At 44.9% G+C, this 71,093-nt stretch overlaps 4 protein-coding genes across 15 annotated transcripts; 2 read left to right on the forward strand and 2 right to left on the reverse strand.

The window, feature by feature from the left end:
• Positions 1-29,816: 29,816 nt before the first annotated feature.
• LOC109785908 (probable pectinesterase/pectinesterase inhibitor 21) lies at positions 29,817-31,726 on the forward strand. Its single transcript, XM_020344485.4, has one exon. The coding sequence runs from the start codon at positions 29,817-29,819 to the stop codon at positions 31,518-31,520; it is 1,704 nt and encodes a 567-aa protein (XP_020200074.3). The 3' UTR covers positions 31,521-31,726.
• Positions 31,727-32,084: 358 nt separating this feature from the next.
• Positions 32,085-33,282, reverse strand: LOC109785909 (pathogenesis-related protein 1). Its single transcript, XM_020344486.3, has 2 exons — positions 32,975-33,282; positions 32,085-32,667 (listed from the first exon to the last, which is right to left on the reverse strand). Exons 1-2 carry the CDS (start codon positions 33,159-33,161, stop codon positions 32,372-32,374), a joined length of 483 nt encoding a protein of 160 aa, XP_020200075.1. The 5' UTR covers positions 33,162-33,282; the 3' UTR covers positions 32,085-32,371.
• Positions 33,283-37,362: 4,080 nt separating this feature from the next.
• Positions 37,363-42,929, reverse strand: LOC109785910 (uncharacterized). Its single transcript, XM_073496687.1, has 12 exons — positions 42,593-42,929; positions 42,366-42,506; positions 42,155-42,270; positions 41,744-41,898; positions 40,964-41,052; positions 40,312-40,846; positions 39,948-40,115; positions 39,469-39,638; positions 39,258-39,337; positions 39,065-39,173; positions 37,763-37,837; positions 37,363-37,666 (listed from the first exon to the last, which is right to left on the reverse strand). The coding sequence occupies exons 1-12, from the start codon at positions 42,686-42,688 to the stop codon at positions 37,535-37,537; spliced, it is 1,866 nt and encodes a 621-aa protein (XP_073352788.1). The 5' UTR covers positions 42,689-42,929; the 3' UTR covers positions 37,363-37,534.
• A 27-nt stretch (positions 42,930-42,956) lies between these two features.
• LOC109785911 (uncharacterized) lies at positions 42,957-51,232 on the forward strand. Of its 12 annotated transcripts, none has more exons than XM_073496693.1 (15): positions 42,957-43,182; positions 44,900-45,052; positions 46,197-46,472; positions 46,567-46,749; positions 46,948-47,203; positions 47,301-47,384; positions 47,493-47,626; positions 47,715-47,812; positions 48,356-48,444; positions 48,701-48,794; positions 48,880-49,037; positions 49,113-49,183; positions 49,353-49,467; positions 49,921-50,129; positions 50,746-51,232. In XM_073496693.1, exons 5-14 carry the CDS (start codon positions 46,955-46,957, stop codon positions 50,086-50,088), a joined length of 1,260 nt encoding a protein of 419 aa, XP_073352794.1. In that variant the 5' UTR covers positions 42,957-43,182; positions 44,900-45,052; positions 46,197-46,472; positions 46,567-46,749; positions 46,948-46,954; the 3' UTR covers positions 50,089-50,129; positions 50,746-51,232. The 12 variants fall into 12 exon arrangements, with proteins under 12 accessions (XP_073352794.1, XP_073352798.1, XP_073352800.1 ...); XM_073496688.1 differs by lacking the exon at positions 42,957-43,182 and adding an exon at positions 43,901-44,099; XM_073496691.1 differs by lacking the exon at positions 42,957-43,182 and adding an exon at positions 43,991-44,095.
• The last annotated feature ends 19,861 nt before the right edge of the window (positions 51,233-71,093 follow it).

The following is a 71,093-nucleotide window of genomic DNA, read 5'->3' on the forward strand; positions in this document are numbered from 1 at the left end:
AACATGCTATTCACATGTTAAAGTATAGATCATAAACTTTCTTGAAAACTAACAAACAATATTCTCAGTCATCAAAAAATTGCAATTCATCTTATTTTCAGGAAGGGTCTATGTCAGAGCTTTGATTCAGCAAACTCCACATACTCAACTATTATTTAATATTTCACAATTGCTAACACTCACGTGATATTTATGGGTTCAAAGTTTTAATCGGACACAGAGAAAGATAGGGGCTTATAGTTTTGCCTCCCAACCTTTTACCTCAAGGGTAATGTCAACAATAATAACTCATGAAAACCTACATCCAAGTGGATATATATATCGGGATCACTCCAACACAAAGTGCTTGCCAAAGGAAAAGGTGTAAAAAGGAAAGGTGATGATCACCATGACTCTTGTATAAGGGTAGAAGGTAAAAGTAAAAGATAGGCCCTTCGCAGAGGGAAGCAGAGGTTGTCATGCACTTTTATGGTTGGATGCACAAAATCTTAATGCAAAAGAACGTCACTTTATATTGCCCCTTGTGATAAAGACCTTTATTATGCAGTCCGTCACTTTTATTTCTTCCCTATCACAAGTTCGTATAAAGCTGATTTTCTTCGCACTAATATATCATACATATTTAAGGAGCAATTTTTATTGCATGCACCGATGACAACTTACTTGAAGGATCTTACTCAATCCTTAGGTAGGTATGATGGACTCTCATGGCAAAACAGGTTTAAGGGATGTTTGGAAGCACAAGTAGTATTTCTACTTGGTGCAAAGAATTTGGCTAGCATGAGAGGGAAAGGCAAGCCCAACATGTTGGATGATCCAAGACAATATAACGTTTCGGATATAGGAAAACATAAACCATTAAGTTGTCTTCCTTGTCCAACATCAACATTTTAGCATGTCATATTTTAATGAGTTCTCACAATTACAGAAGATGTCCAAGATAGTATATTTATATGTGAAATCTCCCTTCAATATTCTTTCATGAATTGTTCAAGTGACCAATTCCGCATTTGCTAACTTTCAATAAGTTTACTACCTATACTTATTCTGTGTGAAGTCATTACTCCCCATGGTATAAACATATGAAACATATATAAATTCAGATTTATGATATTCAATTCATTCAACCATTTACTCACAGGATATATGTGAAGCACGTGAGTAAATGACAAACTACTCCAAAAAGATATAAGTGAAGAACACTGAGTAGTCAAATAATTAACTAGCCATGGGAGGATTCTTTTTCATTCAAGATTTCAGATCCAATGATTTTATTCAAACAGCAAGTAAAATTGAAAATACGCTCCAAGCAAAACTCATATCATGTGATGAATAAAAATATAGCTCCGAGTAAGGTATACCGATAGTTTTGAAGACGAAAGAGGGGATGCATTCCGGGGCATCCCCAAGCTTAGGCGCTTGAGTCTTCCTTGAATATTACCTTGGGGTGCCTTGGGCATCCCCAAGATTAGGGTCTTTCCACTCCTTATTCTCCTCATATCGATATCTCACCCAAAGCTTGAAAACTTCAATCACACAAAACTTAACGAAACTTCGTGAGATAGGTTAGTATGATAAAGAGTAAACCATTCACTTTGGTACTGTCAAAGACAAGGTTCATAATTGTTCCCACACAATGTCTACTGTACCAAATCATTTCTACAATTTATATTGAGAAATATAAGCCATAGAAACTAGAAAACAAGCAAACTATGCAATGAAAACAGAATCTGTCAGAAACAGAACAGTCTGTAATGATCTGAACAGCAACCATACTTCTGCTACTCCAAAAATTATGAAATAAATTGGTGTACGTGAGGTATTTGTCTATTAATCTTCTTCAAAAAGAATCAACTCAAAAGCACTCTTCTGTAAAAAATTGTAGCTAATCTCGTGAGCGCAAAGTTTCTGTTTTTTTACAGCAAGATCACATTAACTTTCACCCAAGTCTTCCCAAAGGTCTTACTTGGCACTTTATTGAAACAAAAACTATAAAACATGATTACTACAGTATCTTAATCATGTAAACACACAAAAACAGTAAGGGTAAATATAGGTTGTCTCCCAACAAGCGCTTTTCTTTAATGCCTTTTAGCTAGGCATGATGATTTCAATGATGCTCACATAAAAGATAAGAATTGAAACATAAAGAGAGCATCATGAAGAATATGACTAGCACATTTGAACCTAACCAACTTCCTATGCCTAGGGATTTTGTGAACACATAATGTAAGGGCATATTTATCCCTAAGGTGTTTTGGTGATTGACGACAATGCTTTTGCGGACTAATCGTGTGCCTTGAGTTTCTCAGACGTTTCATCGCTAGGCACAAGACGGTTTGGTGCCCCTCGAAGACTATTGAAGACGGCATTCTTTTTACGTTTCTTTTCGATGGAATTGAGTCGTAGGAAAGCCGTACTATCAAGAGGGGGTCCGCTTCGGAAAGGTTTGGGTGGAATCATCACGTACACGTTTTCTTCCTTGTCTCCACCTTTCCCCCCTGCGCTTTGGAGCATCCTCCGTTTATCCTCTATGCAATATGTCTTGGTTGCTGATATTGGGCTTGCGGTAGTACTGCTCCCTGGAGCGGTAGTACCGCAGGCACCTGCGGTAGTACCGGACCTCAGCGCGGTAGTACCGCAGGAGCCCACGGTAGTACCGCTCCTCTGGAGCTGTAGTACCGTGGCCCCCAGGCCAAGTGCCGCTGCATTGCGGTAGTAGGGGCGGATGTAATTTTTACATCCGCGCCTCCACGGTAGTATCGCACCTTGTGCGTGGTAGTACCGCGCGGGGCCTGGCTCAGCCGCCATGCGGTAGTACAGCTCCTCCAGCTGTAGTACCGTGTCGGATTTTTGCATCGTTTGATTTTCAGCGGAAGTAGGCACGAATGTATTTTTATTCATCCGCGTCTTTCCCAGGCTAGGCCATTCCTGCCTTGCGGTAGTACCGCAAGGGGGAGCGGTAGTACCGCTCCTGCGGAAGTACTGCTCTCAACCTCTGTGCTTCAGGCTTGACCTAGTTCTTGTTGTAGCAGCGGTAGTACCGTGTGGCGTGCGGTAGTACCGCTTGTCAGGGGCGGTAGTACCGCGAGTCGCGGGCTGGTTAGGTGGATAACGGTTGGATTTAGTTCTCGACTATAAAAGGGGTGTCTTCTTCCTCTAGTTGACCACCTCTTCCAACCCTAAGCTCCATTGTTGCTCCAAGCTCCTTTTTTGCCCGATCTCACTCCCTAGCCAATCAAACTTGTTGATTTGCTCGGGAGTGGTTGAGAAGGCCCTGATCTACACTTCCACCAAGAGAAATTTGATATCCCCCCACTAATCCCTTGCGGATCTTGTTACTCTTGGGTGTTTGAGCACCCTAGACGGTTGAGGTCACCGCGGAGCCATAGTCCATTGTGGTGAAGCTTCGTGGTGTCGTTGGGAGCCTCCAATTAAGTTGTGGAGATTGCCCCAACCTTGTTTGTAAAGGTTCGGTCACCGCCTCCAAGGGCACCAATAGTGGAATCACGGCATCTCGCATTGTGTGAGGGCGTGAGGAGAATACGGTGACCCTAGTGGCTTCTTGGGGAGCATTGTGCCTCCACACCACTCCAACGGAGACGTACTTCCCTTCAAAGGGAAGGAACTTCGGTAACACATCCTCGTCTTCACCGGCTCCACTCTTGGTTATCTCGTGCCTTTACTTGTGCAAGCTTATTTGTGCTATATCTCTTGCTTGCTTGTGTGCTTATTTTTGTTGCATCATATTGGTTGCTCACCTAGTTGCATATCTAGACAACCTACTTTGATGCAAACTTTAAATTGGTAAAGAAAAGCTAAAAATTGTTAGTTGCCTATTCACCCCCCCCCCCTCTAGTCAACTATATCGATCCTTTCAATAGGTATCAGAGCCTCGTCTCTTTATTAAGGACTTTACTGTCCGAAGAGTATGGTTGACGTCGTAGACGGTGTGGAGGAGCACTCCGGTGCGAGTCCGGTCTCGTCCACGGGAGATGGGGGAACCGCGGTCTCTCGTGAGGAATTCAATGTGGCGTTGGACACATTGAAAACCTCCATGGTGACCGAGGTCGAAAGCATGTTTAATAAATTCTTAGAAGGGCTTAAACTTTCCACCGCACAGTTGAAAGTGGGTGATCCCGCTAACAAGGTGACGGATGCTACCTCCGACAAGGGGGAAGCTACTAGCGAGAAAGCTCCTTCTTCTAGTGGTAAAAATGGCACCGGCATCTTTGCCCATGTGGAACCTCCACTTGTCTATGGTGGACCGCTTCCTTCCACTCATTTTAATCATGTCAGCCCGGCCCCTAAGATTGAGAAGAATGTAGAATTTGATTCTTGGGTCTATCGTTTTAAGCGTCATTTAAATCATGTGAACACTAACCTTTGGAGAATCATTGAAGAAAGTTTCTATCCGCATGACCGAAGTAACTTCACTCCTAGAGAAGCCGTGGATAATCAATTCAATGAGAATGCTCTCTTCATCATCCAAGAAGCAATCCCACCCGAAGATCTTCCTCATCTCCGGCCCTACTCCATGGCCAAATATGCTTGGCACCAAGTGGTTTCCCTCTATCGGGGAAGCGCAAGCATTCAACGCTCCAACTATGAAGTGGTGCAAGATGAAGCGGATGAGTTTGCAATGAAAGAAGATGAAGAACCTCGTGAGCTTTATCGGAGAGTAACCAAACTCGCGGTCTCTCTCCGAGATCATGGAAGTTAGGACATGGATGACAATTGGATCAAGCGCAAATTCCTCAAGGCAATGATGCCCTACCACAAAGCCATGTCCTCCGTCATTCGTCAAAGGCCGGACTTCCACACCTTGTCCTCAAGTGAAGTGTTGGATGAGTTCGTTGCTATGAGCATCTTGGACAAGACCGCCGACAATGCGGTTCTACGCTCTCAAAGAGTAAAGAAGCCCAACCTTGCTCTAAAGGCCAAGGTTAGTATGGAGGAAGAGGATGAAGAGGAAGAAGAGGAGAGAAACCTCGAAGATACGAAGTATGCCTATCATGAACACATGGCCCTTGCTTCAAGGCAATTTTGGAGCAAGAAGAACTCAAGGCCCAACTTCAACAAGAACAATTCAAGTGGCGCAAAGGGCAAGCAACGAGTGAGGACTTGCTTCAATTGTGGCAATGTGAGCCACTTTGTTGCGGAGTGCCCTTATGAGAAGAGGGAAGACAATGGTGGCAAGCTCATCCGAAAGGACAAGGCCAAGTCGTTCCCCAACAAGAGCAACTTCACCAAGAAGACTCCTCCCAAGGCATTGGTGGTACAAGAAGAGTACAATGAGGATGATGACGATGATGAAGATGGTGAGTCGGTTTCCGTGGCCTCCGTTGCCATTGCGACGACTCCACGGGTGTCTCTCTTCGACTCACCCAATGAGAGCATCACCGCCAAGTGCCTCATGGCTAAAGCCACCAACAAGGTAACCCCCAACATCAAAACTACCATCATTAATCATCCTTCTTCGGATAGCATTGATGAACATGAGGGGACAAATGTGGAGGAGAATGAGTTTGAGACCTTTATGGGTAAACTCAAGGGTAAATCCAAGAAGCACTTCGTTGCTCTCTTGGAACAACTTGGTGAAGCCAATGACATGATCGAGGCTCACGAAGATACCATCTCTAAGATGGAGGGGCATAGTCGTGACTATGCCGATGAGATTTCGGATCTTTCCAATGCTCTTGACGAAGAGCGTGGTCTTCATTTGGCTCTTGAGGAGTCACACAACAATGATCATGCTAAGTTAAAGAAAGACCTTGATCATGCTCTTGTTGTTTCTCGTGTGCTAAACTCCAAGAAGGCAAAGCTTGGGGTTGATCTTGCTAGACTCAAAGAGGAGTTTGACATTCTCGACAAGGCTCACAAAGTCTTGAAGGGTGTTCATGCTAGCCTCAAGGAGTCTCATGATCAACTCCAAGTGAAGCTAACCAAGGAGAAAGCCACCTTTCCTCATATGGTGTTAATTGATAATGCAAATGCTACTAACCCTTGTTGTGAGCATGTGCATCTTGTTGAGGAGAATGCTAAGTTGAAGGAGCAACTTGAGAAAGGCCTTGTGTCATGCATACAAGGTGAGAAGAACCTCAACGACCTTTTTAGCAATCAAAAGGAAGTTGTGGCCAAGGAGGGGATTGGGTTCGCACCCAAGCCCAAGAACAAGAAGAAGAATGACAAGACCAAACGACCTCCTCCTCTCAAGCAAACTTTTGTGAAGGAGGGAGAGGGTGCTTCCAAGGAGAAGAAGAACAATGCGAAGGGTGGCGGTGTCAAGAAGGGCAATGCCACCCCTCCCAACAAAGCCGGCAACTTTAACCCTTCTTGTGTGTTATGTCGTGCTAGTGATGGGCATGTTAATGGCAAATTTGTTGGTTCTCCTCATGAGTATTGAATGGTCTATTGGGGTTCCTAGGACCCTTGTTACTAACATCAAAGGACCCATTACAAAATGGGTACCTAAAACCAAGCATTGATCTCTTGTAGGTGTTTGCTTCCGGTGGGGGATCATGGTTGCTCGATAGTGGAGCTACAAATCATATGACCGGAAGCAAGGACTTGGTGGTGGACGTGCACAAGATTCCATCTATGCCCACCAATGTCGAGTGGGGTGATGCCTCGTCTTCTAAGGTATTGGGACTTGGCAAGGTTGTCATTTCTCATGATCTCACGATCGAGAAGGTCATGCTTGTTGAGTCCCTTGCATACAATTTACTTTCGTTCATCAACTTGCAATCATGGGCTTTGCCACTTTCTTTGATATTGATACCGTGGCCCTCTTGTGGAGCAAGACTCTTAAAGTAGCCTTTGTTGGGCATGTCGAGAATGGTCTATATGTGATTAACTTTTCGGAGCAACCCACTAAGACCGCGACATGCCTAATGGCTAAAGTTGACGTGGGATGGCTTTGGCATCGCCGTTTAGCCCATGTCAATATGAGATCTTTGCAAAGTCTTCTCAAGGGGGACCATGTCCGTGGACTAACGAATGTTAGTTTTGCTAAAGATCGTGCTTGCAGTGCTTGTATCGAAGGAAAGCTACATGAGAAGGCTCACCCTCCCACGACTATCATTTACTCGAAGAGGCCTTTGGAGCTCCTTCATTTGGATCTCTTTGGGCCTCCATCCTTTGATAGTCTTGGGGGTAGGAAGTATTGCTTGGTGATTGTGGATGACTATTCAAGATACACTTGGGTGTATTTCTTCAAGAGGAAGAGTGAGACCCAACAAACCGTCATTGACTTTGCAAATGAAGCCCAACGTCAACACAATGCAAAGATCTCGACAATAAGAAGTGACAACGGCACCGAGTTCAAGAACTACACCTTGGATGAGTTTCTTAGTGATGAGGGGATCAAGCATCAATATTCCGCACCTTACACCCCTCAACAAAACGGTGTTGCGGAGAGGAAGAACCGGGCGTTGATGGATGCGGCAAGGACCATGATGGCGGAGTTCAAGTCTCCATACAACTTTTGGGCCGAAGCCATCAACACCGCGTGTCATGCATCCAATCGGCTCTACCTCCGCAAGGGCTTGAACAAGACTCCATATGAGATACTCACCGGTAACAAGCCCAACCTCAAGTACTTTCGGGTGTTCGGGTGTAAGTGTTTCATTCTCAAGAAAGGTGTTCGGTTGTCTAAATTTGAGGCTAGAGCTTATGAGGGCATATTTGTTGGTTATGCTACAAACTCTCATGCTTACCGTGTCCTCAATAAATCCACGGGACTTATTGAGGAGACGTGTAACGTGGAGTTTGATGAGAATAACGGCTCCCAAGTGGAGCAAAGTGGCACTTGTGATGTAGGTGATGAAATTCCTCCTCAAGCCATAAGAAGAATGGGTGTTGGTTTTATCCTACCCATTGAGGAACCCCTTGTGGCCGAAGGAGAAGGACAATGCTCCACTCAAGTGGAGCCATCACCAACCCAAGGCCCACACGCTTCCGAAGAACAAAGTGAAGGCCCTCAACCTCATGAACAAGACCAAGGGCAAGATCATGCTCAAGACGGTGTTGACACACCAAGTGATGCCCAAGGTCAAGTTCTCTCCTCCGAGAAAGTTCAAGATCAAGAACAAGCTCAAGACGGCGCTCAAGATGATCAAGTGACCACTCCTCAACTCACCACCGAGCAGGAATTGGAGCGCCGTGCCGCCAAGATTGCATCCAAGCTCTCCACCAAGGGTCATCTCATGAAGAATGTGCTAGGAAGCATTCAAAAGGGGGTAAGCACTCGTAGACAATTGGCAAACTATTGTGAACATCATGCGTTTGTCTCTTGTGTTGAACCCCAAAGGTATATGAAGCACTCTAAGATCCGGATTGGCTTAATGCCATGCATGAAGAACTCAACAACTTCGAGTACAACAAGGTGTGGAGATTAGTGCCAAGGCCAACGGGGAACCACAATGTCATTGGAACCAAGTGGATATTCAAGAACAAGCAAGATGCTCATGGGACCATCATTCGCAACAAGGCACGATTGGTGGCACAAGGCTACTCCCAAGTCGAGGGTATCGACTACGATGAAACCTTTGCTCCCATTGCTCGCCTTGAATCCATTCATTTGTTGATTGCTTATGCGTCTCATCACAACTTTAAGTTGCAACAAATGGATGTGAAGAGTGCTTTTCTTAATGAGTTGGTTTATGTCAAGCAACCCCCCGGGTTCGAGGATCCCTACTTTCCCGATCATGTGTATCAACTCGATAAGGCACTCTATGGCCTTAAACAAGCCCCACGTGCCTGGTATGACCACCTTACCGAGTTGTTACAAGATCGTGGGTTTGAAGTTGGGCTAATCGACCCCACTCTTTTTACTAAGAAGGTCAAAGGGGAGTTGTTTGTGTGCCAACTATATGTTGATGACATTATCTTTGCTTCCCTTAACAAAGCTTTCAATGAGGAATTTGCCGCACTCATGACCTCAAAGTTGAAGATGTCTTCCATGGGAGAGTTGAAGTTCTTTCTCGGTTTCAAAGTGAAGCAAAGAAAAGAAGGAACCTTGATCAACCAAGCCAAATACACTCAAGACATGCTCAAGAGATTCAAGCTAAGTGATGTCAAGCCGGCTTCCACTCCAATGCCCACCAAGTGCCAACTTGACATTGATCCCAATGGTAAAGCGGTGGATCAAAAGGTATATCGCTCCATGATTGGATCCTTGCTTTACCTTTGTGCATCTAGACCGGATATCATGTTGAGTGTGGGAAGTTGTGCACGGTTTCAAGCCGCACCTAAGGAAAGCCACTTTGTGGCGGTCAAGCGAATCTTTTGATATTTGGCTCATACCCCAAACTTTGGCTTATGGTACCCAAGAGGAGCAAACTTAAAGCTTGTAGGGTATTCGGACTCCGATTGGGCGGGAGACAAAGTGGATAGGAAGTCCACTTCCAGAGGGTGCCAATTCCTTGGTTGCTCTTTGGTAAGTTGGTCTTCTAAAAAGCAAAGTTGTGTGTGTCTCTCTCGTCCACCGAAGCGGAGTATGTGGCGGCCGGCAGTTGTTGTGCACAACTCTTATGGATGAGGCAAACTTTAAAGGATTACATTGTCATTTGTGACAAAGTGCCTCTTTGGTGTGACAATGAAAGTGCCATCAAGATTTCTCTCAACCCGGTGCAACACTTCAAGACGAAGCATATTGAGATTCGGTATCACTTCATCCGGGATCACATTAGGTGAGGGGAGATCGAGCTCAACTATGTCAACACTCATGATAACCTTGCAGATATTTTCACGAAGCCGTTGGATGAAGCAAGATTTCGCGAGTTAAGGCATGAGCTAAATATCATTGATTCGAGCAATGTTGCTTGAACCCTTGCACACCCCACCATACTCAACTTGTTGTCTTGTTTAGATGTAGGCATGGACATAGGGGGAGTGTTGTTCTCTCAATGAACTCTCCCTCCCCCCATTATGCATAAATTGATCAACTCTTTCACATTAGCCATTTTTTATGGTACTTGTGCTTCAAAGACGAGTTTTGGTCATGGGCCCAAGGATAATTCTTCGCAGTGCCATACCAATTGACTCAAACATAGGTGGCTCCGGCCACCGCCCTCTCTTTGGAGAGGTTGTGTCTCGAGGTTGTTTCTTGTTGTCCTTTGCCTTTCTCTCTTCGTGTTGAGCGTGTTCTTGTGGTGTCTTGTTGGCTTGAAGATTCCGTGCGAAGACCCTTTTTTCTTGTGTTTGAAACGTGCATCTTCTTGAGCTCGCGGTACTACCGCGGTCAGCCACGGTACTACCGCGTGTGGTGTGCACGGTACTACCGCACCTAGCGCGGCAGTAATTTTTTACTGCCGCCTGGGAGAGCGGTACTACCGCTTCGGTGCGGTACTTCCGCCCGAGCGGTACTACCGCGATGAAGCGCGGTACTACCGTGCTGACGAGTGCGCGTGGGGGGTTATGACTCGGGCAGGGGGAGTTTCAACTCCCCATACCCATTCACTTGTCTCTCTCCACGCCGCCTCTCTCTCTCTCTTGCTCAAGAACGGCGCCGGAGACCCTCGCCGGATCTCCGTCTCCGGCCACTCTCCTCGGATTCCGCCCGGTGGGATCGTTCCCCACCACTTCCTCTTGCCATGGACCAAGGTTTCTCCCCAAATCCCTCTCTCTCTCTTGGTTGTTCTTTTGCCTCTAGGTTTTTGGGGAGATGCATGTGTTCTTGAGATTTTAGGCCAAATCTTTGCAAGAGTAGGATGTAGGAGAGTAGTGTTGCGTAGAAATTATACTTGATATGTTGTCCCGTGGTAGATTTGATCAACCGCAGTACCGCCGTGTTTTCGCGGTTTTTCTCAGATTCAAAGTGGTTTGGATCCGCCGCCGTGCGGTACTACCGCCCGTCAGGTGCGGTACTACCGCATGAGCTGTGGTACTAAGGTCCTACTACCGCTCCAAGTCCCGGTACTACCGTGTCTTCACACGGTACTACCACGACTAGGAGCGGTACTAAGATTTTAGTACCGTGCGACCTGGCAGTACTACCGTTGTTGTCCAATCTTCTTCTTGGCAATTACCACGTATGCTTTCTACTTGTTTCCCTTGTCTTGCTAAGGTCTTTGCATTGATTATTCTCGCTCTTTGTGTGTGCTTTTGCTTTGTGTCTTAGGTGGTGGCTCCGGTGCCCCTGCTCGCCGTTCCAATCCCAGTCGTGACACTGGCTCCAACCGACTGCGCAATCAAGATGAAGCTCCAGAGGGCTCCAGTGCCCCCAAGCGCAATGTCAAGTCCTCCGCTAGCAAGTACAAGGAACCCGCCAAGGGCATGGACGAGATTCCACTTTCTGAGTTTATCCCTCGAAGGCAGATCAACCCATATGTGAATGCCCAGGCTATCTTTAGAGGCAATGACTTGTTTTGGACCAAGCAGTAGACTCTCATTTATCTGGATGTGATCAAGGCCACGCAAAACACCTACGTGGATGTCAAGTGGATTGACATGAATCACATGAGGAAGGACAAGCATCGTGAGTACTTTGGAGAGGCTTTGGATTTGGTGGAGCAGTTTGGTATTGAACATGTGATCTCCTTCCACCTGGACAAGGTGCATGCCTATCTGGTGGATATGATGCTCCTGTGCGAGGAGGCGCGTGTGTCTCAGACCCAACCACTTGATGTCTCACACATCATGTGGTGTGAGCTTCAGTTCGCGGTGTTCAACCGCAAGGTACCTATCTATGGACCGTACCTGTTTCTGTTGATCTCCAAGACTTGGGAGAAGTTGTTCCCTGGTGATGAGTTCCTTGCTCCAGACTGGATTCGGCATGAGTCCATCAGTCTCCGTGTCAAGCCCAAGTGGGCCAACACTACCACTCGTGCTGAGGCGTCTGCTGCTAGGAGGGCTGTTGATGAGGAGGAGGCTGAGGCAGAGGATGTTGCTGAGGACCGTGCTGCTGGGTATACCCATCGTTCCTCTGAGCCCTCGTGGGCCAAGAAGCTGAAGGATAAGATGAAGACTCTGTTCTGCATGCAGGCAAAAGGGCAGTACAGGACTCATGTTGCTTCCAAGGAGAGTCGCCGCCGTGACAAGAGGATCATGAAGGTCTTTGGTGAGGCAGAATCCAGCGGGTCAGAGAGGCACATCACCCCGGAGGCCGAATGGATGGCGAAGCAAGGCTACAAGTGGACTGATTCTGAGGAGGACATCGAGGAGACCGTCCCCACCGCCGAGTCTGACGGTGAGCGTTGGAGCGATTTCTCTGCCTGAGCCACCCCTTGTGTGTAGGTGTCCTCTCTGCCTTTTTGGCGTCTCGATGCCAAAGGGGGAGAGAGTGTAGGGATTTGCGTGCTTGCGAGTCGTGTGTCGTGTTTGGTGTATTTGCTTTATCGTTTGAACCTCGTTTGCTTTGGTTTGGTTTGCGCTTTTGAGACTTATCCTTCATATGGTGTAAGACATATGCACTCTATCCTATCTTAGTGAGCTTATGATATAATTGTGCTACATATGTTATGCTCTTGTTTGCTATCTTGTCTAGTGTTAGCCTTACTTTTGCAAGATATGCCTTGTCTATAAAATATAGGGGGAGTGTTGATCCTAGTATGTGTGTCGTGCAGTCCAAAGCACCCATCCAGATTGCACACATCTAGGGGAAGCCCGTCTATATTTTAGAGAGGAGGGGTTTGCGTTTGCTCAATATTATTTTCCTTTGTGCAAATCCCGTATTGTCATCAATCCACCAAAAAGGGGGAGATTGTAAGGGCATATTTATCCCTAAGGTGTTTTGGTTATTGATGACAATGCTTTTGCGGACTAATCGTGTGCCTTGAGTTTCTCAGACGTTTCATCGCTAGGCACAAGACGGTTTGGTGCCCCTCGAAGACTATTGAAGACGGTGTTCTTTTTACGTTTCTTTTCGGTGGAATTGAGTCGTAGGAAAGCCGTACTATCAAGAGGGGGTCCGCTTCGGAAAGGTTTGGGTGGAATCATCATGTACACGTTTTCTTCGTTGTCTCCACCATTCCCCCTGCGCTTTGGAGCATCCTCCGTTTATCCTCTATGCAATATGTCTTGGTTGCTGATATTGGGCTTGCGGTAGTACTGCTCCCTGGAGCGGTAGTACCGCAGGCACCTGCGGTAGTACCGGACCTCGGCGCGGTAGTACCGCAGGAGCCCACCGTTGTGTTGGAAATATGCCCTAGAGGCAATAATAAATGGTTATTATTATATTTCTTTGTTCATGATAATTGTCTATTGTTCATGTTATAATTGTGTTATCCGGAAATCGTAATACATGTGTGAATACATAGACCACAACGTGTCCCTAGTAAGCCTCTAGTTGACTAGCTCGTTGATCAACGATAGTCATGGTTTCCTGACTATGGACATTGGATGTCATTGATAACGGGATCACATCATTAGGAGAATGATGTGATGGACAAGACCCAATCCTAAGCATAGCTCAAAGATCGTGTAGTTCGTTTGCTAGAGCTTTTCCAATGTCACGTATCTTTTCCTTAGACCATGAGATCGTGTAACTCCCGGATGCCGTAGGAGTGCTTTGGGTGTGCCAAACGTCACAATGTAACTGGGTGACTATAAAGGTACACTACGGGTATCTCTGAAAGTGTCTGTTGGGTTGACACGGATCGAGACTAGGATTTGTCACTCTGTATGACGGAGAGGTATCTCTGGGCCCACTCGGTAATGCATCATCATAATGAGCTCAATGTGACTAAGGAGTTAGTCACGGGATCATGCATTGCGGTACGAGTAAAGAGACTTGCCGGTAACGAGATTGAACAAGGTATTGGGATACCGACGATCGAATCTCGGGCAAGTAACATACCGATTGACAAAGGGAATTGTATACGGGATTGATTGAATCCTCGACATCGTGGTTCATCCGATGAGATCATCGTGGAACATGTGGGAGCCAACATGGGTATACAGATCCCGCTGTTGGTTATTGATCGGAGAAGCGTCTCGGTCATGTCTGCATGTCTCCCGAACCCGTAGGGTCTACACACTTAAGGTTCGGTGACGCTAGGGTTGTAGAGATATGAGTATGCGGAAACCCGAAAGTTGTTCGGAGTCCCGGATGAGATCCCGGACGTCACGAGGAGTTCCGGAATGGTCCGGAGGTGAAGAATTATATATAGGAAGTCCAGTTTCGGCCACCGGGAAAGTTTCGGGGGTTATCGGTATTGTACCGGGACCACCGGAAGGGTCCCGGGGGTCCATCGGGTGGGGCCACCTATCCCGGAGGGCCCCATGGGCTGAAGTGGGAAGGGAACCAGCCCTTAGTGGGCTGGGGCGCCCCCCTTGGGCCTCCCCCTGCGCCTAGGGTTGGAAACCCTAGGGGTGGGGGCGCCCCACTTGGCTTGGGGGGGAAGCCACCCCCCTTCCCCCTTGGCCGCCGCCCCCCCTTGGAGATCTGATCTCCCAGGGCCGGCGCCCCCCCAGGGGTCCTATATATAGTGGGGGGGAGGGAGGGCAGCAACACCACAGCCCCTGGCGCCTCCCTCTCCCCCTGCAACACCTCTCCCTCTCGCAGAAGCTTGGCGAAGCCCTGCCGAGATCCCCGCTACATCCACCACCACGCCGTCGTGCTGCTGGATCTCCATCAACCTCTCCTTCCCCCTTGCTGGATCAAGAAGGAGGAGACGTCGCTGCTCCGTACGTGTGTTGAACGCGGAGGTGCTGTCCGTTCGGCACTCGGTCATCGGTGATTTGGATCACGGCGAGTACGACTCCATCATCCCCGTTCACTAGAACGCTTCCGCTCGCGATCTACAAGGGTATGTAGATGCACTCCTTTCCCCTCGTTGCTAGTATACTCCATAGATGGATCTTGGTGATGCGTAGGAAATTTTAAAATTCTGCTACGACCCCCAACAGTGGCATCATGAGCCAGGCCTATGCGTAGTTACTATGCACGAGTAGAACACAAAGCAGTTGTGGGCGTAGATGTTGCCAATTCTTCTTGCCGCTACTAGTCTTATCTTGTTTCGGCAGTATTGTGGGATGAAGCGGCCCGGACCGACCTTACACGTACGCTTACGTGAGACAGGTTCCACCGACTGACATGCACTAGTTGCATAAGGTGGCTAGCGGGTGTCTGTCTCTCCCACTTTAGTCGAAACGGATTCGATGAAAAGGGTCCTTATGAAGGGTAAATAGAAATTGGCATATCATGTTGTGGTTTTACGTAGGTAAGAAACGTTCTTGCTAGAAACCTATAGAAGCCACGTAAAAACTTGCAACAACAATTAGAGGACGTCTAACTTGTTTTTGCAGCATGTGCCTTGTGATGTGATATGGCCAAAAAGATGTGAGGAATGATATATGTGATGTATGAGATTGATCATATTCTTGTAATAGGAATCACGACTTGCATGTCGATGAGTATGACAACCGGCAGGAGCCATAGGAGTTGTCTTTATTATTTTGTATGACCTGCGTGTCATTGAATAACGCCATGTAAATTACTTTACTTTATTGCTAAACGCGTTAGCCATAGAAGTAGAAGTAATCGTTGGCGTGACAACTTCATGAAGACACGATGATGGAGATCATGATGATGGAGATCATGGTGTCATGCCGGTGACGAAGATGATCATGGCGCCCCGAAGATGGAGATCAAAGGAGCAAAATGATATTGGCCATATCATGTCACTATTTGATTGCATGTGATGTTTATCATGTTTTGCATCTTATTTGCTTAGAACGACGGTAGTAAGTAAGATGATCCCTTATAATAATTTCAAGAAAGTGTCCCCCCTAACTGTGCACCGTTGCGAAGGTTCGTTGTTTCGAAGACCACGTGATGATCGGGTGTGATAGATTCTAACGTTCGCATACAACGGGTGTTGACGAGCCTAGCATGTACAGACATGGCCTCGGAACACACGCAATACACTTAGGTTGACTTGACGAGCCTAGCATGTACAGACATGGCCTCGGAACACGGAAGACCGAAAGGTCGAGCATGAGTCGTATAGAAGATACGATCAACATGGAGATGTTCACCGATCTTGACTAGTCTGTCTCACGTGATGATCGGACACGGCCTAGTTAACTCGGATCATGTTTCACTTAGATGACTAGAGGGATGTCTATCTGAGTGGGAGTTCATTGAATAATTTGATTAGATGAACTTAATTATCATGAACTTAGTCTAAAATCTTTACAATATGTCTTGTAGATCAAATGGCCCACGTTGTCCTCAACTTCAACGCGTTCCTAGAGAAAACCAAGCTGAAAGATGATGGCAGCAACTATACGGACTGGGTCCGGAACCTGAGGATCATCCTCATAGCTGCCAAGAAAGATTATGTCCTAGAAGCACCGCTAGGTGAAGCACCCATCCCAGAGAACCAAGACGTTATGGACGCTTGGCAATCACGTGCTGATGATTACTCCCTCGTTCAGTGCGGCATGCTTTACAGCTTAGAACCGGGGCTCCAAAAGCGTTTTGAGAAACATGGAGCATATGAGATGTTCGAAGAGCTGAAAATGGTTTTCCAAGCTCATGCCCGGGTCGAGAGATATGAAGTCTCCGACAAGTTCTTCAGCTGTAAAATGGAGGAAAATAGTTCTGTTAGTGAGCACATACTCAGAATGTCTGGGTTACACAACCGCTTGTCTCAGCTGGGAGTTAATCTCCCGGATGACGCGGTCATTGACAGAATCCTTCAGTCGCTTCCACCGAGCTACAAGAGCTTTGTGATGAACTTCAATATGCAAGGGATGGAAAAGACCATTCCTGAGGTATATTCAATGCTGAAATCAGCGGAGGTGGAGATCAGAAAGGAACATCAAATGTTGATGGTGAATAAAACCACTAAGTTCAAGAAGGGCAAGGGTAAGAAGAACTTCAAGAAGGACGGCAAGGGAGTTGTCGTGCCCGGTAAGCCAGTTGCCGGGAAGAAGCCAAGGAATGGACCCAAGCCTGAGACTGAGTGCTTTTATTGCAAGGGAAGTGGTCACTGGAAGCGGAACTGCCCCAAATACTTAGCGGACAAGAAGGCCAGCAACACCAAAGGTATATGTGATATACATGTAATTGATGTGTACCTTACCAGTACTCGTAGTAGCTCCTGGGTATTTGATACCGGTGCGGTTTATTTGTAACTCAAAACAGGAGCTGCGGAATAAACGGAGACTGGCGAAGGACGAGGTGACGATGCGCGTCGGGAATGGTTCCAAGGTCGATGTGATCGCCGTCGGCACGCTACCTCTACATTTACCTACGGGATTAGTTTTAAACCTCAATAATTGTTATTTAGTGCCAGCTTTGAGCATGAACATTGTATCTGGATCTCGTTTAATTTGAGATGGCTACTCATTTAAATCCGAGAATAATGGTTGTTCTATTTATATGAGAGATATGTTTTATGGTCATGCCCCGCTGGTCAATGGTTTATTCTTGATGAATCTCGAACGTGATGTTACACATATTCATAGTGTGAATACCAAAAGATGTAAAGTTGATAACGATAGTCCCACATACTTGTGGCACTGCCGCCTTGGTCACATTGGTGTCAAGCGTATGAAGAAGCTCCATGTAGATGGACTTTTGGAGTCTCTTGATTACGAATCATTTGACACGTGCGAACCATGCCTCATGGGTAAGATGACCAAGACTCCGTTCTCCGGAACAATGGAGCGAGCAACCAACTTATTGGAAATCATACATACCAATGTGTGCGGTCCAATGAATGTTGAGGCTCGCGGAGGCTATCGTTATGTTCTCACTCTCACTGATGATTTAAGTAGATATGGGTATGTCTACCTAATGAAACACAAGTCTGAAACCTTTGAAAAGTTCAAGGAATTTCATAGTGAGGTTGAGAATCAACGTGACAGAAAAATAAAGTTCCTACGATCAGATCGTGGAGGAGAATATTTAAGTCACGAATTTGGTACACACTTAAGGAAATGTGGAATAGTTTCACAACTCACGCCGCGTGGAACACCTCAGCGAAATGGTGTGTCCGAACATCGTAATCGCACTCTATTGGATATGGTGCGATCTATGATGTCTCTTACCGATCTACCGCTCTCATTTTGGGGCTATGCTTTAGAGACTGCCGCATTCACTTTAAATAGGGCTCCGTCGAAATCCGTTGAGACGACACCGTATGAATTATGGTTTGGGAAGAAACCTAAGCTGTCGTTTCTAAAAGTTTGGGGATGCGATGCTTATGTCAAGAAACTTCAACCTGAAAAGCTCAAACCCAAGTCAGAGAAATGCGTCTTCATAGGATACCCTAAGGAAACCATTGGGTATACCTTCTACCTTAGATCCGAAGGCAAGATCTTTGTTGCCAAGAACTGGTCCTTTCTGGAGAAAGAGTTTCTCTCGAAAGAATTAAGTGGGAGGAAAGTGGAACTTGATGAGGTGATAGTCATCCCTTCCGAACCGGAAAGTAGCACAGCGCGGGAAGATGTTCCTGTGGTGCCTACACCGACTGGAGAGGAAGTTAATGATGATGATCATGAAGCTTCGGATCAAGTTACTGCTGAACTTCGAAGGTCCACAAGGACACATTCCGCACCAGAGTGGTACGGCAACCCTGTCCTGGAAATCATGTTGTTAGACAACGGTGAACCTTCGAACTATGAAGAAGCGATGGCGGGCCCGGATTCCGACAAATGGCTAGAAGCCATGCAATCCGAGATAGGATCCATGTATGAAAACGAAGTATGGACTTTGACTGACTTGCCCGATGATCGGCGAGCCATAGAAAACAAATGGATCTTTAAGAAGAAGACAGACGCGGATGGTAATGTGACCATCTATAAGGCTCGACTTGTCGCTAAGGGTTATCGACAAGTTCAAGGGGTTGACTACGATGAGACTTTCTCACCCATAGCGAAGCTGAAGTCCGTCCGAATCATGTTAGCAATTGCCGCATACTATGATTATGAGATATGGCAGATGGACGTCAAAACGGCATTCCTTAACGGCTTCCTTAAGGAAGAATTGTATATGATGCAGCCGGAAGGTTTTGTCGATCCTAAGAATGCTAACAAAGTATGCAAGCTCCAACGCTCAATCTATGGGCTGGTGCAAGCATCTCGGAGTTGGAACATTCGCTTTGATGAGATGATCAAAGCGTTTGGGTTTACACAGACTTATGGAGAAGCCTGTGTTTACAAGAAAGTGAGTGGGAGCTCTGTAGCATTTCTCATATTATATGTGGATGACATACTATTGATGGGAAATGATATAGAATTCTTGGAAAGTATAAAGGCCTATTTGAATAAGTGTTTTTCAATGAAGGACCTTGGAGAAGCTGCTTATATATTAGGCATCAAGATCTATAGAGATATATCAAGACGCCTCATTGGTCTTTCACAGAGTACATACCTTGACAAGATATTGAAGAAGTCCAATATGGATCAGTCCAAGAAGGGGTTCTTGCCTGTATTGCAAGGTGTGCAATTGAGCACGGCTCAATGCCCGACCACGGCAGAAGATAGAGAAAAGATGAGTGTCATCCCCTATGCCTCGGCCATAGGGTCTATAATGTATGCCATGTTGTGTACCAGACCTGATGTAAACCTTGCCGTAAGTTTGGTAGGAAGGTACCAAAGTAATCCCGGCATGGAACACTGGACAGTGGTCAAGAATATCCTGAAGTACCTGAAAAGGACTAAGGATATGTTTCTCGTTTATGGAGGTGACGAAGAGCTCGTCGTAAAGGGTTACGTCGACGCTAGCTTCGACACAGATCTGGATGACTCCAAGTCACAAACCGGATACGTGTATATTTTGAATGGAGGGGCAGTAAGCTGGTGCAGTTGCAAGCAAAGCGTCGTGGCGGGATCTACATGTGAAGCGGAGTACATGGCAGCCTCAGAGGCAGCACAGGAAGCAGTCTGGATAAAGGAGTTCATTACCGACCTAGGGGTGATTCCCAATGCGTCGGGCCCGATGACTCTCTTCTGTGACAACACTGGAGCTATTGCCCTTGCCAAGGAGCCCAGGTTTCACAGGAAGACCAGGCATATCAAGTGTCGCTTCAACTCCATTCGTGAAAGTGTTCAAAACTGAGACATAGATATTTGTAAAGTACATACGGACCTGAATGTAGCAGATCCGTTGACTAAACCTCTCCCTAGATCAAAACATGATCAACACCAGAACTCTATGGGTGTTCGATTCATCACAATGTAACTAGATTATTGACTCTAGTGCAAGTGGGAGACTGTTGGAAATATGCCCTAGAGGCAATAATAAATGGTTATTATTATATTTCTTTGTTCATGATAATTGTCTATTGTTCATGCTATAATTGTGTTATCCGGAAATCGTAATACATGTGTGAATACATAGACCACAATGTGTCCCTAGTAAGCCTCTAGTTGACTAGCTCGTTGATCAACAGATAGTCACGGTTTCCTGACTATGGACATTGGATGTCATTGATAACGGGATCACATCATTAGGAGAATGATGTGATGGACAAGACCCAATCCTAAGCATAGCTCAAAGATCGTGTAGTTCGTTTGCTAGAGATTTTCCAATGTCAAGTATCTTTTCCTTAGACCATGAGATCGTGTAACTCCCGGATGCCGTAGGAGTTCTTTGGGTGTGCCAGCGTCACAACGTAACTGGGTGACTATAAAGGTACACTACGGGTATCTCTGAAAGTGTCTGTTGGGTTGACACGGATCGAGACTGGGATTTGTCACTCCGTATGACGGAGAGGTATCTCTGGGCCCACTCGGTAATGCATCATCATAATGAGCTCAATGTGACTAAGGAGTTAGTCACGGGATCATGCATTGCGGTACGAGTAAAGAGACTTGCCGGTAACGAGATTGAACAAGGTATTGGGATACCGACGATCGAATCTCGGGCAAGTAACATACCGATTGACAAAGGGAATTGTATACGGGATTGATTGAATCCTCGACATCGTGGTTCATCCGATGAGATCATCGTGGAACATGTGGGAGCCAACATGGGTATCCAGATCCCGCTGCTGGTTATTGATCGGAGAGGCGTCTCGGTCATGTCTGCATGTCTCCCGAACCCGTAGGGTCTACACACTTAAGGTTCGGTGACGCTAGGGTTGTAGAGATATGAGTATGCGGAAACCCAAAAGTTGTTCGGAGTCCCGGATGAGATCCCGGACGTCACGAGGAGTTCCGGAATGGTCCGGAGGTGAAGAATTATATATAGGAAGTCCAGTTTCGGCCACCGGGAAAGTTTCGGGGGTTATCAGTATTGTACCGGGACCACCGGAAGGGTCCCGGGGGTCCACCGGGTGGGGCCACCTATCCCGGAGGGCCCCATGGGCTGAAGTGGGAAGGGAACCAGCCCTTAGTGGGCTGGGGCGCCCCCCTTGGGCCTCCCCCTGCGCCTAGGGTTGGAAACCCTAGGGGTGGGGCGCCCCACTTGGCTTGGGGGGAAGCCACCCCCCTTCCCCCTTGGCCGCCGCCCCCCCTTGGAGATCTGATCTCCCAGGGCCGGCGCCCCCCCCTCCAGGGGTCCTATATATAGTGGGGGGGAGGGAGGGCAGCAACACCACAGCCCCTGGCGCCTCCCTCTCCCCCTGCAACACCTCTCCCTCTCGCAGAAGCTTGGCGAAGCCCTGCCGAGATCCCCGCTACATCCACCACCACGCCGTCGTGCTGCTGGATCTCCATCAACCTCTCCTTCCCCCTTGCTGGATCAAGAAGGAGGAGACGTCGCTGCTCCGTACGTGTGTTGAACGCGGAGGTGCCGTCCGTTCGGCACTCGGTCATCGGTGATTTGGATCACGGCGAGTACGACTCCATCATCCCCGTTCACTAGAACGCTTCCGCTCGCGATCTACAAGGGTATGTAGATGCACTCCTTTCCCCTCGTTGCTAGTATACTCCATAGATGGATCTTGGTGATGCGTAGGAAATTTTAAAATTCTGCTACGATCCCCAACAGGTAGAACCGCTCCTCTGGAGCTGTAGTACCGTGGCCCCCAGGCCAAGTGCCGCTACATTGCGGTAGTAGGGGCGGATGTAGTTTTTTACATCCGCGCCTCCGCGGTAGTACCGCACCTTGTGCGCGGTAGTACCGCGCGCGGCCTGGCTCATCCGCCACGCGGTAGTACCACTCCTCCAGCTGTAGTACCGTGTCGGATTTTTGCATCGTTTGATTTTCAGCGGAAGTAGGCACGGATGTATTTTTATTCATCCGCGTCTTTCCCAGGCTAGGCCATTCCTGCCTTGCGGTAGTACCGCAAGGGGGAGCGGTAGTACCGCTCCTGCGGAAGTACTGCTCTCAGCCTCTGTGCTTCAGGCTTGACCTAGTTCCTGCCGTAGCAGCGGTAGTACCGCGGTCACCCGCGGTAGTACCGTGTGGCCGTGCGGTAGTACCGCTTGTCAGGGGCGGTAGTTCCGCGAGTCGCGAGCTGGTTAGGTGGATAACGGTTGGATTTAGTTCTCGACTATAAAAGGGGTGTCTTCTTCCTCTAGTTGACCACCTCTTCCAACCCTAAGCTCCATTGTTGCTCCGAGCTCCTTTTTCGCCCGATCTCACTCCCTAGCCAATCAAACTTGTTGATTTGCTCGGGAGTGGTTGAGAAGGCCCCGATCTACACTTCCACCAAGAGAAATTTGACTTCCCCCCACTAATCCCTTGCGGATCTTGTTACTCTTGGGTGTTTGAGCACCCTAGACGGTTGAGGTCACCACGGAGCCATAGTCCATTGTGGTGAAGCTTCATGGTGTCATTGGGAGCCTCCAATTAAGTTATGGAGATTGCCCCAACCTTGTTTGTAAAGGTTCGGTCGCCGCCTCCAAGGGCACCAATAGTGGAATCACGGCATCTCGCATTGTGTGAGGGCGTGAGGAGAATACGGTGGCCCTAGTGGCTTCTTGGGGAGCATTGTGCCTCCACACCGCTCCAACGGAGACGTACTTCCCTTCAAAGGAAAGGAACTTCGGTAACACATCCTCGTATTCACCGGCTCCACTCTTGGTTATCTCGTGCCTTTACTTGTGCAAGCTTATTTGTGCTATATCTCTTGCTTGCTTGTGTGCTTATTTTTGTTGCATCATATAGGTTGCTCACCTAGTTGCATATCTAGACAACCTACTTTGATGCAAACTTTAAATTGGTAAAGAAAAGCTAAAAATTGTTAGTTGCCTATTCACCCCCCCTCCAGTCAACTATATCGATCCTTTCACATAATTTATAGGAACAAGAATCAACTAGCATAGGAAGGCAAAACAAGTATAACTTCAAAACTTTAAGCACATAGAGAGGAAACTTGATATTATTGCAACTCCTACAGGCATATATTCCTCCATCATCATAATTTTCAGTAGCATCATGAATGAATTCAACAATATAACCATCACATAGAGCATTCTTTTCATGATCTATAAGCATAGAAATTTTTCTACTCTTCACATAAGCAAAATTCTTCTCATTCAGAATAGTGGGATCACTAATTCCTAAAGTCGACACTCTTCCAAACCCACCTTAGATGATAGTATTATTCATACTCCAAAAGATATAAGTGAAGTTCATGGAGCATTCCACAATTAATATAGACTAACCAATATCCAAGCTCAAAATATGTAAGTGAAGCACACGAAACATTCTATAAAACCATACTCAAAAGATTTAAGTGAAGCACAAAGGGCAATTCTATAAGATCATACTTAAAAGATATAAGTGAAGCACATGAAGTATTCTATAAATCAATGAAGGGCTATCTCATGCTAGCATGGTTCGTAAAGGAAAAACAAAAACACAAAGGACACAAATCATGTGAACAAAACAAAAACCAAGGTATATCGATATTTGCTGAAGAAGAAAGATGGGATGCCAACCGGGGCATCCTCAAGCTTAGATGCTTGAGTATCCTTTAAAATATTTACTTGGGGTGCCTTGGTCATCCCCAAGCTTGAACTCTTGCCTCTCTTTATTCTTCTCATATTGATAGTTCCTCGATCTTCAAACACTTCATCCACACAAAACTTTAACAAAATTTTTGTGAGATCCGTTAGTGTAATAAAGCAAACTACCACTTTAAGGTACTGTAATGAACTCATTCTTTATTTATATTGGTGTTAAACCTACTGTATTCCAACTTCTTTATGGTTCATACCCCCCGATACTAGCCATAGATTGATCAAAATAAGCAAACAACACACGCAAAACAGAATCTGTCAAAAACAAGACAGTCTGTAGTAATCTGGAGGTTTAGCAAACTTCTGTAACTCCAAAAATTATGAAATAAATTTGACAATTTGAACAATTTGTACAGAAGTAATGTGAAAAACGTTTCAGACCCATTTGACTTTCCAGTAAAAAATGTAAAATCATGCGCTACAGCCAAAGTTTCTGTTTTTGTTCTGCACATAGTAAACAAGCGATCTAATCATCCTAAAACCAAAACTTGGCATATTATTTTTATAATACAATGGATATATACAAGGGGATAATTATTTATAGAGAAACTTTCATGAAAAATTCTACATTGTTTCCGTGAGCATGAACACAAGTGCTCAAGGTCGACCCTCACTTCTTCAATGCAAAACTTTCCAATCACTTCTCTTTTTGAAAAACTTTTTAGGCATGAGAGGCAAGTAAATTTTTTTTTGGTATTTTCATTCTTAAATTTTTTTTGTATGTTTCACCCACAACTAAACATAAACAAAAAGGAAAAACAAAATCTACTTAGTGAAGAAAGCAAGCAAGCACACACGAGAATATCAACCCCACGCTATTACTCCCCGGCAACGGCGCCAGAAAAGAGCTTGATAATCCCCAAGTGCAGGGAATCATCGTAGCAATTCCCAATGGTGGAAGTGATAAGTATGGAGTGTCGAACCCACAAGGAGCTAAAGGTAAGATCAATATTCTCTCAAGTCCTATCTGCCACTGATACGACTCTATGTACACCGAACGTTTGCTTCCAACTAGAAACGAGAACTAAAACTACATTGTGGGTATGAAGAGGATAACTTTGCATGGTATCGGAGAGCTAAAATATAAAAGTAGGTGTTGTTATCATAAAGTTAGAATATATTATAAATAGCGAGTGTGGAATAATGATGGATCGGTGTGCGGAATTGTCCTAGGCAATTGTTAACAAGACCGGTAGTCGTCATTGCAATTTCATATGAGGGAGAGGCATAAGCTAACATACTTTCTCTACTTGGATCATATGCACTTATGATTGGAACTCTAGCAAGCATCCGCAACTACTAAAGATCATTAAGGTAAAACCCAACCATAGCATTAAAGCATCAAGTCCTCTTTATTCCCATACGCAACAACCCCCTTACTCGGGTTTGTGTTTCAGGCACTCACCAACCCACTATAAGCGAATCATGAACGTATTGCAACACCCTACAGCGGGAATCCCTCACGCTTGCGCGACACGGAGGGCACCATAGGACAGCACCAAAATAAAACATACAATTCCTACCAATCTAGATCATCAATCAACCCAAAGACAAAGGATATCTACTCAAAACATCATAGGATGGCAACACATCATTGGATCATAATATGTGGCATAAAGCACCATGTTCAAGTAGGGATTACAGCGGGGTGCGGGAGAGTGGACCGCGTAAAAGAGATGAGGATGGTGATGGTGGTGGTGATGTTGATGAAGACGATCACCGCGGCGACGATTCCCCTCTCGATGGCACTCCGGTGCCACCAAGAGAGAGGAGGAGAGGTTCTCCCCCTTGTGCTTCCTCCTCCATGGCCTCCCCCCCTAGATGGGGAGAGGTTCTCCCTCAGGTCCTTGGCCTTCATGGCGATGATGGCCCCTCTGGGATCCTCCTCCATGGCCTCCGGTGATGATGGCCCCCTCCAGCAGGGTGCCAGAGAGGGCCTAGATTGATTTCTTGTGGCTACAGAGGCTTGCGGCGGCGGAACTTCTGATTTAGTGGAAAACTCATATGCAAGATGATAAACAGTAAAACCTGACTCATAGTCTCGCCTCTAAGACAACCTCAAGTGTTGTTTGTGATCATGTTTTCGGATCTTAGGATATCGTTAAGTGTAACGATAGTCTTCAAAAACCATGTAGTATTGTTAGGATTATATCCACGACATCTCATGTATAATAAAAATGTATACAAAAAATATACAATGTGTGTAAAACCAGTTGATCGTGTATTTAGAAGATATTAATCAAGCAATTGAAAAAATGTTAATTTGTATTTAAAAATTGATAATCAAGCACTTGAAAAAATGTTATATGTATATAGAAAAAAATGTTAATCGAGCATTTTAATTTTTTTAATGTCTATTGGAAAACTGTTGACCATGTATTCGAAAAATGTTAACCTTGTATTTAAATAATTTCAAACCTGTATTCGGAACATGTATTAGATATATACCAAAAATATACAATTTGTATGTAAAGTAATAATGAAAATATAAGCTCTCAAAAAAATTATCATGTGTTTCAAAAATATTAAGTGTTTATAAAAATATACAATTTTTTTACTATGTACTCACGAAAAAGTTAACATATGGTGAACAAAAAAGAACCAATCAAAAGCGGCCAAACACAAAGTAAAAAAAGAAGAAACCCAATAAAACCAAAAAGAAAGAAAAATAAAATATATAAACTAGCAAATCACTTCAAAGACTGAAAATAAAAAAATAAGAAAAACAAAGAAAACCCAAAAAGTAATAAAAATCAGAATAAAGAAAGAAAGGCAAAAGGAAATAAAAAATAAATAAAAAAGAAAGAAAAACAAAAAACAAGTGAAAATCAAGAAAGAAACTAAGAAAATCAATGAATAAGCAAAGAAAACAGGAGAAAACATGTATAAAACAAAGAATAAAGAAAGAAAAACAAGTAAAAAAGAAACAAAAATTCCCGGATAAAACTAGACTAAACCATTCAACAACCAACCCACCAAGCGAGGCTAGCAAACCAGCGAACTCGAACAAAGGAACCCAGTGAAAAAAAAAGGTGAACATGGGCCGGCCTAGTAGCTACATTGCGGGGGCCGCTACATTGCGCTGAAAATGGGCCGGCCTTCAGTTTGCGTCTCCTATTTGACAGGTAGGTCGTTCGTTAGCGACCTAGCCCCTACCCCTTACAGGATCTGATTTTCTTTTGCGCCATCCCATTTCGGGCTCCTTCTCCATCAGTTTTGGGAAGGTTGTAGAATCTAATCTGAAGCCGTTTTTTCCTCTGTTTTTTATTTTTCTTTCTTTTTCTTTTTACGTTATTTTTTATTTTCTTTTTTCTTTTCTATTCTGTTGTATTTTTCTTCTTCTTTCCTATTTTCATTTTCCTTTTATTTTTCTCCTTTCTGACCATTTCTCAATTTTGTGAACATATTTTCTCAAATCACGAACGCTTTTTTAAAATCTTGAACATATTTTTACTCGTCAACATGTGAAAGTTTTTCAAATTTGTGAACATTTTTCTCCAAGTCGCGATTTTTTTTGGAAATGACAAACATTTTTATAAATTTGCAAACATTTCTTGAAATTGTGAACACTTTTTTTATCCCATGAACCATTTTTTAGATCGGTGAAAATTTTCCAATAGAGGCACATTTTTCTGAAATTGGTAGAACAGTTTTTGTAATTAAAGAACATATTTTTGTTTTGATGAATATTTAGAAATGTATGGATATTTATTGTATCAGGGAATATTTTTCAAAATTCATACCAGTTTTTGATTCACAATTGTTTTTTCAATTTCATAACCATTTTTGATTCACAATTTATTTTTTCAATTTCATAACATTTTTTTGGAAAATCAGGAATATTTTTTGAAACCACGAATACTTTTTGATGTCCTGCACATGTTTTTATTTTAATTTTTAAAAGAAATTTCAGAAAATTTTGAAATCCCAAATTAACTAAAATAGAGAAAATCCGAAAAGAAAAGAATAAATTAAAAATCAAGCGCGACGCACATGGGATGGCCCAAAATGGCATGCTGGGGAGTGACCAGTGCTAAAAATTTGAAAGTTCAATCTTTTTATAATATAAAAAAATATGAAAATATGAAAATTTTCTGGAAAATTAATTTAGGAAAATTCTGAATTTTTTGGGAAAAATCAATTTTTTAAGTCGATCATTTTTTGAAAATTTAAATAAAATTTGATATATTTTGTAGAAAATCTGGACATTTTTAAAACTTTAACAAATTTTGAAAATCTTGATTTTTTTTGTATTTTAACATTTTCTGTAAATTAAATTATTTTAGAAGTTCTAAATATTTTTTGAAACACGTTATCGCTCGCTTCGTTCATGCATGCTAACCAGCGAACGACTGTTGGGTGTTCTCTCTTCGTGCATGCTAAGAGGGTATTTGGGTTCCCTAAAAAAGAAAGTATTTAGGCTGAGCTCGTGCATGTTGAGGCGGCTCCGTGCAGCGTGCCAAACACCCAAAAATGGCTCGAGAAGGGTACTTTTGTGCTCATGCACCCTCCAGCACTCTACCAAACACACCCTATATGGCATAGCACATGCCAGGCAGCGGACGCGTGCCCATTTTGGGCGGGCCCATGAGCTGCAGCGGGGAGGCCCCCTATTTTCTTGTTTCCTTCTTATTTCGTTTTTTTATGATTCAGGATTTCAAAAACATTCCAAAATTTGAAAAATATGCGAACTTCAAAAATGCTCGTGGAGCCAAAAACGTAGCTCAATTTGAATAATGTTGATGAATTTGAAAAAATGTCCATGAATTTTGATAACGATGACCTTTTTTTATCAGATGAACAAATTGTGAATTTGACGAACATTTTTTGAAATTTATGAACAAATTCTTATCAAGAACATTTTCTTAAAAAATTGGATGACATTTCTGAAAAATGGATGAAAACTTTTTGAATTTGATGAACATTTTAAAAATTGACGTTGAACCAAACTTTGAGTAAGATGAACAATTTTTGAATTAGATGAACATTCTTCAGTTTTTGAACTTGATGAATACATTCTTAATTCTAGATCACTTTTTTTGAAAAATCGGATGAAATTTTTGAAAACTGGATGAACATTTTCTAAAATTATGCAGAATCTTTTTTGTATTTTATGAATAAGTTTTGAATTTCATTAATATTTTTTGAATTTAGTGAACAAAAAATGTTCAAGATTTTAAAAAAATGTTCAAAGAAAGAGAAAGAAAACAAATAATAAAAACGGTGATGAAGAAGAAATTAAAATTTGAAGAATAAAAACAGAAAAAGAAATATAAAAAACTGGGGGACCTCGCGGCCCACATGGGCCGGCCCAAAAGGCAGGCAGAGGAGGTGGGTGGGGGGGGGGCGCTACAGGGCTAGGGGGTGTAGGATTATTGATCCAGCTTAGCGCGTGGTACTGAAGGTCGAGACGAAAGAAGCACTCGCGCTAAGCTGATCAATAATTCTACACGTACAAAGAGGCTACGTAAACCTTCCTTCCTAATTCTATCCCCCCCCCCCCCCCCCCCCCCCCCCCATTTTCAGTGGGGGTGGGCCCCGCCTCTGCCTAACACCAACCAAAATTTATCAACTACCTAATCACGTAACATTACGTTAACTTCTTTCCTAAGTGTGGCATTGCTCAAGCTGGATATAGTCGCCGCGCAATTGAACGCCAGAAACGCACGATGAACACAAGAAGAGGCTCGTCCTCCTCGTACGGCTGTCCTGTAACCTCGGCTTGTTTGCGAGCTCAAGGCCCATGCGCAACCCTCATTCTCGGGCTTGTCCCAAATTAGCACGCGCTTATAAAATGACGAATCCTCATCTCCGGCTCCTATTTAGTCCAACTTGTAAGAAATAAAGTAGACCCCTTCCATTGGTTGAGGGGCTCAAACCTCCTAAACACCTCCCATTTGATTGTATAATTGTATCAACTGATCGGGAGGTGTTGATCGTCGTAAACCATGAGCAAAGGCGCCATAATCGGCGCGTCCACCGTCCTGGTGGTGGCGGTCGTCGCTGCCGTCTGCGTCGTGTCCTTCAAAGAAGCTAAAAATGAGGAGGACAGCACGGAGCTGACGACGTCGATCAAGTCGATCAAGTCCTTCTGCCAGCCCGTGGACTACAAGGCGGCGTGCGAGAAGACGCTGGGGGAGACGGCCGGCAATGCGACGACCACGACGGAGCTGGCCAAGGCCATCTTCAAGGCCACCTCGGAGCGGATCGAGAAGGCCGTGCAGGAGTCCAGCCTGCTCAACGAGCTCAAACATGACCCACGCACGTCGGGCGCGCTCAAGAACTGCAAGGAGATGCTCCACTATGCCATCGACGACCTCAAGACCACCTTCGACCAGCTCGGCGGCTTCGAGATGACCAACTTCAAGCACGCCATGGACGACCTCAAGACGTGGCTCACCTCCGCGCTCACGTACCAGGAGACCTGCATTGACGGCTTCGCCAACACCACGACCGACGCCTCCGCCAAGATGCGCAAGGCGCTTAACGTCTCCCAGGAGCTGACGGAGAACATCCTGTCCATCGTGGACGAGTTCGGGGACACCATCGCCAACCTGGACCTGTCCATCTTCAGCCGGCGGCTGCTCGGGCACGACGGCGCGCCCAGGTGGATGTCGGACGCCAAGCGGAGGCTGCTGGAGGTGTCTCCCAGCGAGCCCGACTTCAAGCCGGACATGACGGTGGCGGCGGACGGCAGCGGCGACTACAAGACCATCAACGAGGCGCTGGCCAAGGTGCCGCTCAAGAGCGAGGACACGTTCGTGATGCACGTCAAGGAGGGCACGTACAAGGAGTACGTCTCCGTGGCGCGCAACGTGACGAACCTCGTCATGATCGGCGACGGGGCCGGCAAGACGGTCATCACGGGGGACAAGAACTTCATGATGAACATCACCACCAAGGACACGGCCACCATGGAGGCGATCGGCAACGGCTTCTTCATGCGCGGGATCACGGTGGAGAACACGGCGGGCGCCAAGAACCACCAGGCCGTGGCGCTGAGGGTGCAGAGCGACCAGTCGGTGTTCTACGAGTGCCAGTTCGACGGGTACCAGGACACGCTGTACACGCACACCAGCCGGCAGTACTACCGCGACTGCACCGTGAGCGGCACCATCGACTTCATCTTCGGCAACGCGCAGGTGGTGTTCCAGAACTGCGTCCTCCAGGTGCGCAAGTGCATGGAGAACCAGCAGAACATCATCACGGCGCAGGGGCGCAAGGAGAGGCACTCCGCCGGCGGCATCGTCATCCACAACTGCACCATCGAGCCGCACCCGGAGTTCAAGGACCACATCGGCAGGCTCCGGACGTTCCTGGGGCGGCCGTGGAAGGAGCACTCCCGCACCCTCTACATCCAGTCGGAGATCGGCGACCTCATCGACCCGCAGGGGTGGCTGCCGTGGCTCGGCGACTTCGCGCTCAGCACCTGCTACTACGCCGAGGTGGACAACCGGGGGCCGGGGGCCGACATGAGCAATCGCGTCACGTGGAAGGGCGTCAAGCACGTCACCTACCGGCAGGCGCAAGAGAAGTACACCGTCGAGAGGTTCATCCAGGGGAAGCTCTGGATCTCCAAGTACGGCGTGCCCTTCATCCCGGGGTTGCTGCCGCAGGAGCAGGCCGCCCACACTGACACTGAGCCAAGCTAGCGTTCTTTCGGGGTCGAGGATGAAGATGGATTGTGGACAAGGGTTGTTAATTTTATGGATAGAGGATCGGTTGTACGTACACTGTTGTTGATGTATATCATCTGTGTATCGTCGTACAGTATATGTGAGATGCATGTCAATGTAGAATGTAGAATGTATGTGCGTGTACACTGCTCTTTCGGACACCCATGCTCACAATTGGACAACTTACGACTCAAATAGAACAGGATTTAAGACAGTTTAATTACCACATGTTGATCTTTTTGCTTGTGTTTATCTATCTAGACGTCTTGCAGTGCTAAATTGTACTCCTTCGAACACCGACTTTTTTTAAAAGATCCAGCTTCCTGATTTTCTTTTCAAACACCGACTTTTTTTTAAGATCCAGCTGTTGCTGCCATTCATTTCATTAGCAGAGAGAACACCGACTTGTAAATGAGCCAAACTTGGACCTGGATCCTCGCCAACAAGGGAATAAATAGATGCACTTGCCAGAAAAAAGGTGATGCCAAATTGAAAAATGCCAACACATTGTCGCTTCCTATTTGAAGAGAGCAAACGAAATTATGTTCAGTAAAGCAAACAAATATTTCCTTTTATTCCGGGCAAAACCATGAGGAAGATACATAAGCAAGCAACAACATCATCAAACAACAGCATGGCACCCTTTGATAGTTACAAATACTGAATACACGACCTTTTTAACTTGTCAAGTCCACACTCTGCTCAGTGCTCCCGCGTCACTACTTGCGATTGGAGCGGCTTTATTAGATCAGGAAAAAAGCACACAAAAATCATACCAGGGCCAGCATAATCATAATCATAACCATATGTGTTCCCTCTCAGCTGGTTCAGTTGTAGGCGTCCGGGTTGGCGACGAGGTAGGCCTCGGCGGCCTTGAAGATGGCCGTGACAGACTCCTTGGCCTTGGTGATCTCATCGTTTACCTCCACGCCCGGCAGCAGCTTGTAGGTCGACTCCACCTTAACGACGCTCCCACCGTTGGCCGCCGGCTCCACCTTGATGTGCGAGGTGGTCGTCTCGATGGCGGTGCCGATGCCGCCGCCCTCGATGAGGGTGGACTTGCACTCGCACTTGTCGGCGTCGATGAACTCGAGCCTCTCTTTCATGAGGCTGAAGGGCATGGCTGCAAGATCAACTGTGTGTTATGCTTTGACCCAGGATGTGTACCAGACTGGAGCTGACATGAATTGTGCGTGACGTTCCGTTTCAAAAAGAAAATCGGGTTTGCTATTTCACATCTAGATGTGAAATATTATCTCACATCTAACTCACTCACCCTTGATTTTTTTAAAGTCTTCCACTCACTCATCCTTGATTTTTTTTAAAGTCTCCCATGGATTTTAAGGGTGAGGAAGTTAGATGTGAGATAATATCTCACATCTAGATGTGACATAGGCAGACCCAAAAAAATTGTGCGTGACGTGTGGTACCTGAGGTGAAGTTGAACTGCCTGACGCTGCCGATGCCGCCTTCGCCCTCAACAGGGTGGGCGCTGGCGACGATGTGCGGTGCGAGCTTAGGGGCCAGTGTGTGCCAGTCCATGACGCCGGCGCGGAAGAGGCGCGCTGCGGCCACCGGCGATTCGATCTCGTGGGTCCAGCTGTCGGTGGAGGCCATTGCTGTGATGATCAAGGACGACCGGTGCAAATGATGTGTTGAGCTGTAGTTGTAATGGCTTAGAGCTGCTTGGTTTCCTGGAGAGCGGAAGTGAGCGCTATAAATAGAGGCTCCAAGGCGGGGGTTGGTGAAGCTTGAACGGATAGGTGTGGTGAGTAGTGGGGGCTGGTGAAGGCACCAAGCCAGGGTCGAGTTTTTCCAAATTGGATGGCACCGTCGGTCGGCTGAGCTTTTATCATTGCAGGGTCTGAAAGCTCGCCCTTTCTCAATATATATTTAGTTAACGGCGAACAATGTGTTGTCCAATTGGCACCACGGACTGCGTGGGCAAATTGTTCCAGAATGTTTAGTTAAAGAAGAAGAATGACGGACTCCTAGTCAAAGCAAGAGATAGATAGTGGGGGTTGGTGTGGTTAGAACGAATTAACACCAACGCGAGCGACGACGACACACAGCGCGTCCACCGGCGGCGACCATCAGTGACATGCAACCTCGCGTGTTTACATGTAGAACTACGATCTGGCATGCATGTTCTGTGTGAACTCTCTTGTACTAGTACGCAGTGACTTAGGATTCCGGCGGACGTTTAACTGCAAATTAAGAGGTAATATTATTGGGAGTCATAAAGAGCCAAATGTAAGGTCAACTGGAATGCGATTTGCAGACCAAAGGAGTACGGTGGCCTTGGAGTGCTCAATACCGAAAAGTTCGCAAGGGCCTTGCGGTTACGATGGCTATGGTTTGAATGGAAGGAGCCCAGAAAACTTTGGGTTGGCCTTGGCAACCCCTGCATCGTAGAGGACCGTGAGTTCTTCTATGCATCTACGACTATTACCGTCGGGGATGGCGCCAAAACGCCTTTTTGGACTCCCCTTGGCTTCTTGGTCGTATGCCCAAGGACATTGCACCGCTAATTTTTGAGGCCTCGACAAGAAAGAATTGAAGGGTGCGCGAGGCTCTCAAGGAGAATGCTTGGATCCTCAAAATAAAGCAAGGCACCACTATCTCTGTCAACCACATCTCGGAATTCTTTAACCTTTGGATGCTCTTGCATGACTTCCGCCTTGATATGCAAGCGGAAGATGATATCATTTGGAAGCATGCGAATGACGGGATATACACGGCGAGCTCCGCCTACAAGGCTCAGTTTCTTGGCTTGACCCTATCCCCCTTGGACCGTATGGTTTGGAAGGCTTGGGCACCTCCGAAGATTAAATTCTTTGCTTGGTTGGCCTTGCAAGATAGGATTTGGACAGCCGATCGTCTGGAGAAGCGTGGTTGGCAAAACTGTGGCCTTTGCCCGCTTTGCAAGAGGGAACAAGAAACGGGGACACATTTCTTCTTCAAGTGTCGCTACACGCTTAGGCTTTGGAGATTGATCATAGAGCAGCTTGGACTTGCACACATGGACACCTCCGAGTGGCACTTGGATGAAACCGTCAACGCGTGGTGGCAAAAAAGAACCGACAATAATATTCCTAACCGAGACGCAATGGCCTCCCTCACCATGCTCGTTTCTTGGGTAATTTGGAACGAGAGAAACGCCCGCGTTTTCCGCCACAAAAGCGCACCGCCGACGATTCTTCTTACCAACATTTTAGAAGATGCAAAACTATGGGTGACCGCCGGCGCAAAGAAACTAGGGAACATAATAGTGTCCGAGTAACTGCCATACCGCATTTGTGAGTGCATTGTAAAAAACTCTAAACTATTCTCTCTCTTATTTAATTAAAGAGGCAAATCTTTTGCTTTCGTTTAAAAAAAAACTTGCGCTCAATGTTCAGTTTGGTGCTAAAACTTTTAAAATACGGATTTGTGGTCACATAACTTGTCCCTGCGTGCAAATACGGTGCTTCCTTTCGTATCCAGCCGCATGGCCTATCCACATGGCGTGCCAGACTGGTGGAGGCCCATCTGTCAGTGGTTGGGTGTGCACAAGGCGTTAGGTGACATAGCAGACCGATTTTTTCATAGAGAACCCCCTCACAATTTATTTAATTGCGCATAAAGCCATCAAATATAATAAAAAATGATGGCGATCTCTCAACCTCGAGCGTGGAAAGCACATGAGCTAACCGCTACACTAAGCATCTATCAGTGTCTATAAAGAGAAACACCAAATTTTATATATTGTCCATGACAACTACTCGTATTCATGTTCTTTTTCTCTCGGACCGAATTTTCGATAACCAATTGGTCCCCGGAAAAATTGATATCGCCCGAAAATTTTGAATTTAAACGACAGGAAATATGTCAAATATAATAACTTTCGCATGCATACAATATCATATCTATACCACTACATAGTACACATAATTTTTTGAACTTGGAAGTCCACTGCAGCATCCCACCAAATTCCCACTGGATAGATCCAAGCCGTTTATTTGCAAGTTATGATTGCTATCCACCACTCATCAGAACGCTACTCAACAGATCAGATGGTTGAAAATGATTGGATTCGCCATCATGCCTTCCCGCGTGCGAACTTCTGTGTTGAAGCCGCTGGACACTTCTGGACAGGTACATCACGTCAACAAGAAAGTTCCGCTATCTGCGATTAGTACACGTGAATTGGGCTTGTGAGCTGGGAGACCGACATGGTCATACACCTCCCAAGATCTTGTGTAAATGGAGACATTACGGCCTACCGTACAACCAATGTACACGCTGACATTATCTACAACAATAGCTTTGTAAATAAACTACTCCTACGATAGCTCACACAAAGAAAAATAACTAATACGGTTGTTGTAGAGACATGCCATTTTGTTGTTGTCAAACTGAAAACGTGACTATTTAATCATATCAATTTGTTTTCTTGTGAATATTAGCATACATAGATTACAAAAATGTGAGATCGATAAAATGATATCAAACTACCATGCATTTGACAGTTTGCCTACGGACCACATTATCCATCAATCGAATCATTGGACTTGTAATGATTTTTCAAAAAAAATGTGTCCATTCCCCCTACATCACAAAAGGAATATAGACTCACACATACCCCAACGTGGTTACAAATATGAGCAAATGATTAAATGTTATTTTTAATACAATATAAAAAGACTTGATTGTTCGTCTCATACCGAACAAAAGAAAATGTTCACTCCGTAGAAGTTCTCATTCACGTCACTTTCTTATTCACTTAAGAAGTATAACGTGCATAGCATGTGCAATTTACTAGTAATCACATAGTTAGCTTAGTGGCAGGTCCATGTTTCTATCCCCTGTATTGTGAAATATATTTTTTCTTTATTCATGCTCATTTATAAAAATGGTCTCGAACTGTAACAATGAATTAAACATGCGAACTTCTATATAAGAGAGGAGTCGAGCTGGCCAATGTAACAGGAATCACTTTGTTTTTTATAAACTAAATATATTTAGACGTTAAAATATTTGAATTCAAAACTCATTTAGAAATTTTGGTCGATAAAAAACTGGAACTGCCAAGATATTTGGAAACCTGATTTTTCTGGCCATTCTCAGAAAAAATGGAGTCGAAAAAATTCTCGCTCACGACAACGTTTTGTATGTTTTGGGTTATGCATTATACATTTTGACACGTTTTTTTTAAGTTGAACATTTTTGGCGAAAAAAGATGAGGTTTTCCTGGATCCAGCTTTTACTGGTCGAACCCAGGAAAAAGGGGAATTTAGCTAAAAAATGCATCTAATATAAAATCAGGCGTGCCTCTTTATAGTCAGGAATATGTAGTCGGTGCAGTGGTTTGCTTGTGCATGCATGTACCTGAGGTTTGGAGTTCAAATTTGTGCGTGTGCACTTTTTATTCTACTCTCTCCCTTCACTCATGCTGACAAGTGGGACCCATAGAGGGGCTTATGCTCAGTTAAATAAATTAAGTACAGAGCGAGGGTGCTTCTGCATAGGAAAAAACGCGCTAAGCTGTTTCAGTCACTAACAGTGGGCCACAACCATGCTGGCGTGCCACATAAGCACGGGATACGTCTGAATATGAGCAACGTGACCGTATTTGCACTAGAACGCAAGTTGGATGACCACAAATCCGTATTTTTAAAGTTTTAGCACCAAACTAAACATCGAGCGCAAGTTCTACGACTCCGGTGATGTTACTCATCGCAAAAAAAAAACTGCAAATTAATCACTGTTTCGATGTTGCTCCTGCAATTCAGATGGATGGATGCGCAAAGTCTCTCGGATGCATAGATAGGATAAGTTTCCATACAAAAATGCCCTTCAAATATTACCTCCTGTTGTCAAAATTAGTGCAACCTTCCGTCGTTGCGCGGTTTTACAAACTCGACTATGGGCTCTAAGCTTGAAAAATACATCTTGACCGTACACAAAGTCGAAAAGTCTCTTGGAGACATGCCAACAATGCGGCGATTCTACTCAGCATCATCGTCACTATTTTCAGACAAATCCACGTCTTCACCATCCATTTCATCAATTTCATCTTCTTCCTCTTCATCAGATTGGACTGCGGCCTTCGCCGATACATCTTTCACATCCTTGTCAACCTAAGGAAAGTGAAACACATAATAACTTAATAATTGATAACTGTAGCAGTAGGACTAACTATTAACTTATTTTCAGCCTTGTAAATGGATGAAAACCTGTGCCATTATCAGCCGAAGACGACCAGAAAGCTTCAGTAAATCTTCAGTTGCTGTGTATCTTTCTGCACACATCTGCAAAAGAAAGATCAGTTTTGCTTAGATTAGTGGCATGCCAATTCATGGCCAAACATCCAGCAGACAAAGACTGTCCCGTAGTTGGCATATCAACTTTAACCACATTGGTTGGTAGCTTATTCAAATTAATCATGTGATCCAAATAAGGTAAGGCACTGATGTTGCATTTCTCTCCCAAATAGATTAGGAAGCAAAAACACATGGCAGCAGTATTTACTAGTTTAACTACCATCTCCCAGATTTATCTTTAACTCTACAATCATCTGCTCAATGTGAAGCCGAAGTATAACTTGTCACTGCCAACTACACTACTACAGATACAACTTGAGATCCTAAATGAAAATCCATCTTGCAAAGATGACATGAAAATTCGAGATCTAAGCTATACAAGTGTAGGGGCAAATATCATCAGCACAATAATGTGTTTCACCTTCCAGACTGCTCTTCACACTGACTATAGAAGGTTACAATCGAGAGTTTGCATGTGGGCTTTTTCACTAATAGAGGTTTCCTGTAGGCCAATTTGAATGTGCACAGTGTGTTCAATTGCAGCAGGTGAGTTCTCGCCACCATTGATACATCTTTCTCAAAGAGGTTGCCAGGAAACTACAATAACAGTTACATCACGAACATTCTGAACATGGTGCAGTGGCCAGTGCATACATGCGTTGTGCATTATCTAATACTCCCTCCATCCGAAAATACTTATCATCAAAATGAACAAAAAAGGATGTATCTAGAACTAAAATACGTCTAGATACATCGCCTTTTATCCATTTTGGTGACAAGTATTTCCGGACGGAGGGAGTACCAAACATGTCAGTCGCTATAGCACAACCCTTCTCCATAACAAGAACAATACTAGTAGTACTCCATAATACAGTACACATAAGTACATGAACCTTTGCAACTCATTAAGATGCCAATTTAACCACAATAGTTTGTTATCATCTATTTGGAAACTCAAGAAGTCTTATATCAAGAAAAATGAAACAAAACACATATGATTTTCACATACCTAAACTACAAATCTAGACAATGTCACCCCTCCTATTGGAGGGGGTATGTTTCGAATGATCTACAAAGCTCATGGGAGAAACAAACAGTATATATATATATATATATATATATATATATATATATATATATATATATATATATATGCAAGTTATGCAATGCAACAAGCTCCAACTAGTACTGCTAAGTGGTAAGAAGAAATAGTACCTTCTCCAGGTCGCTAATTAGTTTTCTTGATTTCTCCGAGGGGATAAAACGACCATGAATTACTAGTAAGCAGTATATCCAACGCAAAACAAGCTCAGCGCTACCAGATCTGTCGAGAGATACATATCAGCAACCAACACAGAATAAACGGTGGTGAAAATGTGCAGTGGTGAAAGACATGGATGCAGAGCACCTTGATCTCCATGCACATACTAAATTCTCTAGAAGCTTGCAAGCATCTCCAGGCTTTAAAGATCTTAGATGTGCTCGAATCTATTGAACAACAGAACACAACATCAAAATTGTACCCCTTCACATCAACGAATTAACTTCGATAGCTACACGTACATAGTAAAGATGCAAACAGTGATAGAACTTTAAGCTGAAACTGAGTTACCACAAACCTTCTTGCTGGGTAAATTAGCGTCAATTGTTATGCCACTGCTACTAAACATATCTGATAAGATTTTAGTGGCCATGTCAGGATGGCCGACGAGACTCTGATCAATGACGCCATATTTCCTCATCAGATCTTCAATGCATATGCTGTCGTTTTCAATTCTTTGCACCGGAACTAAATAAGGAAAATGGTATTTTAGTGATGTGACCAAGCTGTATACTAGAACATTCTGAAAATAAATGATTCGGAATAATAAATATAACAGGCACATCCTGGTTCTCCCTACAAAAAAGTAGTATAAAATTCGAATATGCTAATAAATAGCAATACATTACTCAAGTTGTCACAGAATTAGTTGCTACATCGTCCCACGTGGAGAACACAACAAGGTTATGCCCCTGCAGTTCATAGTTTATGTAGACTCCAACTGTTGGTTGTGTTTCATCACTTGCAGAAGAGAAGACATGGCAAGAGATAATTTACCTCTTTTCTCAGTCAACCTTGAAGTGGTACCAAGGTCACTATCAATCGCAAGTTTGACGCCACTCGGTTTTGTTACACCATGTTTCCTTTTCTTCTCTTGTGTATGAAGCTTCGGAAGAGGAAGAATGGCATCTTCCGCATTTGCACGGTCTAGAGCAGTGATAGTTACTACAAAAAAACAGACAAAGTTCAGCCCAAGATTCGCCATTAATAATAACCTTCTCAAATGAAGGCGGTAACAATAAAGCTCCTACCAAAATCCCCATTTGTAAACAGGGTTTGAATGGTTGACCCATTCGGATATTCATATAAATAAATAACACATAAGGTGAATTACCACCATAACTGATGAGCATTAGCATACCTTTTGTTTTAGCAGATTGACCTTTCTGGTGCATGGTGGGTTGAACTGTAGGTAAGAGAACTCCATCTTCAGATACACCCAAATTAACATCCTTACCATAACAAACCAGCAGCTTATCGAAAGATGGTTTCACCACGGATCCATATGCCAGAAGGACATGAGCCGAATTAGGTCCATCTATTCCTTGAAGTTTTGCGGCAAATATCGTGAAATCCTGATTCGTTCTTGAAAGGGAGTACTCGGACAAGGCAATCTTAGTAGGCTTCTTATTGCGCAAGTCATCCATGTTATTCCCAGACCAGAAATAGCAGATACCAACCTCAGAGATAGCCAACACATCTATTTCTCCTTCAGTAGCATTAGTACCTGAACACATGCAGTCCACAAAGATTGCTGGGTGTTCCATAGAGAGTATACAGCTTGAACTCTGACTTTTACCACTGCCCAACTTCCAAATGGCAACATAGCGTTCCCCAACTCCAGATGACAGAACATATTTGCCATTGTTACTAAAAATCATGTTTCTCACAGACACCTAAATGTTCATGTAGTCAATAGCAACAGGTGTGCACTTAGAAAAAGCAATACAATTGAAAAGATAACAAATTCAGAAGAGGATCACAGTACAGGAGGGCATACAAGACAAACTCACCGGATGCCCAGAGAATTTTTGAATTTTTTTGTTGTCAGAAGCGTCAAAGGTCCTCAACTGACCAGCTGCTGTTGCCAAAACTGTTCCATCTGATAAGATCAAATACAAAGTGCATTTCATTTCTTTGAACTGGGGTGGAAATGATTGGTATGAAGGAGAGCAGATACAAGCAAAACAAAATGGGCATGCATGCCTCATTGCAGCATAAGATTAATATACATACAGACAGATATTATATACTAAAAGGCCCTTAGCTCAAAGGATACATATAATGTTAACAATAGCATACATTTGCGCATATATCATATAAACAGATAGATAAAGTTCAGATTTCACAAAAAAGGATTATAAACAAGTAAAAGCGGCATTTTTCAGGACAGTGGGATTTTCTTTAAATGGATCCATGTGTCTGGTAGATAATAGGTGTGTTGCATTTCCATCTCTACTTCGAACAGATCATTACCATTATAGTTTGGAAAGCAAACTGTGGAGATCATTTAGAGATTCTAGGCCATGACATGGCCAACAACATGAGGGCGCCAACATGATAACATGGATAAAAGATGGTCAATATCTGTTTGTTGAATATAAAGGTCATTACGATCATCAACTATTTACTGTTGTAAGGGTAAGTCAGAGCAGTTAAACTATGTCTGAAGGAGAAATCATAAGACAGATGCAAAAACATCCATGGTGCAGATGAAAAAGCAAGACATGGATGATTTAGCAACATAGAGAGTAGTGAAACACTGAAAATAGATATAAATCAAGAAGAGATACCTGATGAAACTGCCAACGCAGATATTGCCTTGGAGGAAGATTTGAATTTCCCTGCAACAGATCCATCTGAGACATCAATCTTACAGACCATGCCATCAGCGCCTGCTGTATACACACTCCGCCCATGTCTCGAGTATGCCACTGCTGTCACACCCCTGAACAAATACGAAACACACACCGACATAAGTGAACACATCTGAGCCTAAGCTCTGCAGAGATTAACCCCAACAGGAAATAGCAAACAAAGCCAAGATTACAGCTGCGGATATGTGCTTAAACAATGCGTCAAAAGGAATTTCGTAATTGGCATGGTATTATGAACATTTCGTACTAAGAAAATGCGGTTTCCACAAATGAACAACGAGGTTCCCCTCCCAGCATGACACAAATGCACTGAACCACCAGCCATACCCAGGATGACAGTCGCTGATCCTCCACTTCCAATGGCCCGCAGCAACGTCGAGCGCAAGGACATCCCCACTGCCCGTCCCAAGCACGAGCAGCGAACTCCCAGCCTTTCGCTTCTTCTGCTAGGCAAAAACACGACCAATGACGCACAGCACACGAACACATGGCACAGCGCCAGACAGCAACAGCTCGAAAAATGGGAGTGATTCCTCACCTTGGTGGAGAGTTGTACCCACTTCATGCAGGTGTAGTCGAGGGCGAGGTGGCCGCGCTTCGTCTCGGGGAGCGCCCCGACCTCCACCGCGGGGATGTCGGCGAACTCCGTCTGCAAGTGGCTGCGCACGGCGTCCCATACCTGCGACAGAGGCAAACCGTCGGGTTAACAGAGGAAGCGGCAACTCCAGCCGCTCCGGCGTGGATGGGCGGCGTTTGATTCCGCACCTTGATGCGGCCGTCGCCGGACGAGAGGGCGAGGAAGTCGGAGGAGGGGCTGAAGGAGGTGAGGAGGTCGCGAATCGGGGCGAGGGCCGGCGCCATGGCCGCGCTGGGCGGATGGTCGTCGCGGCGGCGGCGGCGGGTGGGGAGGGAGAAGAGGGGTTTATGCGGCGGCGCGGCAGGGAAGGGTTTCGAGGGAGCGAGTGGTCGGAGCCTATCTATCTCGGCTCGACCCCGGTCGGTTTCGCTTTGTGGCGCGTGGGACGCGGCTAGGCCGGACCAGGAGGACGGGCTAGGGTTTTCCTTCCACCCTAACAGAAACAGCAAACCGTTTCGCTATTTCATGCCCCGCCGCCATCCCCCTGCTCCTGCCCCTGGCTCGAGTTCCCACGACGCCCACGCCGACCTTGACGCCCATTCCCGGACCAGGAGGACGACTGCTGCTGCTCGGCGCCCACGCCGACCTTGACGCCCAGAAGCTGCTCGGCGACCTCGGCTGTGAACTGAACCAATCCCACGCCCCTGCCTGCTACTGCTGGACTTCGACCGCGTCGCCACGCCTACCCCGACTCGCCGCCGCGACCTCCGACGGCCAAGTATGATTATTTTCTCCTGTTTTGTTCGTTCCTCGTAGTTCAGGTTGCAGGCGGGGCGGGATGCGGCTGCCCGCCACACACCGCTAGAATTAGCCGCGGGCAGTGCGGCAGCCTCCGCATAAGCCAATTTGACAAGGAAACGTCAATATGTACGTAAGAATTAACACTATTTAGTGCGGCCGATGATGCTTGTCTACTTTTCAGTTACAGAAAGACACAAACTACTGCAGTGTATGTACAGCCGAGGATCACTAGCCAGTGTACGGAAAGAAACACGATTCAGTAAACTCAACGTTTTGCTTGGTTTCTTGCTCATTCAGAAAGACACAAGATTCAGAAAAGTGTACATAAAGACACAGGATTCACTGTACAGTGAGAGAACCCTCTAAATCTGAAACATAACTCCCATTGAGTAAAACCAATATTCAGTAATCCTGATGCCCATTTAGTAAACTCAACGGGATTACAAACTACTGCTTGGCAACGATTACGAGTCGAACGACTAGTCTATGAGTCGCAAACTGGCTGTCGACTCGGTTTCTCGTGTAGACTACTTTTACGAGTCGAGCCAGTCATCGACTAGTCGACGACTAGTCCAGACTAGTCGACATGTTCGAGTCGAACGACTCAGAAAACTGGGGAGTATAAATACGATGCCTCATCCCGCGGGAGACCTAATCCTTTCTTTCCCCTCCTCACCTGGACGCGCCGCCGGTTGCTGGACGCGCCCGTCGAGCCCTCCTCGCGCCGCCGGCCGCTGGGCGCCCGCCGCCGCGGATCTGAAGCTCCACCGTCGCCGGCCCCACGTCGCGGATCTGAAGCTCCACCATCGCCTTCGTCTCGCGCCCCTCCTGCTCCTTCGTCTCGCGCCCCTCCTCGCGCCGCCGGCCCCTCGTGCTCTTCTCCTCTTCAGGCAGGTGAGCCTCAGTGCTGCTCTGCCTCGCTGCTGGACTGCTGGTGCTGCTCTGCCTTGCCCCTCCTTTCTCCTCCTCTTTCTTCTTGGCTTGCCGCTGCTGTTGCTCTGCTCCGCTGCTGGACTGCTGGTGCTGCTCTGCTTGCTGTTGGTGCTGCTCTGCTCGCAGATAGACTGCTGGTGTTGCTGTGCTTGCTGCTAGTCATGGGCGGATTTGGGCCCCAGGCAGCCCAGGCCATTGCCTGGGGCGTGGGAAATTTTCTAGGCCTAGATTTTTTTTTAAAAGTGTTCGGCCTAGGGCGCAGCCCACTTCCAAGCCCAGGCAGCCCAGGCGAACTGGCCCGGTCGCCCAGGCCGACTCCCTCTGCCCGCACGAACGCGCAACCCTCACCGCCCGCAGAGACGAACCAGCCGCAGCCGCCCCTTCTGCTTCTTCCCCCGACTTGACAAACCCTAGGCGCCGCCACCGCCTGCCGTCGTGCCTGCCAGCTCCGTCCGGCAGCGCCCCGGGCTCCCCCCACCTTCCAGTCTTCGCTCCCTTCTGCTTCTGCGGCGTCCCCGCGTCAGGTTGCGCCGCTGCCGGCTGCTGGCCTGTCCGGCGAGGGCGCGAGGCGGCGACCCCGGCTAGGCAGCTACGGCGGCTAGGGCGCGAGGCTACATGTCAGTATGATTAGCTCTTTGTGATTAAATTTTCTGGAGAAGTCTATTGTGCTGCCTGAACTGCAACTTTGTATTCTGAATGACCCCTGATTGTATTGTTAGTCTCATCTGTTACATTTGTTACTTTTTTTTATGTACTTCTAGGCTTTTGCAAATGCTCTTGTGCTGTTGTGCACATTCATCCCAGCCAGTATCCCAGCGACTTGGACTCTACTAATTCAACTCTGAAGAAGAACAAGGTTAATGATATAAGAGGACTCCAAAACTTGGCCAAGTCATTATCTGCACAGGGTTCTGGTCAGTTCTGTAATGCCATGAATAGTATAAATTATGCATTGAGAAACTGTTTCTGCTTTAACTGGAGAAATAACTTAAATGCCATGAGTGAATACACATTCTATTCATGACCATGTAGTCTTCATGAAGCTGTTGGATAGCATAGCATACCTTAAACCTTGCAGTAGTCAGGGTAATGAATCTTCTGTTTGATCTTTTAAATCAGCCGTGGCACAGCGCAAAGCTACAAGACAAATTTCAGTACTTGAAGAAAAAATTGTGATTAAATAGCAGAAGAAGACTTGATGGCCGTTTGGAAAGAAATAAAAGCTGCCTTAATCTATTACTTGTATTTTGTTAGCACACCAAGTTAGGTCTTGCAAAAGTTGGCAACAACTTAAATTAGTGCTGAAAGATGGTTATAAATGTTCAAATTAGACCCATGTTTCTTTCTTTCTTATGTTACTATAGGACAAAGCTTTGTGCCGAATAGGCAGAAAAGGGAAGCCATGTATTTGGTGATACATGTGGCAGAATAGCATAGTGTAGAAGAACCAAGTTCTTTTGTAAGGAAGCATAACTTCAAATGAACTGTTTTGAGTAATTTTTTATGATGATTTTAGTTGCTAGATGCCACTGTTTGTTAGACCCATGGGAGGCTCAGATCAACCAATCCTTTGATTTGGTATCAATTTTTTGTATCATCTATATATGCTACATATAGTCTTTTGATTTGTCTTGCTTTATTAGTTGACCCATCATGGAACAAATGCTGCCATTGAATATTATGTTTGGTTTGTTATTAGTTATGCAAGATAGATTGACTTTTGTATGCCTTGAAACTGGAGTTTTTTTTGGGGTAGTTTTTAGCCCTTAGTTTCTCGCCTGGGACGTCAGCCAATCCTGGGTCCGCCACTGCTGCTAGTTGCTGGTGCTGCTCTGCCTCAGTGACTCCACTTTGCTTGTTTCAATTGTATACTGTACTTGTATACTTATATAGTGTAATACTACATACTACTACTAGGTATTATTAGTTATGTACTGTAAGTTCAGTGCTACAGTACCATGTCGACTAGTCTCGCACTAGTCTAGACTAGTCTATGAGTCTCAACCTTGGAACGACTCGTCGACTCTTCGACTCATAAACGTTGCTGCTTGGTTGCAGTGACATCTTCAGGTCTTGGGTTCTTGGAGGAGAGGAAAGGGAGCAGCGAGGATGCAGACCATGCAGAAGTGGACGGCGATGAAACGACAACTCCGGTTGGCAAGGGAAGCGACAGAGGAACATCCTCTTGGAGGAGACGTGAGGGAGGCGTGAGGCAGTTCTGATGTGGAGATGGCGGCGGTGTCGCTGTCGACCCCATCAGCAGGAATGGCTAGCAGGTGCGAGGAGCGGCGCACTGATGTAGGCGTTATGTCGGGGGCGGAGGATGGGCGTCAGGTCGGAGGAAGGGTGCCCCATCGGAAGAGAGTACGTCTTTTTTTTTGGAGAAGAGGCGGGGGTGACACGGGTTTTTTTTTTTTTTGAGAAGCAGGGGGTGACGCGGTTATGCGGCTCATCCCGTTGAGCCCGCGGTCAGCCCAGCGGCAGTTTGGCGGGCTCTTTTGTGAGCGCTGCAGCCTGGCGGGATATCCCGTCCACCTTGCAACCTGACGCGTAGTATTCTTCACGGCGGCGTGAAGCGAATTTACAAATGCTTCTCATTTGCTGCTGAATTGTAAGTATAGTGTGAAGAGGCGAGTGTATATGCCTTTCTTTTGAGTATCTTGGACAGACGCTAGTGGTATTTTGTCATGTAAACTGAACTAACTACACTTTGGTTTTCATCACTAGTGGTATGTTGGAACCTCTGGTTTTGACTTGTGGTATTTTGGCCATTTTCTCAATCCCGCCTCATCCATCTCTTCCACCGCAGTTGATCGATGGAGCCCAACGCCGACAAGCTACGTGGTCTTTGCATCACCTCCCTGGACGATGAAGACGATGATGAGACAGAACTGCCCAACCAACCTCTGCCCGCCTCCACCGTGACCGTGGCTGCGGCCGCCTCGGGCTATGATGACGGGGACGAAGATGAAGAAGCAGAAGTCATGCTTGGGTTCCTGGAGAAGCCGAAGCATCCCGGCCTCCTCCTCCGCCACCTCTTTCCTAGCAAGGCTGGAGGCATCCCGGTCCGTGGAATAATGCCCATCATATTAAGCGACACACTTTGATTTTTGATGCGATTGGAGCAGGTATTAATGTGAGGTGTTTGTGTATTTTGTCCAGGCGTGGTTGGATCCCGTGAACTTGCCCACGGGGAACTCCAGCTGCTGTGGCTTCTGTGGCGAGCCCCTGCACTTTGTCCTCCAGGTTATTGCTTTGTGCCTAGAAGCAATTGTACCTGTTATTTTCTTTCCGGAACTTGTACTAGTTAAATCGATGAAAACTTCATCTCAAATTGGGTTTGGATCTCTGTAGATTTATGCTCCGATTGAGAGCAATGCAGCAGCATTCCACCGCACTCTGTTCATGTTCATGTGCCCGTCGATGGCATGCTTGCACCGAGACCAGCACAAACAGTGGACACGCAACCAAGGCAATCCTCGTAGAAGGTGAAGCAAGTCCCATAGCTGCTGTGTTGGCTTTTAGACTAGAGACTGAAAACATTTTGCTGATCCTGACTGCCTCGTTGGATTGCAGCGTGAGGGTTTTCCGGTGCCAGCTGCCTCGTACCAACGTGTTCTACTCAAGTGAACCTCCAAGTCGCAATAACTCTGACAAGCCACTATGTGCCGGAGGTAGTTTTCCTTTTTGTTCAGTTACATGGCATCTTAGATTTACTGTGCCTAATAAGTTTGGTATGCTATTAGTGCTACATTTCCTGCATTACGTAGTAATTAGCTAGTTATCCTAGAGAAAATGTGCTTATGTCCAGCAGATCTCTTTCACTCTATCTAGCTATTGCATAAATACGTTCTTCATTTACACTTACGAATTCCTAGATCATATTTTCAATATGCTAAAATCTTGAAGTTATCATCTTCATTTGTTTATGCTGGTTGCTCCACATATCGCACCTTGCTTCTAATGTCTTCCTTGGGAAACATATAATCTTTTGCTTTCTGTTTTTCCTAGAAAAGCATCGCACTGTCAATGTGCCGACTGCTGAGACTAAGTTTGGTGGGGTTTGTTAGATGCTGATTAATTTAGTATATTGATGCGCTTACATCCGTAGGCAACAATGGCCATCTTCTGTCAGTCAAACTGGTTATGTTAATAGATGGCCATATTCCAAGTAATTTATATTGATTTCCTTCGTTTACTTGACTCTGAGTTGCCAGCTGCTCTGTGTCATTGGTGTGGTACATGGAAAGGGGATAAAATATGTGGTGGCTGCAAGAAATCACGTTACTGTTCTGAGAAACATCAGGTATTCCCAAATCATTTAATCATCCTAGAGATCTCTTGGGCATCTCATGTTTGTGTTAAATCTACCCCTTTGTCATGTCCAATTATACAGCCTTTGGTTTGATCCTTGCCAATTTTTGGACACACTCATGATCCTTTGTCCACCTCCAATACAATAAAGTATTGACTGGCTTGGACACCAACCAAACAGACCCTACATATCCCTTTGGCAGCCAGGTCCTACTTTGGATGAACAAATTTTTGTGACTCTTTCTCAGGCACTGCACTGGCGCTCTGGTCATAAAAATGATTGCCTACAGATAATCAATTCTTCTGAAGCTTCAAGTTCTGTGCTGCCAGCTGTAGGAAAAGGTAACAATGTTTGAAGACTAATAATGCTATTAAGGTCGTAATTATTGAATGTCTTTATCCTCTTATAATTCCTCTCTATTTGCAGTTCCAGCTAGGACTTCTTGGCCGGAATATCAGATAGCAATTGACGATGAAGTTGATTTGGATTCTGATGGTTGTGATGAAGACAGCTCAAAGTCCTTGGTGATGCAAAAGCATGGTAAACCAGATGATACAATGCAGTCATGGATGGATCAATTTGAGGTTTTTAGCCGTGCATTCTCTCTTTTATGCTTGCCAACATAGCAACCACTGTTTATTCACTGCTATGTTATATAGGCCGATGCTGACAACCAATGCTGGGCATATTTTCAAGAGCGTGTCTCAAGAGCACCAGAGCAAGTATTGAGGTATGCATAACTTGCATGAATCCTCTCCTTGTTCGGTGATGTTTTCAATTTACTTTTGCCTGTTCAGGAAAATAGTAGTTCGATATTGTTTCAATCGTTCAGGCTTGCATATTTATTCTCAGCAATATATGTTATATGCATATTACTAATAAAAGTCTAAATTACGCAGATACTGTCGAGATCCAAATGTAAAACCTCTGTGGGCTTTATCAGCTGGGCGTCCATCAAATCCTGACATCCCTTCATGTAGCTACTGTAAAGGTCCACTATGCTATGAATTTCAGGTTGGTCAATTTGTCTAGGGCCAAAAATATTTGCATTTCTGATATAGCAACACATTTCCACACAACTAGTAAACTCAAAAACCCAATTGTTTTTCCATGATAACTCCCCCTTGTAGCAGTAATAGGCTGTGGCAGGGTATGCATGGCATGGTTTGTGCCTATAAGTTATGACCAGGCTGTTTTTCCTTGTGTCCGAATAGGAAACTAAAAGAATGTTGTTAATGAGTTACTTCTGTGAACTTATGGTATCATGTTTTCCTTTCAACCCCCATGAGAGCAATGTCCAAATAATTGTACCTATGGAACTTCATATGTGTGAAGTTTATGCTTAGTCAGTGTCTCAGTGATGCCTCCAACATGCTTATCAGTAATCATTACATTTCCCTCCCTCGTGCTTGCGTATACAGGATCATGTGCTTACATATCCTTACACTGTGTTTACTGTATCTCCAGATAATGCCACAATTGCTTTATTACTTTGGTGTGAGAAATGAACCAGACTCTCTTGATTGGGCAACAATTGTTGTGTACACGTGTCAAGGATCATGTGATCAAAATATTAGCTACAAGGAAGAGTTTGCATGGGTTCAGTTATATCCTACGTCAATCTCAAGGCCGTAGTAATGTTTACCTGTTCCACAGAGTGGCGTCTGCTGCTGCAGGTTTGTAACTCCCCCCATTTAACTTTGTTGTTAATCTACAAAAGCTCATGCATATGGTCAATGCATGTGATCCACTAATAAGCAACGGTTCACTTTGGCATGATTTATTGTGTTTTATCAGTACACACTATCCCCTGTCAAATGTGTATTATGATACGAGTAATTTAAGTAAATGCACTAATTCTGAGAGATTTTTCTAATAGAATGTTCCAAGAGCTGAGAATTTTCCTATGCCCATTGATGCATCTATTGCTTGAACAAGTGAAGGGCCAATAGTTATTGTAAAAATTAGATAGGTATAAGCTTATTTGATGTTGTGTTTTTGGATTCTAAAGCTATGCTAATTGCTAATCACCATTTTGTTTGCTGTATGCACCTGCACCTGCATCTGCAATGTATGGGCATATTCCTTCGGAAAACAAGTTAGTCAAAAATCAATGTAGTTTGAATCTATTCTCTTGATCTTGTTGTTAGCTTTGTTGTTTTATCTGCCTGGCCTTTTAGCGGGAGCAAGATAGAGATGCAAGGGAGTCCTAGTAACCTATATTTTGCTCTGTAAGCTGTGTTAATGAAAGATAGTCCTAGTAACCCATATTTTGCTCTGTTGTTTCACCAGGGGGAGTTGGAACTTGAAAGTGATGGTCTACCTTGCATTTCAACCTGAAGACAGGCGTTCCAAGCCAGATAGATTTTTTTTTAGATGTCAACTTCAATGCAGGGCCATGGTCCCAATTAGCTCGCTACATTGGGCTTGGTCTACTATTTAGCCACTGGGGCCATCTAGAGCATTTGATGTGAAATAGTTGTGGTCGCCAGCATTGCCGGTTCAGTGTGCATCTTTATTTCGTTATATAGGATTCTTCGTCTCTTTATGTGGACACCTTGGACGGTTTTGGGGATTACGGGATTACTCGTTAGGATTCTGGTCTATCTCGTTGGTCTGTTATTCGAGACTTCTTGCATTTTCGCTTTCGGCATTGACTGCATGTAAAGTAGAGAGTCTCCACATTGCCCCTTTTTTAGGAGTTGAAATTTTGATGGCTACCCTACGTTTTATCTGTTCCATGCATATAGGATATTCCATGAACATCGTGTGTTTGGTAGTTGCCTTGTGTTAAAAGCGATTTTTTGCAACGACAAATTTGTGCGTTTGGCATGGTCCCATGTGCCATTTCCTCCATGGTTGGTTGGGTTCATGGCTGCACGTTTTGTTGAGCCAGATACGCGCAGACCCGTTGAGGCGTTGCTTGCACGACCCAGTTGCTGGCTGTGCCCATGGAAACATCCATCGGCGTGCTGTGCTGCCTTTTGTTGCAGAAGAAAAGATGATCGAGGAAAAGGGGAAAGCATGGCGCCGAAACCGCTGCCGCGTCTCGTCGTCAGCAGGACGCGGCGTGCCAGTGTAACCATGCTGCCGGTTCCCGTGTAATGTACGTTTGGCGAGCAGTGGAAGCACGGCAAGTATCCATCCATCAGCACTATTTCTCTTTCCTTGGCTCCGCTCGCCATCACTCCATGTGCCGCGGCAATGCCATGGCCCTGCCTGGCAAGTGGCCGGCCAGAGGAAACAAATCAACTTTTTATGCCTACATACGTGCGAGTTTCTGGGCGGCACTGGGCCGCTTCCGTTGACGGCGACTGCCACCGGCCGCTTACGCTTACAATAATAAAGGGATGGATGGATCCCTGCAGTGCTCGCCGGCAATCAAGGGTCCATGCCACCACACTCCTCTTCTTAACTGGAGGAGGAATCCCCCGCCCCAGAGATCCACCGTAATGAAAGATCGGATCTGCTGGTCTGCGTCACCACGTACAGACGGATGGTACAGTACCAGTGCACAACTTACTCCGCAAGAATTGCAAAACTAGTGTCGGTTTTGGTTACTGCTGTCTACCAGAACGGCCGTGAAGCTGACCCACTCAGCTGCCTCGTTTAAAACGTATATACTGCGTGAAGACTAGGACTAGTTTGTTCTGTGTGCATACTTGGGCAGTCCACGGTGATGTCACGTGGCTGAAAAAAAATACTCCTACACTGCTCCAAACCATAATCTTCTGGACTCACAGGCTTGCTTTTCGCTTACGTAGGCAGGCCATAATTTAGTCGTTTGATCAGGGTCTCTTAATTGCCCTCGCCATCTCACAGCAAGCAAACCAAAACAAATGAACAGTGAATGCCCATCGACCGACACAGGCCCAGCTCCCAGGCTACGCACACGCAGCACGTTTACCTACCGTGCAACTGACGGCTGGGACCGCAGCGATATGTAGACCCGCATCTCAGGGGTGAGGAACGACGCGATGTGTTGAGCTCGAGGTGGATGAGAGGAGGAGATAGCGACGCGGGTTTAAACGTTGGAAAAAGTCACCGCGTCATGTGCGGGCTCAGGTCAATTCAATTCAATCTCCTCCTCAGCTGCGACGTTGCTGGCTACAACTGGCCGCCACTGGGAGTGATGGCGCTCCCCCCGTTTCGACATCACGGGCTATCGGATCTGCTATACTCCCCGCGGGCGGGTCTCCATCACGAGTTCACCACGCGGTTTTACAGACAGCACCGACCGTGGATCTTGTGCACACAAGAGGACACACGCACGACCTCACCCAAAAATGCAGACGCACGGGATTACTACGGGCACTCAACGAACCCTTCCAACTAATTAAACTTGCCTCCCCTGAATTTCGGCTGGGTGGGACCCATTCTTTCCCCCTTAATCCAATTGCAGGTTGCCACCTTAAATTCATGGCAGCTGCTAGGCGTCAACCGACTGATTTCTTGGGGAAATCAGTCGGGTCGCCAGCCGTTCGATGCATCCTCCCAGAGCCGCTTGATCGGGTCAACACAAGCAACGACCGCATCGCCGTAGGGAAGCAAGGCTGCATGCTCACAGTAGGAGCCACGCCCCCCTCGCTGGCAGCGCAGCGACACTTCGTCGAGGGCGTCGACGAAGCTACACTGCAGCTCCTACGGTCCTACCCTGCTGCATGCCTGCATTGCAGCTCAGGGTCTCCGGTGAAGCTCCAATGCAGCCGCCGATGAAGCTACAATGCAGCACCGCCCGCTGTAGTGCAGTTCCGGGCTCGCCGGTGAAGCTCCATTGCAGCGCCGGTAAAAGCTTTATTGCAGCTTCGGGCGCCGTCAGTGAAGCTCCATTGCAGCCTCCAGTGACGCTTCGTTGCAGCGTCAAGAGCGCCGGTGAGCTCTCCATTGCAGCTCCGGGAGGGAGCGTCGGCGAGCGCTCCACTTCAGCGTCGGTGAGCTCTCCATTGCAGCTCCAGGAGGGAGCGCCGGCAAGCACCGGTGGGCTCTCCATTGCAGCCGGAAGGGAGCACCGGCGAGCACTCCGTTGCAGCACAGCCGAAGTCGCTGCGACGACGGCCGCGGCGATTTGTGCAGCAACGACAGCGGTCGCGGGAGGCAGCTTGCTTGGAGGGCCGCGTCCATGGTGGGGATCTAGCAGGAGATGGAAAGCGATGGAGGATTTGGTTTAGGGAAAAGGAAGGGAAAAACGGATGGCCTCGCATCTCCCGGTAGAGATAAGGAAAGATGGGCGGTGGGTGGGGCCTCACGGGACACGTGGTGCGCAGAGCGGGCGGTTTACGCGAGTGTGTATTCAGTCGGTTGAAAAGAATAGTTTTCCTAAATTCATCGTGTAATAAGCCCGTGAAGGACAGTCCATGTAGCATTGCCCTCTTTTTGAATTGTTTGGATTGCTTACCACATGTTTCATGTGGTCATGTAGCATTGCTTCGACCTGACCTCTTGTTTGAAAATCAATCTATCAAAAGATATAAAGGAGTGCGTAGCTTTCTTCTTCTTCTTGCGAAAACATATTTCTTTCAGTAAAGATAACTCCCGAACGACCAGGATTTTAGAATTTGGTTCCGAAACATTGTTTTCTCCGTTGGATTTACACATCTTAAAGCAGCGGACCCGAGCCATGTCAGCGAACGATATTCAATACATCAGTTCAGTATGAAATATGCAAGAAGAGTTTCTTGCAAAATCATGTGGAAGTGTTAAATATGTTCCATGGTTTCTAAACAACCAGATATGTCTAGTTCTCCAAGTAAGTTGTGAGTAAAGTTACCAGAATGACCAAATTGTTGATCATAGGACAACAGTGGAAATGTCGTTAAGTACTAACGACATGTTTCTTGCATACGAAGAAGATGAATAGATTGCTGTAAGAAGTTACATCAATACAGGCTCGTTATAAGTAGTACATCGATAAAATCTTCATCAGTGCGATTTTTGATTTCAAATAAATGATTACTGGTGGCACAGTAAGTTGGAATTGGTCCAAAAAAGTTATTGTGGTGAATTCTATAACATAAGGCTGAGTATGTTGTCGCTTTAGAAACAACAATAGATGGTAATGAATCGAAGGTTCAATTATGAATCTGTTATGTTTTCTAGATGATTGTGCAAATGGAACACTATTCTCGATAGTTGTTATGTAGCTCAATGTAAGGAATTAATGGTTCTACCAGTGATTCAATATATACAAAGCTCATTTCACATAAATTATGATTTTTTATGAAAGCATGATAGATGCATTGACATGCAAAGCATGGACTAACACATGGATCTAAAGATTTTGAGATTCGGTAGGACGAAGTCTATACCACAAGCAAAGCATGGACTAACACCGGATTGACATTGGTGTAAAAGTTAAAAGTGCTAACTAGATTATTGACTCTAGTGCAAGTGGGGGACTGTTGAAAATATGTCCTAGAGGCAATAATATGTATTATTATATTTCCATATTTATAACTAAGTGTCTATATTCCATGTTATAATTGTTATTATCCTGGAATATGCGATTCAGTGAAAAACTCATATGCACATGTGAAATGATAAATGGATAAAATAAAGGTTTCTAGTCTCGCCTCTAAGACTAGCTTAAGTGTTGTTGCTGATCATGTTTTTCGGATCTTAGGATATCGTTAAGTTTAAGATACTCCTAAAACAACATTGAGATTATGACGTTGGAAGAACGATCATATTGAATCGATCCAGAATTGTTTGTTACGAATTGAGATAATATTGTCTATAATCAATTGTAATAACATAGAGTGTTAAACATGTGATTTTGCTCCTTAGACCATGAGAGAATCATAGTCACTTCTTACCATACGGTGAACTTTAAGGTTGCTCAAACGTCACCTGTAACACGGTGATCATAACGATAACTTACAGGTTCATCGGAAAGTTTGACAAGGGACTAGATTGCTCGAGAGAGGGATTTGCTCCTCTGACGATGGAGAGATATTCTTATGGCCATCTCGGTGTGATAACATCCATCATCGTCTAGCCAGACACAGGTGACTACGTCACGGGGATGCTGGAACACGCCAACGAGAAAGAAGAACAAAACCGATAATGACGTTTTTGGTATAGTGAGCATGTGATGACTCAGGAGGATACCTATGCACCAAGGATTTTGTAAAGTATTGTGAAGCAAAGGTAACATCACATGATAACCAAATGTTCACTCGAATATCATGAAGGAAATATGCCCTAGAGGCAATAATAAAGTTGTTATTTATATTTCCTTATATCATGATAAATGTTTATTATTCATGCTAGAATTGTATTAACCGGAAACTTAGTACATGTGTGAATACATAGACAAAACAGAGTGTCCCTAGTATGCCTCTACTTGACTAGCTCGTTAATCAAAGATGGTTAAGTTTCCTGACCATAGACATGTGTTGTCATTTGATGAACGGGATCACATCATTAGAGAATGATGTGATGGACAAGACCCATCCGTTAGCTTAGCATTATGATCGTTTAGTTTTATTGCTATTGCTTTCTTCATGACTTATACATGTTCCTCTGACTATGAGATTATGCACCTCCCGAATACCGGAGGAACACCTTGTGTGCTATCAAACGTCACAACATAACTTGGTGATTATAAAGATGCTCTACAGGTGTCTCCGAAGGTGTTTGTTGAGTTGGCATATATCAAGATTAGGATTTGTCACTCCGTGTATCGGAGAGGTATCTCTGGGCCCTCTCGGTAATGCACATCACTATAAGCCTTGCAAGCAATGTGACTAATGAGTTAGTTACGGGATGATGCATTACAGAACGAGTAAAGAGACTTGCTGGTAACAAGATTGAACTAGGTATGATGATACCGACGATCGAATCTCGGGCAAGTAACATACCGATGACAAAGGGAATAACGTATGTTGTTATGCGTTTGACTGATAAAAGATCTTCGTAGAATATGTAGGAGCCAATATGAGCATCCAGGTTCCGCTATTGGTTATTCACCGGAGATGTGTCTCGGTCATGTCTACATAGTTCTCGAACCCGTAGGGTCTGCACGCTTAACATTCAATGACGATTTGTATTATGAGTTATGTGTTTTGGTGACCGAAGTTTGTTCGGAGTCCCGAATGAGATCACGGACATGACGAGGAGTCTCGAAATGGTCGAGAGGTAAATATTGATATATTGGAAGGTTATATACGGACACCGGAATGGTTCCGAAGAAGATCGGGGATTTTTCGGAGTACCGGGAGGTTACCGGAACCCCCCGGGAAAGTTAACGGGCCTATTGGGCCATAGTGGAGAGAGGGAGTGTTGTAGGGTGGAACCCTATATGGAGATCTTTCACGAATTGGAGGGGAAATCCCCAAGAACAAGAAGAACATAAAGGGGAAAAACAAGAGGAACACTCAAATTGACTTGATCCAATCACACATGTGCTAGATCCAATCACAAAAAGAGAGATACAAGGGTCCAAATCCAACACAAGAAGATACAAGAGGTAACTAGTTCATCCCAATCCTAAGAGGAGAGAGGTCTTGATGATCCTATGATGGGGATCCTTCCCTAGATGGGGTCTTGATATCCACAAGAGGATATTCTCCCTTAGGAGGGCATGATCTCCAAGGGGAGGAAGATGAGAAAAGCTCTCTCAATATCTCTCATATTCTTTGCTATCCTCTAAATGAGCTAGGGTAGGTGTTTATATAGTCTAGGGACCAAATTGGGGGGGGGAGAGGGATACAAAGGTCCAAAATGACCCTGAAAACGCAGACAATCTCGGAGGGGTCCGGGCTCCCGGGGTGCGGAGGACCGGGCACCCGGTCCGGTCAGGGAGGCTACGCCATTGGCCCGGGCACCCGGGGTGGTGGCTGGCGGCACCCGGCGGGAGGGGGCCGGGCACCCGGTGCTCCAAGGCCGGGCACCCGGGGCCGGCTGGGGCAGCGCCCAGGGGGGTGCGGGCACCCGGGGCCGGCAGGGGCTGCGCCCAGGTTAGGGCCGGGCACTGATACGTCTCCAACGTATCTATAATATTTGATTGCTCCATGCTATATTATCTTCTGTTTTGGACATTATTGGGCTTTATTATTCACTTTTATATTATTTTTGGGACTAACCTATTAACCGGAGGCCCAGCCCAGAATTGCTGTTTTTTTGCCTATTTCAGAGTTTCGCAGAAAAAGAATATCAAACTGAGTCCAAACGGAATGAAACCTTCGGGAACGTGATTTTTGGAACGAACATGATCCAGGAGACTTGGACCCTAAGTCAAGAAAGCAAAGAGGAAGCCACGAGGTAGGGGGCGCGCCTACCCCCCCCCCCCCCCCCCAGGCGCGCCCTCCACCCTCGTGGGCCCCATGTTGCTCCACCGACGTACTCCTTCCTCCTATATATACCTACGTACCCCCAAACGATCAGATACGGAGCCAAAAACCTAATTCCACCGCCGCAACCTTCTGTACCCACGAGATCCCATCTTGGGGCCTGTTCCGGAGCTCCGCCGGAGGGGGCATCGATCACGGAGGGCTTCTACATCAACACCATAGCCTCTCCGATGAAGTGTGAGTAGTTTACCTCAGACCTTCGGGTCCATAGTTATTAGCTAGATGGATTCTTCTCTCTTTTTGGATCTCAATACAATGTTCTCCCCCTCTCTCGTGGAGATCTATTCGATGTGATCTTCTTTTGCGGTGTGTTTGTTGAGACCGATGAATTGTGGGTTTATGATCAAGTTTATCTATGAACAATATTTGAATCTTCTGAATTCTTTTATGTATGATTGGTTATCTTTGCAAGTCTCTTCGAATTATCAGTTTGGTTTGGCCTACTAGATTGATCTTTCTTGCAATGGGAGAAGTGCTTAGCTTTGGGTTCAATCTTGCGGCGTCCTTTCCCAGTGACAGTAGGGGCAACAAGGCACGTATTGTATTGTTGCCATCGAGGATAACAAGATGGGTTTTTTTTATCATATTGCATGAATTTATCCCTCTACATCATGTCATCTTGCTTAAAGCGTTACTCTGTTCTTATGAACTTAATACTCTAGATGCATGCTGGATAGCGGTCGATGTGTGGAGTAATAGTAGTAGATGCAGGCAAGAGTCGGTCTACTTGTCTCGGACGTGATGCCTATATACATGATCATACCTAGATATTCTCATAACTATGCTCAATTCTGTCAATTGCTCAACAGTAATTTGTTCACCCACCATAAAATACTTATGCTCTTGAGAGAATCCACTAGTGAAACCTATGGCCCCCGGGTCTATTTTCCATCATATTAATCTTCCAACACTTAGTTATTTCCGTTGCTTTTATTTTACTTTGCATCTTTATCATAAAAATACCAAAAATATTATCTTATCATATCTATCAGATCTCACTCTCGTAAGTGACCGTGTAGGGATTGACAACCCCTTATCGCGTTGGTTGTGAGGATTTATTTGTTTTGTGTAGGTCGAGGGACTCGCGCGTAGCCTCCTACTGGATTGATACCTTGGTTCTCAAAAACTGAGGGAAATACTTACGCTACTTTGATGCATCACCCTTTCCTCTTCAAGGGAAAACCAACGCAGTGCTCAAGAGGTAGCAAGAAGGATATCTGGTGCCGTTGCCAGGGAGGTCTACGCAAAAGTCAACATACCAAGTACCCATCACAAACCCTTATCTCCCGCATTACATTATTTGCCATTTGCCTCTCGTTTTCCTCTCCCCCCACTTCACCCTTGCCGTTTTATTCGCCCTCTCTTTTTCATTCGCCTCTTTTTCTTTTGCTTGCCTTGTCGTCATGGCTAGTCCTTTATCTCCTCCGTTGTCTCCCGAAAATGAAGTTCTCAATTTTAAACAAAGGGAGGGAGAAAATCTAAAAGACGCTTGGTATAGAATTTGCAATGCTCAAAATAGATCTACCAGGAAGCAATCTACTTCCGTTCTTCTCCGCAATTTTTATGTAGGCGCCAATCCTTGGTATAGATATATTCTTGACACCATTACCGGAGGGAACTTCTTGGGTAGCCATACTTTTGATTCTTATAATGCTATGATAGATTTGTTTGGCTCACCACCTCTTTTGGTTAATGGAACTATGTTAACTTTGGAGCATGTAATGCAAAGACTTGAAATTATTGAAAATAAAGTTGCTACTATAGAGTTCATCAAAAATTTGGATAAAAAGATCCACAATCAAATTACCCAATATAGATCCAAAGTAGGGGTCACTTTGAAAAATATTAAGGAGAAGGAACCCATAGTTAATGAAAGAATAAATCAAGATTCCACTAGAATCGATAAACTTGAGGGTATCATTACCAACTTGGGAACCGCTTTTTCTTCCGTAAAGAATACTCCTAGTCCTCCCACTAAAATTGCCAAGCTTATGTATGTTCCTAAAAATAAGGGTGAATCCTCTAGTAAAGAAACTGCGGATCTTAAATCTATAAGTATTCATCCCAATCTTTTTGCTATCATTAAGGAACCATTTGCTACAAATGATTTTTTCGATCTTGTTCCTAAAAGTTTGATAATTAATAGAAAGAAAGAAACTCTAAAGGATGATAGATGTCTTATTGAAGAATTGCCCACCAAAGATGACAATACCTGGATCTATCCTTGCTTTTATGCCTAGCTAGGGGCGTTAAACGATAGCGCTTGTTGGGAGGCAACCCAATTTTATTTTTATTTTTTTGATTTTTGCTTATGTTTAGGAATAAATATTTGATCTAGACTCTGGTTAGATGTGTTTTTATGTTTTAATTAGTGTTTGTGCCAAGTTAAACCTATAGGATCTTCTTGGATGATAGTTATTTGATCTTGCTGTAATTTCCAGAAACTTTCTGTTCACCAAAATAATTGTTAAAAATCACCAGAACGTGATAAAATATTGATTCCAATTGCTGCTGATCAATAAACAAATTTCCTAGGTCTTCCTATTTTGGCTGATTTTTTGGAGTTCCAGAAATTTGCGTTAGTTACAGATTACTACAGACTGTTCTGTTTTTGACAGATTCTTTTTTCGTGTGTTGTTTGCTTATTTTGATGAATCTATGGCTAGTAAAATAGTTTATAAACCATAGAGAAGTTGGAATAAAGTAGGTTTAACACCAATATAAATAAATAATGAGTTCATTAAAGTACCTTGAAGTGGTCTTTTGTTTTCTTTCGCTAACGGAGCTCACGAGATTTTCTGCTGAGTTTTGTGTTGTGAAGTTTTCAAGTTTTGGGTGAAAGATTTGATGGATTATGGAACAAGGAGTGGCAAGAGCCTAAGCTTGGGGATGCCCATGGCACCCCCAAGATAATCTAAGGACACCATAAAGCCAAAGCTTTGGGATGCCCCGGAAGGCATCCCCTCTTTCGTCTACTTCCATCGGTAACTTTACTTGGAGCTATATTTTTATTCACCACATGATATGTGTTTTGCTTGGAGCGTCTTGTATGATTTGAGTCTTTGCTTTTTAGTTTACCACAATCATCCTTGCTGTACACACCTTTTGAGAGAGACACACATGATTCGGAAATTATTAGAATACTCTATGTGCTTCACTTATATCTTTTGAGCTATATAGTTTTGCTCTAGTGCTTCACTTATATCTTTTAGAGCACGGTGGTGGATTTGTTTTATAGAAAATATTGATCTCTCATGCTTCACTTATATTATTTTGAGAGTCTTAAAATAGCATGGCAATTTTCTTTAATTAATATCATGAGAAATTTGATGCTTGATAATTGTTTTGAGATATAAAGGTGGTAATATCATAGTTGTGCTAGTTGAGTAATTGTGGAATTGAAAAATACATGTGTTGGAGTTTGTGATTCTCGTAGCATGCACGTATGGTGAACTGTTATGTAACGAAGTCGGAGCATGAAGTACTTGTTGATTGTCTTCCTTTGTGTGGCGCTCGGGATCGCGCGATGGTTAACTCCTACCAACCCTTCCCCTAGGAGCATGCGCAGTAGTACTTTGCTTCGAGGGCTAATAAATTTTTGCAATAAGTATATGAGTTCTTTATGACTAATGTGAGTCCATGGATTATACGCACACTTACCTTTCCACAATTTTCTAGCATCTTCGGTACCGTGCATTGCCCTTTCTCACCTTGAGAGTTGGTGCAAACTTCGCCGGTGCATCCAAACCCCGTGATATGATACGCTCTATCACACATAAACCTCCTTATATCTTCCTCAAAACAGCCACCATACCTACCTATCATGGCATTTCCATAGCCATTCCGAGATATATTGCCATGCAACTTTCCACCGTTTCATTTATCATGACATGCTCCATCATTGTCATATTGCTTTGCATGATCATGTAGTTGACATTGTATTTGTGGCAAAGCCACCGTTCATAATTCTTTCATACATGTCGCTCTTGATTCATTGCATATCCCGGTACACCGCAGGAGGCATTCATATAGAGTCATATTTTGTTCTAAGTATTGAGTTGTAATTCATGAGTTGTAAGTAAATAAAAGTGTGATGATCATCATTATTAGAGCATTGTCCCAAGTGAGGAAAGGATGATGGAGACTATGATTCTCCCACAAGTCGGGATGAGACTCCGGACTAAATAAAAAAATAAAAAAAGAGGCCATAAAAAAAGAGAAAAGACCCAAATAAAAAAATGAGAGAAAAAGAGAGAAGGGACAATGTTACTATCCTTTTACCACACTTGTGCTTCAAAGTAGCACCGTGATCTTCATGATAGAGAGTCTCTCATTTTGTCACTTTCATATACTAGTGGGAAATTTCATTATAGAACTTTGCTTGTATATTCCAATGATGGGCTTTCTCAAATGCCCGAGGTCTTCGTGAGCAAGCAAGTTGGATGCACACCCACTTAGTTTCCTTTTGAGCTTTCATACACTTATAGCTCTAGTGCATCCGTTGCACGGCAATCCCTACTCCTCGCATTAACATCAATTGATGGGCATCTCCATAGCCCGTTGATTAGCCTTGTTGATGTGAGACTTTCTCCTTTTTTGTCTTCCCACATAACCCCTACCATTATACCTTATTCCACCATAGTGCTATATCCATGGCTTGCGCTCATGTATTGCGTAAGAGTTGAAAAGGCTGAAGCGCGTTAAAAGTATGAACCAATTGCTTGGCTAAAACCGGGGTCGTACATGATATGAATATTTTGTGTGGGGAAGATGGAGCATAGCCAGACTATATGATTTTGTAGGGATAATTTGCTTTGGCTATGTTATTTTGATAAGACATAATTGCTTAGTTAGTATGCTTGAAATATTATTGTTTTTATGTCAACATTAAACTTTTATCTTGAATCATATCAAATCTGAACATTCATGCCACAATGAGAATAATTACATATAGCATTCCGCATCAAAAATTCTGTTTTTATCATTTACCTACTCGAGGACGAGAAGGAATTAAGCTTGGAGATGCTTGATACGTCTCCAACGTATCTATAATTTTTTATTGCTCCATGCTATATTATCTTCTGTTTTGGACATTATTGGGCTTTATTATTCACTTTTATATTATTTTTGGGACTAACCTATTAACCGGAGGCCCAGCCCAGAATTGTTGTTTTTTGCCTATTCCAGAGTTTCGCAGAAAAAGAATATCAAACGGAGTCCAAACGGAATGAAACCTTTGGGAACGTGATTTTTGGAACGAACATGATCCAGGAGACTTGGACCCTAAGTCAAGAAAGCAAAGAGGAAGCCATGAGGTAGGGGGCGCGCCCTCCACCCTCATGGGCCCCACGTTGCTCCACCGACGTACTCCTTCCTCCTATATATACCTACGTACCCCCAAACGATCAGATACAAAGCCAAAAACCTAATTCCACCGCCGCAACCTTCTGTACCCACAAGATCCCATCTTGGGGCCTGTTCCGAAGCTCCGCCGGAGGGGGCATCGATCGGGGGGCTTCTACATCAACACCATAGCCTCTCCGATGAAGTGTGAGTAGTTTACCTCAGACTTTCGGGTCCATAGTTATTAGCTAGATGGCTTCTTCTCTCTTCTTGGATCTCAATACAATGTTCTCCCCCTCTCTCGTGGAGATCTATTCGATATAATCTTCTTTTGCGGTGTGTTTGTTGAGACCGATGAATTGTGGGTTTATGATCAAGTTTATCTATGAACAATATTTGAATCTTCTGAATTCTTTTATGTATGATTGGTTATCTTTGCAAGTCTCTTCAAATTATCAGTTTGGTTTGGCCTACTAGATTGATCTTTCTTGCAATGGGAGAAGTGCTTAGCTTTGGGTTCAATCTTGCGGTGTCCTTTCCCAGTGACAGTATGGGCAGCAAGGCACGTATTGTATTGTTGCCATCGAGGATAACAAGATGGGGTTTTTATCATATTGCATGAATTTATCCCTCTACATCATGTCATCTTGCTTAAAGCGTTACTCTGTTCTTATGAACTTAACACTCTAGATGCATGCTGGATAGCGGTCGATGTGTGGAGTAATAGTAGTAGATGCAGGCAGGAGTCGGTCTACTTGTCTCGGACGTGATGCCTATATACATGATCATACCTAGATATTCTCATAACTATGCTCAATTCTGTCAATTGCTCAACAGTAATTTTTTCACCCACCGTAAAATACTTATGCTCTTGAGAGAAGCCACTAGTGAAACCTATGGCCCCGGGTCTATTTTCCATCATATTAATCTTCCAACACTTAGTTATTTCCGTTGCTTTTATTTTACTTTGCATCTTTATCATAAAAATACCAAACATATTATCTTATCATATCTATCAGATCTCACTCTCATAAGTGACCGTGTAGGGATTGACAACCCCTTATCGCGTTGGTTGCAAGGATTTATTTGTTTTGTGTAGGTGCGAGGGACTCGCGCGTAGCCTCCTACTGGATTGATACCTTGGTTCTCAAAAACTGAGGGAAATACTTACACTACTTTGCTGCATCACCCTTTCCTCTTCAAGGGAAAACTAACGCAGTGCTCAAGAGGTAGTAGGCACCAGGGGCCGGAGTGGCCGGGCACCCGGGGTAGCCAGGGGATCCGCCGGCTGTAGGGGAGGGCCGGGGTGGTCGGGACCTCCTTTGCTTCGTGCTTCTCACGCGTCCTTCTTCCTCCTCCTTCTCCTTGGGTCTCCGGCGAACTTGGTGATTCCTCCGTGCTTCCTCGTGACGATCTCCGAAGTACCTAAGAATGCATAATGTTTCCATTTGAGGTAGAATCTGACTCACGTGTGAATCTGATTGAATCTCGAAGAGGAAAGAGTTCACCTCGGTTTCGATGGTGCGTGCACGTGCTCTTTTCATCGTTCCTCTCAGTGCTTGTGGTGGTGGTGTGACGTCCATGGGGATGGTCGAGGGATGCTCCGCATCAGGGAGGCTGCCATAAGAGGTGGCTGATACGTCTCCAACGTATCTATAATTTTTGATTGTTCCATGCTATTATATTATATGTTTTGGATGTTTAATGGGCTTTATTATTCACTTTTATATTATTTTTGGGACTAACCTACTAACCGAAGGCCCAGTGCAAATTGCTGTTTTTTTGCCTATTTCAGTGTTCCGCAGAAAAGGAATATCAAACAGCATCCAAACGGAATGAAACCTTCGCGAGGATCGTTTTTGGAACAAACTCAATCCAGGAGACTTGCAGTGGACGTCAAGGAAGCAACGAGGCGGCCACGAGGCAGGGAGGCGCGCCCAGGGGGGTAGGCATGCCCCCACCCTCGTGGGCCCCTCGTGACTCCACCGACCTACTTCTTTCGCCTATATATACTCTTATACCCTGAAAACATCCAGGGGAGCCGCGAAACCTATTTTCCACCGCCGAAACCTTCTGTACCCGTTGAAAGAACATGCGGTGCCCCCATGTTTGGTTTTGGTAATTGATGACAATCTCTATGGACTAATGGTTGCCTTGAGTTATATTTGAAGGATTTATCCATAGGCATTTCTTGAAGTCCATGTGTTGGTTTCAAGGAGTTTATGTGGTGACCAAGGTGTTATTAAGGAATTATCCAAAGATTGGTCATGTGAGAGTTGAGCTTATTGCAAGCATGTCTTGAAGAAGAAGATTGTGTGATCATTCATGTTTACCTTCAAGACATCATCCAAATGAAGAGAGTTGGAAAGAGTCAAGGTTGATCTAGACTAAGTCAAGAGTGAATCAAGTTGATCAACACACAAAGCGCACAAGATGTACCGAGGGATCAAGCGATCCCATGGTATGGTAAGCATTGTCAATTACGCTTTGTGTACTAACCCATGGTCTTTGTGAGAGTTCTTTGTGGGGTTAGGTTGCAGTGTGCAAGTTCAAGTGAAGCGGGCAAGTTCAAGTAAAGCATCACGAAGAGATCAAATGCTTGAAGCCATTGTGGTGACAATGGACTTGTGAAGATGTGCGGAAGGGTGGCTCACCCATAGTGGAGTATGGGGGAGCAATCAACTAGTCTTCATCGAGCCAACGCAATCAAGAAAGGTGGTCCATCTTTAGGGAGTCAAGATCGTCATCATCTAGCTCAAGTGGACCATGTGCAAGGCAAAGGTTTGCTCTTGATAGGTTTTCTATTTTACCGGTCTCATGATGGTAGTTGGGAGACCGGGTTATAGGATCGATTGCCGTACTATCAAGGGGGGCTCTCGATGAGTAGCTTGATCATATCGTTCATAGAGAGCTCAAACCATTGCATCCTTGCATCATCTTTATTGGTTCTTGTTTGGTTCTTCTCTTTGTGAGTTTTGGAGCTTATGGTCATCTTGATGACAAGCTCGAGTTCATCGAAAACGGAGTTCACTCACATCTTCTATGATGTTTTTGATGTTGGAGGTTATGCCGGTTCTTCTCGGTTGGAGGTTTCACTCCTCTATTTGTTGGCATACCTCCCCTGCCTCTTCTTCCTCTATCCAACAAGCTTGAGTTTGCTCAATTCGGAGCTCATTTGCAGAAGTTTTGGCAGTTCTAGTCTTCCTTGGAGTGTACTTGTTTTTGTGGCCTTGGCATAAGGTTGGCGCCAGCGGTAGTACCGCTGGACCGGAGCGGCAGTACCGCGTATCGCCACTAGCGGTAGTACCGCCGTCCCACAGCGGTAGTACCGCCTATGGCCATAAGCGGTAGTACGGCTCCGGTTCCGCGCTGGTACCGCCTCGACTCGAGACGTGGTTTTCTCGTGTCGAGTTCAGCGGCAGTAGTAGCAGCAGTAGGAGCGGTAGCACCGCTCGTGTGCGGTAGTACCGCGGCTACCACCGCCCCTAGTACCGCTGGGCCAAGCGGCAGTACCGCTGCGGCCAACGATAGTACCATTGGCTCCAGCGGTAGTGCCGCTCATTCGGCTCTGCCTCACCCTCTGTTTTGCTCCGCTCTATTTGTTCTACCGCCCGGGCGGTAGTACCGTTCCCCTGAGCGGTAGTACCGCTCGTGCGCGGACTGAGCACATAACGGTTGGATTCGGGAGCTCCTATAAAAGGGGGTCTTCTTCCTCATTCAACCTTATCCTTTTAGCTCGTGTTCTTCCCCCATTGTTGACCTTCTTCGAGCTTGCTAACTCTCAATCCCTCCATGGATTCTTGCTAGTTTTTGAGGGAAAAGAGAGAGGAGATCTAGATCCACATTTCCACCAATCACTTTCTCCTCTATGTGAGGGGAACCCATTGGATCTAGATCTTGGAGTTCTTGGTGTTCTCCTTCTTGTTCTTCCTCTCTTTTGCCTCCCTAGCATTAGTTTCTTCGGTGGGATTTGAGAGAGAAGGACTTGGGCACTCCGTGTGCCCTTGCCATTGCATTTGTGCATCGGTTTGAGTTCTCCATGGTGATACATGGAAGTTACAAGTTGAGAAGCTTATTACTCTTGGGTGCTTGGTACCCTTGAGCTTGTTCCTCTTGGGTGCTTGGGCGCCCTAGACGGTTGGTGGTGTTCGGAGCTCAATCATTGTGGTGTAAAGCTCCGGGCAAGCGTCGGGGTCTCCAATTAGGTTGTGGAGATCACCTCGAGCAATTTGACGGGTTTCGGTGACCGCCCCAAGGGTTGCCAAAGTGTACGGGTTCGGTGACCGCCCCCAAGGGTTGCCATTTGTACGGGTTCGGTGACCGCCCTCAAGGGTCCCTTAGTGGAATCACGGCATCTTGCATTGTGCGAGGGCGTGAGGAGATTACGGTGGCCCTAGTGGCTTCTTGGGGAGCATTGTGCCTCCACACCGCTCCAAACGGAGATTAGCATCCGCAAGGGTGTGAACTTCGGGATACATCGTCGTCTCCGCGTGCCTCGGTTATCTCTTACCCGAGCCCTTTACTTATGCACTTTACTTTGTGATAGCCATATTGTTTCTTGTCATATATCTTGCTATCACCTAGTTGTTTATCTTGCTTAGCATAAGTTGTTGGTGCACATAGGTGAGCCTAGTTGTTGTAGGTTTTGTGCTTGTCAAATTAACCACTAGGTTTATTCCGCATTTGTTCAATCCTAAACCGTGATTATTTTAAAGCGCCTATTCACCCCCCTCTAGGCGACATCCACGATCTTTCAGCATTCCTCAATGGTAAGCTTGAGGAAGAAGTATATGTTGCTCAACCCCCAGGTTTTGAACATCCAAAGCATCCTGACAAAGTCTTCAGACTCAACAAGGCCCTCTATGGCCTCAAGCAGGCCCCTCGGGCGTGGTATGATACTTTGAAGGAATTCCTCATGAAGAAAGGCTTCAAACCCTGGTTCACTCGACCCTACTCTTTTCACTAAATCTTATGATGGTGAACTGTTTGTGTGCCAAATATATGTTGATGATATTATCTTTGGCTGTACTGACCAACGTTATAGTGATGAATTTGCCTATATGATGAGTGAAGAATATCAAATGTCTATGATGGGAGAATTGGAATTCTTCTTAGGTCTTCAAATTCGTCAACAACGCAATGGCATATTCATATCTCAGGAGAAATACCTCAAGGATGTACTGAGGAAATTCGGCATGCAAGATTGCAAAGGCGTAAAAATTCCTATGCCCACAAATGGCCATCTGTGCACTGATGAAAATGGTATTGACTTCGATCATAAGGTATACCGCTTCATGATTGGTTCTTTATTGTACTTATGTGCATCTAGGCTAGATATAATGCTTAGTGTTTGCATGTGTGCCCGATTTCAAGCTACACCGAAGGAATCACACCATAAGGCTGTGAAGCATATTCTTCGATATCTAGCTCACACACCAACACTTGGATTATGGTACCCCAAGGGCTCGGCTTTTGATCTCATTGGATATTCTGACTCTGACTATGCTGGTGATCGTGTGGACCACAAGTCAACATCTGGTACATGTCATTTCGTCGGACGATCTTTGGTTTGTTGGTCCTCGAAGAAACAGAACTGCGTATCATTGTCTACTGCTGAAGCTGAGTACATTGCTGCTGGTTCTTGCCGTGCTCAATTGCTGTGGATGAAGCAAACTCTCAAGGACTACGGTGTCAACGTGAAGAATGTGCCTCTCTTCTGTGACAATGAGAGTGCCATCAAGATTTCTCACAACCCAGTTCAGCACTCGAAGACAAAGCACATTCAGATTCATCATCATTTTCTTCGCGATCATGTGTTGAAGGGCGACATTTCTATTGAGCATGTGAAGACTGAAGAACAGCTAGCCGATATCTTCACAAAGCCCTTGGATGAGAAGAGATTTAGCAAGTTGCGGTGTGAGCTAAATATCTTAGAATCTTCGAATGTTCTTTGAAAAGGACACTCATCCTAACACTTATGCAAATTGATGACTTAGATGTGCAACACATGAAGAAAAGTTTTTCTTCAATCAATGAAGAATAACACTCTTAGTGTGAAGAAATTAACGAATAATTTGATTCTCAGAACCCTACGACAATTGTACGCGGTGTCTGAAATCATAATTCTTATACGGTGGGTCACGCCACCACCAAAAGTTGAAAATCTTCAATTTGAGTTTTTCCTCAGTTTTGAAATTCCTCAGCTATTCATTTTCTTCAACTTTGCATTGTCTTCACTGCTTCCGTCGTTTTTCTTCATTGGCTATATATATATATATGAGTTTATGTCCTCTACAGCATTCACTTATGGCTAATTCTTCAAGTTGTTTTTTTTGCTAAGTGAATGTGATCGGACCCTACCCCCTCTATGCTAAACTCAACCCAATCTATTCACAAATTCTTCATGTGCGTTCTATTTGAAACTCGTTCAAAATCTTCACTGTGTCCTTGTCAGCTAAAGAATTTGCGAACGAAACTTTTAACTTATCTTATCCAAATTTTCGGCTTTGCCGCTCAAACCGTTCCACATCCTTATGAGTGGCGGTCGGGGACGAGCGATGGTCTTTTCCTACCAATCTATCCCCCTAGGAGCATGCGCTAATGCTTGGTTTTTGGTGACTTGTAGATTTTTGCAATAAGTATGTGAGTTCTTTATGACTAATGTTGAGTCCATGGATTGTACGCACTCTCACCTTTCCATCATTGCTAGCCTCTTCGGTACCGTGCATTGCCCTTTCTCACCTTGAGAGTTGGTGCAAACTTCGCCGGTGCATCCAAACCCCGTGATATGATACGCTCTATCACATATAAACCTCCTTATATCTTTCTCAAAACAGCCACCATACCTACCTATTATGGCATTTCCATAGCCATTCCGAGGTATATTGCCATGCAACTTTCCACCGTGTCATTTATTATGACACGCTTCATCATTGTCATATTGCCTTGCGTGATCATGTAGTTGACATCGTATTTGTGGCAAGGCTGCCATGCATAATTTTTCATACATGTCACTCTTGATTCATTGCCCATCCCGGTACACCGCCGGAGGCATTCATATAGAGTCATATTTTGTTCTAGTATCGAGTTGTAATCTTTGAGTTGTAAATAAATAGAAGTGTGATGATCATCATTAATAGAGCATTGTCCCATGAAAAAAGAGAAAGGCCAAATAAAAAGAAAAAGAAAGGCGAAATAAAAAAAGGGAAGGCCCAAAAAAAAGAAGGGACAATGCTACTATCCTTTTTCCACACTTGTGCTTCAAAGTAGCACCATGATCTTTATGATAGAGAGTCTCTTATTTTGTCACTTTCATATACTAGTGAGAATTTTTCATTATAGAAATTGGCTTGTATATTCGAACAATGGGCTTCCTCAAATGCCCTAGGTCTTCGTGAGCAAGCAAGTTGGATGCACACCCACTTAGTTTCTTTTGTTGAGCTTTCATACATTTATAGCTCTAGTGCATCCGTTGCATGGAAATCCCTACTCCTTGCATTGACGTCAATTGATGGGCATATCCCTAGCCTGTTTATTAGCCGCGTCAATGTGAGACTTTCTCCTTTTTTGTCTTCTCCACACAACCCCCATCATCATATTCTATTCCACCCATAGTGCTATGTCCATGGCTCACGCTCATGTATTGCGTGAAAGTTGAAAAAAGTTTGAGAATACTAAAGTATGAAACAATTGCTTGGCTTGTCATCGGGGTGTGCATGATGAGAGCATTTTGTGTGACGAAAATGAAACATGACTAAACTATATGATTTCGTAGGGATAAGCTTTCTTTGGCCTTGTTATTTTGAGAAGACATGATTGCTTAGTTAGTATGCTTGAAGTATTATTATTTTTATGTTAATATTAAACTTTTGTCTTGAATCTTTCGGATCTGAACATTCATGCCACAATAAAGAAAATTACATTGCAAATTATGTTGGGTAGCATTCC

Source organism: Aegilops tauschii, chromosome 4 (genome assembly GCF_002575655.3).
Source record: "Aegilops tauschii subsp. strangulata cultivar AL8/78 chromosome 4, Aet v6.0, whole genome shotgun sequence".
Classification (NCBI taxonomy): domain Eukaryota; kingdom Viridiplantae; phylum Streptophyta; class Magnoliopsida; order Poales; family Poaceae; genus Aegilops; species Aegilops tauschii.

What these genes read in the sequence shown, in the direction of transcription:
- LOC109785910 (XM_073496687.1), bottom strand. Translation starts at nt 42,688, where the DNA reads ATGGCGCCGGCCCTCGCCCCGATTCGCGACCTCCTCACCTCCTTCAGC. An exon ending in TGCGTTGGCAGTTTCATCAG is followed by an intron (nt 41,053 to 41,743) that starts GTATCTCTTCTT and finishes TGATCTTATCAG; the next exon opens with ATGGAACAGTTTTGGCAACA. An exon ending in TAATTAGCGACCTGGAGAAG is followed by an intron (nt 37,838 to 39,064) that starts GTACTATTTCTT and finishes TTTCTTTTGCAG; the next exon opens with ATGTGTGCAGAAAGATACAC.
- LOC109785909 (XM_020344486.3), bottom strand. Translation starts at nt 33,161, where the DNA reads ATGGCCTCCACCGACAGCTGGACCCACGAGATCGAATCGCCGGTGGCC. An exon ending in GCAGTTCAACTTCACCTCAG is followed by an intron (nt 32,668 to 32,974) that starts GTACCACACGTC and finishes TTGATCTTGCAG; the next exon opens with CCATGCCCTTCAGCCTCATG.
- LOC109785911 (XM_073496693.1), top strand. Translation starts at nt 46,955, where the DNA reads ATGGAGCCCAACGCCGACAAGCTACGTGGTCTTTGCATCACCTCCCTG. An exon ending in CCCTGCACTTTGTCCTCCAG is followed by an intron (nt 47,385 to 47,492) that starts GTTATTGCTTTG and finishes GGATCTCTGTAG; the next exon opens with ATTTATGCTCCGATTGAGAG. An exon ending in GCACCAGAGCAAGTATTGAG is followed by an intron (nt 49,184 to 49,352) that starts GTATGCATAACT and finishes TAAATTACGCAG; the next exon opens with ATACTGTCGAGATCCAAATG.
- LOC109785908 (XM_020344485.4), top strand. Translation starts at nt 29,817, where the DNA reads ATGAGCAAAGGCGCCATAATCGGCGCGTCCACCGTCCTGGTGGTGGCG.